At 44.7% G+C, this 63,403-nt stretch overlaps 1 protein-coding gene and 1 non-coding gene across 2 annotated transcripts; both read left to right on the forward strand.

The window, feature by feature from the left end:
* Positions 1-573: 573 nt before the first annotated feature.
* trnaa-cgc lies at positions 574-645 on the forward strand. The gene has a single exon. It is a non-coding gene; the product is annotated as a tRNA-Ala (tRNA).
* Positions 646-13,379: 12,734 nt separating this feature from the next.
* nfe2l2a (nuclear factor, erythroid 2-like 2a) lies at positions 13,380-50,952 on the forward strand. Its single transcript, XM_038789321.1, has 5 exons — positions 13,380-13,511; positions 46,210-46,479; positions 46,674-46,769; positions 47,414-47,590; positions 49,195-50,952. Exons 1-5 carry the CDS (start codon positions 13,473-13,475, stop codon positions 50,425-50,427), a joined length of 1,815 nt encoding a protein of 604 aa, XP_038645249.1. The 5' UTR covers positions 13,380-13,472; the 3' UTR covers positions 50,428-50,952.
* The last annotated feature ends 12,451 nt before the right edge of the window (positions 50,953-63,403 follow it).

The raw sequence follows: 63,403 nt of genomic DNA on the forward strand, positions 1-63,403 counted from the left end.
TTTTTCAAGGAGCAAAAACATCAAGCAAAATTCTCGGTAGAATACCTACTGAGTATTTCCGAGCATTTTCTGTTTTTAAGAAAATTAATTATTCTCCCCTTGAGGTTATTTTCATGTTTACTTCTCTCATGTTGCGGTTAAAGTTACAACCTTATATTTGTCGCGGGATTCTCCGTCGATGCAAAATCTTTGCCTATGGGTTAACAATGTTCAAATATTTTTGCGGCATTTAACTGTGCTATATCGACAGTGGCTCCAAGATGAGCAAACAGAACAGCGCAGTAATATAAAGTACATGTAGCTTAGTGGTAGAGTGTATGCTTTGCATGTATGAGGTTCCGGGTTCAATCCTCGGCATTTTCACTTTTTGGGGCAAGGCACAATCCTGTGCAGATATTTTCGCCAGCCACAACAGTCAGTATTTGCACATTCTTCCGAATTCAAATGAAAAGGGTCGAAACAAATTCTATGAATCTATTTTAGGCAGTCTCGTCACATAAAAACAATAAAGAACATAGCGCAAAAGTAATTTTGTAAGTTTAAAGAGGTATTTACACAACACCAACAGCAGGAGGGGATGTAGCTCAGTGGTAGAGCGCATGCTTCGCATGTATGAGGTCCCGGGTTCAATCCCCGGCATCTCCACAGATTTTGCTTGACATTTGAGAGCAATTTGTAAAGTCTTTGTATGAGGAGTAACTATTTGAACAAAACGCCAAATATTATGTGGAGTTACAACTCCATTTATACTGCCTATTTGATCTTTCTACTTGGTATCAAAGTTGAATTTAAAATGGGAAAAAGGAGCACGTTGGCCATTTGATCCTTGTATATATTGTGTAGCCCTATTATGTATTCTCATGTACTTTCTTGAATTCTGTTCAATTCCCTTTCTTCCAATGTACTGAATGATCTGTTGAGCTGCTTGCAGAAAAATACTTTTCACTGTACCTCGGTACACGTGACAATAAACAAATCCAATCCAATCCAATCTCCACCATTCATCACAATCAGAGCACAATCAGCCTTAGCCTGCCTCTCCCCCAACAACCCCACATCCTTGGATCTGTTTTGCCCAAGTGCTATATCTTTTTAAATAAATTTTAGAGTACCCAATTCATTTTTTCCAATTAAGGGGCAATTTAGCATGGCCAATCCACCTCTTTGGGTTGTGGGGGCAAAACCCACACAAACACAGGGAGAATGTGCAAACTCCACACAGACAGTGACCCAGAGCCAGAATTGAACCTGGGACCTTGGCGTCCTGAGGCTACAGTATTAATCCACTGGACAACCATGCTGCCCAAGTGCTATATCTAAGTGCTTCTGGAAAACATACAATGTTTTGGCCTCAGTGACTTTCTGTGGTAATGAACTCCACAGGTCTTCTACTCTCTGAGTGAAGATATGTCTTCTCATCACTGTCCTAAATGGTCTACCCCATGTCCTCAGACTGTGACCCCTAGTTCTGGACACTCCCACACCCTGTCTAGTCCATTAGAATTTTATAGGTTTCTCTGAGAACTTCTCATTCTTCTGAACTTCAGTGAATACAATCCTAACACACTCAATCTCTCCTACCATCCAAGGAATCAGTCCGGTAAACCTTCACTGCACTCCCTCTAGAGCAAGAACATCCTTCCTCAGATAAGGAGGCCACAACTGCACACAGTATTCCAGATGTGGCCTCACCAAAGGCCCTGTACTCGAATCCTCCCACTATGAAGGTCAATATACCATTTGCCTTCTTTATTGCCTGCTGCACCTGCATGCTACCTTCAGCGACTGGTGTACAGGTCTCGTTGCACATTCCCCTCTCCTAATTTATGACCATTTAGATAATATTCCTGTTTCTGCTACCAAAGTGGATAACCTTACATTTATCCAAATTATACTGCATCTGCCATTCATTTGCCCACTCACTCAACTTGCTCAGAAAACAACGAAAGATCTCTGCATCCTCCTCACAGCTCATCCTCCCACCCAGCTTTGTGTCATTTTTTTTCTTTACTCGTTCTTAGGATGTGAGCATCACAGGCAAGGTGAGCATCCATTGGCCATCCTGGTTTAGCGCAGGGCTAAATCACTGGCTTTGAAAGCAGACCAAGGCAGGCCAGCAGCAGGGTTCAATTCCCGTACTAGCCTCCCTGAACAGCTGCTGGAATGTGGTGACTAGGGGCTTTTCACAGTAACTTCATTTGAAGCCTACTTGTGACAATAAGTGATTTTCATTTCATTTAATTGTCCTCAAACTGAGTGGCGTTTAAGAGTCAACCACATTGCTGTGAATCTGGAGTCACATGGAGGCCAGACAGGTAAGGATGGCAGATTTCCTTCCCTAAAAGACATGAGCGAAGCAGATGGGTTTTTATGACAATTGACAATGGTTTTGTGATCATTAGACTTTTAATTCCAGATTTTTTTATTGAATTAAATTACACTATCTGCAGTGTTGGATTTGAATCCACTTCTGTGTGTCATAATGATGATTGATAAAATTCATTGATTGAAGGCAAAAATATTGAAAGGAAAACCTATTCATTGATCCATGTTCATAATTCCGATGAGACGTGTAATGAGGAATTACATTCCTTTTGGTTTCTATCTACCTATAATAATGATTAATAAATCCATTCATATTTTTCTGTATTGAATATCATTCTTATCAGAATTCCTGCTCAACAGAGCAACAACAAGAGGGTTAGAGTCTCTCTGCAAGAACTGCAGTCTGAGAATCCCCTTATTATTTTCCAATAGCTCTTCCGATTTGGTGTGTTCTGCTAGTGTCTTCTTCATATTTAAAATCTCCATTATCACCACTCTCCTCTAACAGCTCACCTTCAACCCATCTCTATTGCTGATGTTTCTCTTTGAAAGGCTCTACCTCCACCACATTTACAGGCAGTGCATTCCGGACCCTAACCTTTCATTGTAAAATAAAAAGTCTTTCCTCGTGTTGCAATTGTTCTTCTGTCAAACACCTTAAATCAATGCACTCTGGTCTTGATTTGCCTGCCAAGAAAAACATTTCTCCCGATCTATTCTGTCTGGACTCCTCATGATTTTGAACATCTCGGCTAAATCTCCTCTCCCTATGGAGATCAGCCCCAGCTTCTCCTATCTAATAATAATAACAGCGTATTGTCACAATTAGTCTTCAATGAAGTTACTGTGAAAAGCCCCTAGTCGCCACATTTTTACCCCCTATAGCACCTCCCTTCCCCTCCCGCTGATGTCTTAACTATTCTTGAAGAAGTCAATAACCAACTTCCACCTCCAGCCAAACCCCTCCACAGACCCTCTCAAGGCAAACTTTGTTTTTTTCCAGCTTAAGGAATTCCGTGAGGTCGCTCGGTTTCGGCGACCCCTGAGTCACTCCACTCCAGCAATATCCGTCTCCGGGCTACCAGGAAGGCAAAGCCCAAGACGTCAACCTCTCTTGCCCCCAGGACTCCGGATCTTCCGATACGCTGAAAAAATCTGTAAAGATCGTAAAATCTGGACTCGGGGCCACCTTCACCCTCAGCACCCCAGGCATCACGTCAGCAAACCCTGCCAGAATCCCTCCAGCTTCAGACAAGCCCAAAGCATGTGGACATGGTTCACAGACCCCACCCCCACCATGCACCGCCCACACCTATCCTCTACCCCCTCAAAGAACCTGCTCATTCTGGACACCGTCATATGTGCCCAATGAACCACTTTGAATTGAATAAGGCTAAGCCTAGCACACAAAGAGGATGTGTTCAATCTCCTCAGAGCTTCCTCCCATAATCCAACCTCCACTTCCTCCCCAGTTCTTCCTCCCACTTCTGTTTAACTTCTCCTATTGGGGCTCTCTCCTAATCCATTAATTCCTTATAAATCTCCGACACCCTATCGTTGCCAACTCCTGTTTTTGACACCACATTGTTGTGGAGACCTGGGGGTAGCAGATTGAAAATATTTGCTTCCTAACATAAAACCGAAACCCATTCCCCGTTGGGCAGCTCATACTCCTCTTCCAATTCCTCCAGACTCGAGAAGCTGCCCCCAACAAATAGATCCCCAAATCATTTGATCCCTGCACGCCACAGCCCCTGGGACCCTGCATCCAACCCCGCCAGAGTAAATCTATGATTCCCACAGTGATTCCCACTATGATTCCCAATGTCTTCCCTACCTGCATCTTACCCAAAGTGATGTGGACCTCCTCCAGCTCCTGCGGCACATCAACATTTCCCGTGACTCATCTCACACCTGAGGAAACAACAGGACCTCCAAAAACGTAGTCACCCCTGCTCATCTTCTGGTGGTACCAATCTGTAAAGTACCTCATAAAAGAAGTGAAATGGGCAGCACGGTGGCGTAGTGGTTAGCACTGCTGCCCCACGGCGCCGCGATCCCAGGTTTGATTCCAACCCAGGGTCACTGTCCGTGTGGAGTTTGCACATTCTCCCTGTGGCTGCGTGGATCTCACCCACACAACCCAAACAGATATGCAGGGTAGGTGGATTGGCCATACTAAATTGCCCCTTAATTGGAAAAAAAATAATTGGATACACTAAATTTATTTTAAAACAAATTAATTAAAGGAGTGAAACACCTCATTAACTTTCTCTGGGGTAGGGGCCAACCCAACCCAACCCCCAAATCCTTTGTCTGCAAAATCTCCCTGGCACCATCCTGCCGCCTTAGCTGATGAGCAAACAGTAGGCTGTCCTCCCCATACTCATAGATCATCCCTCTTACTTGTTGTAGCTGTCTCACCATCTGGCAGTAGGACAGCTTCTTCTTACATGCTAACGACTCTGCCGTTGGTCACTTGCATATTCTCTATCCACCCCTAAAATTTTGTCTACTACCTACTGACACTCATGTCTGTTCACCCTGGGCAGCACGGTGGCACAGTGGTTAGCATTACTGCCTCACGGCGTCGAGGTCCCAGGTGCGCACCCGGCTCTGGGTCACTGTCCGTGTAGAGTTTGCACATTATCCCCGTGTCTGCAGGGGTTTCGCCCCCAACAACCCAAAGATGTGCAGGGTAGATGGATTGGCCACGCTAAACTGCCCCTTAATTGGAAAAAATGAATTGGGTACCCTAAATTTATTTTTTTAAATGGGAAAAATCCCTTGCTCTCTTTACTGGCCCCCCCAGACCCCGCATGTTCTAAGTGATCAATCTTGTTCTCGTTGAGGGTTTCAACCCCCCTCTCCATTTTGAGTCCACCATTTTCACTGTAGTGCAATGTGCCTACCCAAATTCCCTGGTCCCAGCCCCATCTAAGATGACCACTAACCTCACGCACAGGATGTGATAAAGAGAGGTCTCTGGGCACTTTTAGTTCCCCTTCTCCCCCTATAGCTCCCAATTTCCTCCTCCAAGCCCACCAACTGCCTGGCACTATAACCACACCCCATCACACAAACACAAAACTATAGCTTGGCCTATTGCATCTCTCCCAACCTGGCCCAATAGACTGCAGCCTCTCCCTCCCACACCACTCCTGTTTGCTAGCTTCCCCTCACCCCATAGCTAGCTAAACAACTCCCGAATAAGATCTCTTCAACAACTCCCCTCTAACATCAACTAATACTTCCCCTTATCCCCAACCATAACCATACCCCAACAAAACCAACAAAACTCTCTCATTCCCTCCAAGAATAAGCCAGGAACACTTGTCCAATTCCTAATTTACAAACTACCCCTTCTCCCCGACAGAGTAAAAGTGAAACAGCGGTCTAAAAAACAATAATAGTAACATATCTACATCATAATCTTTCAGAAACTGAATCCAAGATAGGCCTCATTATAGTGGACCCAGCTTCTCGAGAATGAAAGCCTCTGCTTGCTCCGGTGTGTCAAAGAGATAGACTTTCAAATTCATTGTAACCTGCAAACATGCCGGGTACACCACTCCAAACCTCATGCCCTTCTCGTAAAATACCCCTCTTCTCGCCAGTTCAACTCCGACACCTTGATAAATTTGGACAGTACGCCCATCCCAGTCAATGAGCTGAGCCCTCTTTGCCCACTCCAAGACTCTTTCCTTCCTTTTTTAATTATGGAAATGGCTGCCGCCGCACCCATCACACTTGATATGTTGGCTGCTGTAATGGCGCAGGAATTTGAAGAATTTGGTCAGGAAATTGATAGGCAGTTTGAGCTACAGGACAAAGAATTTGCTTTTCTTTTTTAAAAATAAATTTAGCGGCCCAATTCATTTTTTTCAATTTAGGGGCAATTTAGCATGGCCAATCCACCTACCCTGCACATCTTTGTGGGTTGTGAAGGCAAACACAAGGAGAATGTGCAAACTCCACGCGGACAGTGACCCAAAGCTGGGATCGAACCTGGGATCTCGGCGCCATGAGGCAGCAGAGCTAACCACTACACCACCGTGCTGCTGGGGACCAAGAATTTAAACAATCTTTTAAAACTACCATCGAGGAAGCTTTGGCCACGATCCGTGAGAAGCTGGTATGCCCATCGAATGTGGTGATGGCACAAGCCGAGACGTTAAAAGGGGTGGAAGAGGCCTTGCCAGGTTATGAGGAGTGGTTCGCCTCCATGTAGGCAGAGTTGCTGATTGATGCATTATCAATTACCACAAAGACGAGAGTAGTGGAATAATCGAGGCTTTATTGAGCAAAGATGTTGTGCCTCCTTAGCTGCTACCAGAATGGCTGCAGCACCGGCGAGCACACACATTTATACGCCACCTACTGGGTGGAGCCAGCAGGCATGGATTTACCCATGCACCTCTCGTATACGTGTCTTACCGTAATACATATAATACTGGTAGTGGTGACTACCACACCGATGACAGCAGAAAAGAACAAAAACCTGAGTCAGACAGTCTACTCCAAGTCTCCTAAAAAAAAGCTTGGGCAACTCCAGTGAACAAGCTTGAAGAAGACCCTGGAGAAAAATTAGAAGTATACAAACTTAAGATGGTGAGGTTAAGTAAAACGTCCCCATTAAGATTGTCCTTGTCATGAACAGCCGTCCGCCTAAAATGGAGGTCGCTACAGGGGCGGCTGCCACAGTGGTGGCTGAGCAAATGTTTAGGCACCTGCAGGGAGGGCTTCAGCCTGTGAATCTCAGCAATACTTTGGCCACCTTAGCCACTTATACTGGGGAGGCACTGAAGGTACTGGGGATGTTTTACGATATGTGGTTGTTGTGAAAGGTCTTTCATTTCCCTGTTTGAACTATAGGTTCACTAAACTTAACCTGTAAGTGGCTACATGAAAAGCATTTTGTGATTTGGTGATTCAATGGCACAGAACACATGTGTTTTATAGGATCACACTTCTCAGCACTTCTAAAGGTTCATCTTAATTTATTTATTCTAAATTAAATAAAAGGGATCTAAAGCATCACTACATTTACATTAGTGAGGATTTAGTTTTAAGGAAGCCTCATATTTTCTTCATTTATTCCAAATTATTGTCAGAATTGCAATTACAAGCTACATTGAAAATGTTTGGATGTCACCAGTTGCCAAATTATTTACAAAAATGAAAAATGTTAAGGGGAAAAGAATATAATAAAACGCTTTCAATGATTTCTGTGAGACTGTAAATCATTGAGTTTTGCCTTTTTACCTGTTTTCAAATTTTGTTTTTAAAAATAAATTTAGAGTACCCAATTCTTTATTTTACCAATTAAGGGGCAATTTAGCGTGGCCACTCCGCCTAGCCTGCACATCTTCTTTTGGGGTTGAAGGGGTGAGACCCACGCAGGCATGGGAAGAATGTGCAAACTTCAATTTTTCTAATTATTTTTATCTTTAATTCCATTTTTTCAAATAATTCAATGACTGGCAGGGCATCACGCATTTTATGAAGTATTTCTTGCATAGCAGTACCCATCATGAAACCTACAGAAATTATAGCAGCAACTGTTACGTCATACTGAGAAAGCATGAAAAAAATTGATTCTCTTTGATATTTTCTTGCTAAAATTCTGTTTTATAAAAAATGGACAAAGGTTAACTCATCAACCTCCTGGAATGTGACTTGTATTATATGATGTGGAGATGCCAGCATTGGACTGGGGTGAGCACAGTAAGAAGTCTTGTAACACCAGGTTAAAATCCAACAGGTTTGTTTCAAATCACTAGCTTTCGGAGCGCAGCTCCTTACTCAGGTGATTCACCTAAGGAAGGAGCAGTGCTCCGAAAGCTATTGATTTGAAACAAGCCTGTCAGATTTTAACCTGATGTTGTAAAACTTCTTATTGGATTATATGAACATTCCAGCCAAGACAACACAAAGGGCTAGTAGACAGGACGTCTGTACCAGCCGGCTCTGAACATAGGACTCCTCATCTCTAACGTTGTTTTAATGGTTGCAAAGTTAACTGATCAAAATACAATGGGTTTTTACCAGGGTTCGTAATGTGCTCAGTTAGTTGAATGGCCAATCTGTAAATATAATCATTTTCTGCAGATGGAATTGGAGCAAATGTCATCTACGTTTCTTAAATTTAAACTAGAATTTATTTATCTTCACTCAAAAATGTCAAGATTACAAATGATTATTTTGGAGCCTCTGCCTAAGTCAGAGATCCTCTGACATTTGTTATTCACACAATCGTAGAATTTACAGTTCAGAAGGAGGCCATTCAGCCCATCGAGTCTGCACTGGCCCTTGGAAATGTTGCTCGTTCTGGGTGAGTGTGCTTAACACTCGATTTGGCTCTGTTTCATTACATAGCTCTGGAGTCGCCAGGTATCGTTAAGATACAGCCACAAGTTTCAAGGTCAAGTTCAAAGCAATAAAACCATACACCAATTAGTAAGTTCAAACAAATGAGTTTATTATAATACAATTATAATCTCCTCATGCATACGCTAAGATGACTAAACTATTCCTACCACTAGATAAACCAATACTTATCTTAAAGGGAACTGCCGGATCAGGGAACAAGGCCTCTTGCTCTGCACTGGGTCCGCAGACTTCAGGTTGGTACAGGTTAAAAAGGGGTCAGGAGTGTCTATCTCTGGTAGCGATCGTTGTGAGACACTTACTTGCTGGCAGCTGCTGTCCCAAACCTCTCCTCTCTCTCGGTCAAGGTCTTCTTTGGTAAAGGCTGGTCGAGAGGGCTGGTCAAGATAGGAGGGCTGGTCAAGAAGAACGAACTAAGTTTGGGACCTGTCTTTTATAGGTCCTAGGGCTTCGCGCCCTTTTGGGCGAACCCTCTATCTGCTGGGGATCGATTGGGTCTTTTCCCAATCGATTTGTTTGAATCCCCCAATACTGAGGCTGTCCCTCGGCTACTGGGCGGGCCTTCAGGTGCTTTGTCTTCGAACCCCGCTGGTGCCGGGGTGTCTGGTATCCTATACAATGTTGCAATCACTTCCCCATTTGTGTCCATTGTCCCTGGGATCGTCCCATTACTATGTTAACTATCCTGGAGATTGCCTCTTTAGTATGCGGAATGTTCGTTTCGGTGCTGTCTGCTCTCTTAGCAGACAGAATACACATTGGCTCGGTGCAGCCTGCTTGTGCTGCAAACTTTGTCCATTTTAACCTGCAAGCTTTGCGTTCCTCCATTTTGTATTGAGGGAATGGCCAACTTCGGTTGGCCACCTAAGCCCACACCTCCACCCTATCCTAACCTTTTCTTTTGGACACTACGGGCAATTTAGCACAGCCAATCCAGCTAACCTGCACATCTTTGGACTGTGGGAGGAAACCCATGCAGAAATGGGGAGAATGTGCAGACTCCGCACAGACAGTGACCCAAGCCGGGTTCCTGGAGCTGTGAAGCAACAGTGCTAACCACTGTGCTACCGTGCTGCCACGGTTTCCTGAATGAAGCAATCCTCACTGTCAGCCTGCCAAGTCGGCTGAAGGACATTCAAGAGGCCAGATTCACAGGAACAGAGAATTCTGGGATATAGTACAGCTGGAGGAGTCCATGAAAGGGATTTAAACATGAAGATGAGATTACTAAATTGGAAACATTGGGAGATCCTGAAGTCTTGAGAGTGTGGTTGCCAATTTACAGCATGTGGTGCTGTGAGGTTTTGACAAAAGGGTGATGTTGTCTAGCTAGACCTAGTAATCAATGGCTTGAGCAGTTTTATGCTAGATAGATCAAGTCTGCTCCCCTTGAACAAGAGGTTTTACAATAAACAAGGGCATCAAAGGTAAAGTTAAGTGAGTGGCTGAGCAGGAAATGATGTGGAGAGTGGTGTGGTGATTGTATATCTGTGTAGATGCAATTCAACTGAGCAAGCACTAGAGGGAGCACGGCAGAGATATAAATACACACAAACAGGAAGTCAGGACACACTTCACAGGACGGGAGCTGGTAGCAAGACAGACTAGCAGCATAGATGTAACTTTAAGTTAAGTACTGAAGAGAGAACAAACTCACAATAAAGCATCTACTTCAACTTTAAGACTACGAGTTTTATTAAGACACAAGGAACAACACATGTGGTGCAAAAATAGCTATGAAAATAAAGAAATCAAATGTTCTACGTAATAATCACTGGTCCCCACTAGCCCCTCTGTTGTACAATTATGTTGGGTATCGGGCGCGATTCTTCCAGGCCCACGCCGGGCCGGAGAATCGATGCAACCGCGCCACGCCGCCCCGACACCGGTGCGTGATTCTCCGAGGTGTGGTGAATCGCCGCCACTTGCGCCAGCGCGGGCTGCGGGCCGCTGTCCTCAGCCTGGCCGCCGATACTGCGCAAAGGGTCGGGGGGCGGCCTGTGGGGCGGGGGAAAGCGCTCCTTGACTGGGGGGCACCTCCAATGGGGTCTGACCCACGATCGGGGCTCATCGATTGGCGGGCTGGCCTCCCCCCCATCGGGCCTACTTTGTTCCGCTTCCGGCCCCAGAACCCCCGCACCATGTTGCGTCGGGGCCGGCACGCTGAAGGAGTCCCCAGCTCCCACAGGCCGCCCCCCCGACCCTTCGCGCAGAGTTCCCACCGGCAGTGACCAGGGGTGAACGACACCGGCAGGATTCTGCCGCTTCTGCGCGGCCGCTCGGCCCACCCGGACTGGAAAATCGACGGCCCGTCTGCGGATAGCGGCACGTGACTGGCGGCGCGCCAAATGCGCCGACGCTAATGGCACCGATTCTCCGCACCTCGGAGAATCGCGTGCCAGTGTCAGGGCCGCGTGGTGTGGTTTCGGCAATTCTCCGGCCCGTCGCGAGGCTCGGAGAATCGGGCCCTTAGTGTCCATTTCAGTGAATCACGCCCATGGTACTCCATCTTTCTGAACTTGTCCTTAGGATGTCAGTAGAAAGGGGCAGCATGGTGGCGCAATGGTTAGCACTGCTGCATCACCGTGCCGAGGATCCAGGTTCAATCCTGGCCCCGGGTCACTGTCCCGGTGGAGTTTGCACATTCTCCCCGTGTCTGCATGGATCTTATCCCCACAGCCCAAAGATGTGCTGGGTAGGTGAATTGGCCATGCTAAATTGCACCTTAATTGGAAAAAAAGAATTGGGTAATCTAAATTTACTTTTAAAAAGATGGCAATAGAATGTCAAGGCTCTCTCCTCCCCATTGGTAGGTATAGGTTGCAGATCCAACATTTCTAAAGCAGGGTTAAGAAAAACTGAATGTTTGATATACAAAATAAAAACAGAAAATATTGGTTGGTCAGATAAATTTCTCTTTTGAAATCTGCTGTGAACTTCCAGTATTTTCTGGTTTTATTTTAAAATGCTTTCACTTCCTCAGAAGGAACAGAAGTGGAAATATGAAGTTTTTCTACCTTAATTATTCTGGTGTTGCACCTCAATGGCTACAAAACGTTACATTTGGTACATTTCCCTTTAACACACCCTATAGTTCAAAACAATTTTAGTTGGAAAGTATTTCCATCTTTTGTCATCAGTTTTGACGTTATCCAGCACACATTTGTTTTCACTTTTGGAGCAAGCAGGTTGCCAGAATTTCTTAAAACTCAGATTGACAAGAATCGTTTGAGCACAGAAGGAGGTCATTCGACTCGTCGCGTTTGCGACGGCAGACACACCGTTTGCAGTTGGCATAATAGGTATATTCAGATGTAAAATGCAGTTCTAAACAAAGCTATAAGGCGAAAATGTGGGTGTGCGTGAAATAAAGCAGAGCGATTGCAATGGATTTAAAACATCAATTTAGCTGCAGATATAGAGGCCAACCCCCTTTGAAATGCTGGAAATAGCACTATTGCGCAATTTCAGGGACGTCATTTGAAAAGGGACTTTTTGCTTGAGAATGTTTTCCAGTTCCTCTGGAAGGTTTTGAGACGGACTGCGGAGGCGGCCCAGACACAACGTGATGGACTGGATTTCGTCAAAGTGCTTATTTTAAATGCCGTTAAACAAACACTGGTGTCAACTCCAAATTATAACAAGTATGCTTTATGCTTTACTGAAGTTATTACAACCTGATTGAAGTGCTTCTATTCATTGTTGATATATTTTTCAATATACAGATGTTTAAAACCAGTAATATTTGCTAAACGTATTTTAATTACAATATGTTAGGTGCCTATTTCCAAACTTATTTTCAAAAAGACTTGCATCCAAATACATTGTATAATTCCACAACAAATACTGGACAAGTATCAAACTTTCTGGGGGAGGTGTGTGCACACCATATTGTGGAGGCATAAGTCATTCTATACCTTAAGCGGCGATATATCTTGATAATATTTGTAACCTTTGAATCTATAAAGGCCTTCATTTTTATGATACATGTAATTGCATAATAATTAATTATAATTGAAAATTTACAGCGCCAGGGACCCGTATTCAATTCCAGCATTGGGTGATTGTGTGGAGTTTGTACATGTCTGTGGGTTTCCTCCAGTTTTCCTCCCACAGTCCAAACATGTGCAGGTTAGGTGGATTGGCGATGTGAATTGTCCCTTAATACCCAGAGGTTAGGTGGGGTTATGGGATTACAGGGATAGGGTGGGAGACTGGGCCCAGGTGGAGTGCTCTTCCAGGGGGTCGGTGCAGACTCGACGGGCCGAATGGTCCCTTTCTGCACTGTCGGGATTCTATGATTTGCCCGAATTACTTTTTGTGAACCATCGCTTTAGATGAGAGGTCAGTCAGAAGTCCAGAGCTTTGACATCCCAGCCTGTTACTGGCGTGGGGTGCCAGCCCCGATTGTCCCAGTGCCTGTCCCGACAATCAGATTGTGCCTGGCACATTCTGATAAAACATGATGGGAAGACGGGACTGACGATGATTGACGGGGGGGGGGGGGGGGGGGGGGGGTGCGGGGGCGGGAAGGGCTTGATGATTGACAAGGTGGGGGCCGAATCGGTATGAGAGGGGTGGGAGGGGCGGGGTCTGACGAGTGATCGGTAGGCGGGGTCCGGCCTGTTGATTGGGGCAGGAAGGCGACGGGCGGGGCGGCGAGGCGAGTCTCGCGCTGCTCGGGTAAGTGTGCGTCACAAGAGCTGGCAGAGTCAAGCCGGGCTGCGCGTGATTAGCAGTGACTGGTGACTGCAGTGATGGAGATTGAGAGGCCACTACTAGCACAGCAACAGCAGGTACTGCCAGCAGCAACTCCCCTCACCCGCAGGGTATGGGCCACCAAGCAGTTTGAAGGGGGCGCAGAAAGCACTTGGCTAAGTGGTAAACTTTCCGATAGTTGAGTCCGATCGCGTCATACGAAAGGTTCTCAATGTGGCCGAGACTTATTGCATTAAAAAATGTACAGGTTCTTGTGGTTAAAGTAACTTGGGTGACTAGTTTGATATCGCTGTCATCCCCCCCCCCCCCCCCCTCCATTGCAGTTCTGATCTTTGGATTTAATTTCCTCGCCCACACTCCCACGACATATTTTCTGAGCCTGTGGTGCTGTGAAACATTGAAACCTGGGCGTTCACCACAGGAGCGGTGTTTCCGATTCTGCGCCAAACTTATTGCAAATTGTGCAAAGTCATTCTAGTGTCGTCCTAATAGTAATAACAGCACCCGTGTTTTAAAAGGTTGACTGCAAGGAGATTGTGGGCTGTCTCATGCTTCGCCCGATGATGGCAATTTGTACTGTGTGGGTCGGTTGCAGCGTTCCTAGTCTTGTGACTTCTCTGAAAGGCTTTAGGAGGTTGCTTGTCGCCTGACCCATGGAAGTTTCCAGCTGATCCCAGGTCGTGATCTTGTCTCCACCCACAGGCTTGTACTGTAAATGAATGGCAGGCCAAAAACAGCAGGCGTGTCTGAAAAGGTTTGGTTGTGCTTATCAGCGTTCAGTAAAAGTAGTGATAAGATGTCTACTCCTTTAAACTTAAACTCTTTTTAAACCTCCCCGCATGTGTCAAAGCGATCGTTCCTCCTTTATTTGCCCTGATATCACAATTCAGTGAGCTGTCAAGTGCATGTTACATTCGTGTTTGACTAAGATTCCCTGACCGTCAACATTTTCTTCCTGATAGTTAATGATTAATGTCTTGACAGGTTTGCGTGATGGCATTGTGAAATATTTTTTGTATGGTGAAGGTCATGAGCTGCAGAATACTTGCAGCACAGAGGGAGGCCAGCTCCCTTCCTAGATCTGTAGATTTTAAACCAGTTCTGATTGGTTGCAGCACAGTGGGAGGTCATTTGGTCCATCATCCCCATGCTGCATCTATACATTTTAAATCAATTCTGATCGGATAAATAACTATCAACTTCCTGTATTTAACTTACAAAGTAAAGAATCAAAATGGACAAAATGGCAAAACGAACAATAAAGAAGTGTAAAGAATAGAAGAGGCTAGATGTGGATCCTCCTAACTGACGATGAAGCATTTTCTCCACCTCTGAAAATCTTCAGCCTTTACCGTTTTTGATCTTGTTGGGAGATTCACAACTCCCAAGCTTTTGTCTTCAGGTACTTTTGCTAAGTTTGTACTTAAAATTTGAGGATCTGTCAGTATTGGTTAAACGTGGGATGCGTTGACCTATGTTTTTCCCTCCAGAAGGATTTGTACAGATCAAATCTTGTATTCAGATTGGACAATTACTAATAGCCCAGTTTACTTGTTCTTTAAAGAAATGCTGTAGTACTTGCTTAGAGGAGTCAGGAGACACTTTGCGCACTTCCACCATCAACAATTTGTATGTATACAGCACCTTTGATATAGTGAAATGTCCCAAGGTGATTCACAGGAACATTGTCAAATGCAATTTGACATGGAGCCACATGAGATATTAGGACAGGTGATCAAAAACCTGTTCAAAGAAATAGGTTTCAAGTAGTGTGTTTAGGGAATAGAGAAACAGGTTTGTGGACGGAGTGTTCCTTTATTACTTGTGTACATAAAAAGCTGTTTTGTCTCAGGTGGCAATCAGACTTGACTTGATTTAGGTGCAGGAAATGTACAAAGGACCATAATTTCTTAACTTTTCATTCGCATTCTCTTCCCTCTCCCACCTCCCTGTCAACTGTCTAATCCCCAATGGTGATAAGTGCTGATGGTATAGTTCTGAAATGAAAGTCGCATAGGCTCCTCTCTGCTTTTGAGAGGGAGCTGACTGGTGTTGATTTAAACTGAGGGTGACCACAGCTCAGGTGAAGGACAAGGTTGAGAAGGCGGGACCTTTATGGTACCTCAACCGGTACAGGAATTGAATCCGCACTGTTAGCATCACAAACCAGCCATCCGGCTAACTGACCTCCCATATACAGTTGTATGCATCTGTCCACGACCTTACTAAGTAATAATTCTTCATATGCTAGCCTGCGTGATGAGTGATGGCAAGCTGTTCACAGCACTGAAAAGGTTCTAATCAGTCGCAAAAAACATATTTGGGACTCTGGTACATTTTCCCTCTCCTTAATCTGTCTAAATTCTTTGACACAGTTTTAAAAATATATAAATTGAAAGTACCCAATTCTTTTTTTCCAATTAAGGGGCAATTTGGTGTGGCCAATCCACCTACAATGCACATCTTTGGGTTGTGGGGGTGAGACCCATACAAACACGGGGAGCATGTGCAAACTCCACAGGACGGTGACCCAGGGCTGGGATTGAACCCATTCCTCATCGCCTTGATGCAGCAGTGCTAACCACTGTGCCAGTTCTTTGACACGGATGATCATACAACTCTTCCAGAGTTGATCAGCTTTGTAAGGTGGCACAATGGCAGTGGTTAGCATTGTTGCCTCATGGTGGCAAGGACCCAGGTTCGATCCCGGCCCTGGGTCACTGTCCGTATGGAGTTTGCACATTCTCCCAGCGTCTGCGCGAGGCTCATCCCCACAATCCAAAGATGTGCAGGGTAAGTGGATTGGCCATGGTAAATTGCCCCTTATTTGGGGGGAAAAAAGAATTGGGCACTTTAAAAATTAGGAAAAAAAGCTTTGTAAGACTGTCCAGCGCTGTTAATTCTAGAGTTCTCGCAAGAATCTATCCACGGAGTTCTCCTTTTTCCCATCTACATGCTGCTCTTTGCTCTTTCATAGTTCCATATGAACAGTGAGGCTCTACCTCACCATTTGTAATCCACTCTTTTCCCGTCTCTATTGTCAGTTTTCTTGTCCGAGATCCTCAAAATTAAACTTGGGAAAGACTGAAGCCATTGGTTTTGTTCCTAGCCTAACTAGTTACATTCCTTGCTCAGACCACTAGCTCTGGCTAAACCACACTGTTTGCCACATTGGTATTCTATTTGACCCTGATGTGGGATTCCAGTCCATCACAAAGACTTGCATTGTACCCCCTCTACCAATGCATCAGCCTACTTGCTGCTGAAACCCTTATCTCTTTTTAAAATTCAGACTCCACTTCAATACTCTCCAAGCAATGGACACTAAGCCAAAGGAGACATTGGGAGTGGTGACTAAATGCTTGGTTAAAGAGCTGGTTTTTGAAGAGCCTCTTAAAGGCAAAGGGAGAAATTTGAGGAGGGAAATCAAGAGCACTAAGAAACATTCCCTACTCTGTATGATGGGACAATGCACAGGAGGTCTAAATTGGAGCAATGGAGAATTCTTGGGGAGCTGGAGGACTTCACAGTGGTGTGAAAGGGTTAAGGCAAAAGGTGTTTAAACATGATTATTTGAATCCTGGAGGACTAGGATCCAGTGTAGCTACATGAGCACAAGGATAATTGATAAGCAGGTCTTGGCGAGAGATAAGAATGGGCTGTAGAGTTCCGGTTGAGCTGAAGTTTATGGCGAATGGGAGGCTGACTATAGGAGCACTGGAATAGTTGTGTCTGAACGTGACAATGGCCATAATTTTAATGAAGTACTGTGTCCACTTTGGTATACCATTATATATAAGAAATTAAACCACAGGGAGCATACTGCACAGAACCACCAGGTTGAAGTTAGTTACAGGTATGGGAAACTATATATGAGGATTGACTTGAGCTACAATGAAATGAAATGAAAATCGCTTATTGTCACAAGTAGGCTTCAAATGAAGTTACTGTGAAAAGCCCCTAGTCGCCACATTCCGGCGCCTGTTCGGGGAGGCAGGTATGGGAATTGAACAGTGCTGCTAGCCTGCCTTGGTCTGCGATTTAGCCCTGTGCTAAACCAGCCCCTATGGCAGTTTATACTTCAGATTTCCTCCTGACCTCTAATTTTTTTTAATTAAAATAATTAAGGATTCTGATACTGTCTCTGGGTGGAGCAATTTACTGTGATTAACAGTTCCGAATTTTGAGTACAAGGAAGCGGTCCGGAGAAATCTCTTGCAGATTGTTGCAACATAGTATGCTTTGCCAGAGGGAATGGTTGAGGCAGAAATCATTGCATCTTTAAAGGAAATTGAATACATGTTCAAAGTAGTGGAAGATAAATGTGGGATTTGGTTTGGCTTGCTCTAGTGGTGTCATCATAGAGTAGATGGGCTAAATGGCCCGTTTCTGTGCTGTAAGCTTTTATTAATTGGATTAGTTGGATAGAGCTCCTCCAACTCTATCAGCGCCCCCAGCCCCTCTACCAGCTCCTCTTGAAACTTTGGGAAACATAGCCTGTTCATGAAGCTCTCCATCCCCCCCCCACCACCACCATTGGTGGCTCCGACCGATACAGTTCCTCGTTGAAGTCCATAAAGACCCCGTTTACCTCTGCCCCCTTCTGCACCATATTCTCACCCTTATCCGTCACTCCACCAATTTCCCTAGCTGCATCTCGCCTACGGAGCTGATGCGCCAACATCCTGCTCGCCTTCTCCCCATACTCGTATACCGCGCCCTGCACCCTCCTCCACTGTGTCTCCGCCTTTCTGGTGGTCAACAAGTCAAACTTGGCCTGCAAACTACGCCGTTCCCCCAGCAACCCATCCTCCGGTGCCTCTGCGTACCTCCTATCCACATCCAGGAGCTCCCCCCTCTCCCTCCTCTCCCTATGGGCCCGGAAGGAGATCAGCTCCCCCCGGATCACTGCTTTCAGAGCCTCCCAGACCATCCCCACCTGGACCTCCCCCGTGCCGTCGGTATCAAGATACCCCTCAATACTTCCCCGGACCCTCCTACACACCTCCTCATCAGCCAGCATCCCCACATCCAGGGGCCATAGCGGGCGCTGGTCCCGCGCCTCCCCCGTCTCCAGATCAACCCAGTGCGGAGCATGGTCTGAAATTGCTATGGCCGAATACTTGGCATCCTGCACCTTCGGGATCAATCCCCTGCTCAGGACGAAAAAATGTATTCGGGAATAAACCCTATGGACATGAGAGAAAAAGGAATACTCCCGCGCCCTCGGCCTCCCAAACCTCCAGGGATCCACCCCTCCCATCGACTGCTCGCCCCAGGCCAGCGCGCCCCTCCCAACCTATTCCCCATGGCGATAACGCCTCTCCTCTACCCCCCGGCCCACACCAGCTCCTTCCTGGCCATTCCAGCAGCAACCCGGCATCCCCCCCCCCCCCCCCCCCCCCCAGGCTAGGACCCCTCCTGACTTCTGCTGACCCCGGCAGCTCCCGCCAAAACCCGTCCCCTCCCGACATGGGGTCATCCCCCTCTTGCCACACCTCCTTGGCCCCGCTTCAGCGTGGGGGAAAAAACCAGTAGAGGCCACGCCCCCACCGCCAGCTCCACCCCCCCTGCCCCGCAGCGCGGGAAACCAGAGGAAAGCCCGTGCTTTCATACTGCCACACCCCACCCTTCTGACGCAGCTCCCCAAAATCCAGTTTCACCCCAACCCCCGTACAGAAGAGAAAATAAAAAACACAAACCCCCAACATTCCCCACACAACCCCACATACCTACCCAACAGACCCACCCGGAAACAGAGCAAAAAACCAGAATAAAAAACACATGTCAAAATTACAAAACAGCAACAGCAAAAACAGCAATGACCCTAGTGTGCCCCCAGACCCTAGTTTGAGTCCAGCTTCTCCGCCTGTACAAAGGCCCACGCCTCCTCCGGGGACTCCAAGTAGTGGTGCCGGTCCTTATATGTCACCCACAGACGCCCAAGCTGCAGCATTCCAAATTTGACTTGCCTGGCATTCAGCACCGCCTACGTCCGGTTGAACCCGGCCCGCCGCTTTGCCACCTCCGCACTCCAGTCCTGGTAGATTCGCACTACCGAATTCTCCCACTTGCTGCTCCTCTCTTTCTTGGCCCAGCGCAGCACACACTCCCGGTCGCTGAATCGATGGAACCGCACCAGCACCGCCCGCGGGGGTTCATTTGTCTTGGGCCTGCTGGCCAGCACTCTGTGAGCTCCCTCAAGCTCCAGGGGCAAATGGAAGGACCCCGCTCCCACCAACGAGCTCAACATCGTGGTCACATAAGACGGAAGATCCGACCCCTCCAGCCCCTCCGCCAGGCCCAGGATCCTCAAATTCTTTCACCTCGTGTGAACGTCCAGCTCCTCCAAGTGGTCTTGCCACTTTTTGTGAAGTGCCTCGTGCAACTCCACTTTCCCCACGAGGACCACGGCCTCCTCCTCCCGCTCAGCGGCCTGCTGCTGCAACTCCCGAATGGCCACCTTCTGGGCCGCCTGGGTCTCAAGCAGCCTGTTGGTAGTCGCATTCAGGGAGTCCAGCAACTCAGCCTTCAGCTCCGCAAAACAGCGCAGAAGAGCAGCTTGCTGCTCCTGCGCCCACTTCCACCAGTCCTCGGGTGTTCCGCCGGCCGCCATTTTGTCCTTCTTCCCCCGCTTTTCTTGTGGAGCAGCTGCAGCCTTTTCCTTTGCCCCATTCCGGGTGAGCACCATAAATTTCGGGGAATGCTCCTCCAAACACCTTCCCCCACCGGGATTTGTCGAAACAGCGCCGTTTGGGGCCCTCAAATAGGCTCGAAAGTCCTTTAGTAGTGGGAGCTGCCGAACGTGCGGCTTAGCTCCGCATAGCCGCAACCGGAAGTCAAGATTGGGTATTCTTAATTTATTATTTTTTTAAATGAAATAAAATAATCTGTAGAGTTGAATGGTTTTCTTAAGCTCTTGTGAACTTCGGTCAAAACCTGTGCACTAAATCTGCATGTGAACCATCTCGATCCTGATTTTAATATGGGGGTCGGGAATCTTCGCCGGTGGGATTTTCCATTTTGCCGGCACCCAGGGTTTTCCAATGGCGTGGGGCTGCGCCACAATGGGAAACTCCATTGACCAGCCGGCGTAACGGAGAATACCCCCCAGCGGGTCAGGGCAGAAAAGTGGTGCGGCGGACGGAGAATCCAGCCCATGATGTGATTGGAAAAAATAATGTAATGTGGCAGGATTAATGAATGACCTCAGTGAAGGCAAAGGAGGTAGCACTGACCACAATATTGTTGAATTTTCCATCATGTTTGAAAGGGAGAAGAGTGGGTCTAAGATTAGTATTTTAAACTTAAATAAGGACAAATATGTGGGAGTGAAAGATGAGGTAGCTGACGTGAATTGCAATACTAGGCTAGGGGATAGATCAATAGAGAAACAATGGAAGACATTTAAGAGGATATCTCAGAAGATTCAGAATAAGTCTGAGAAAAATTCTAAAGGGAGGACCCACCATCTGTGGTTTACTAAAGAAGTTAGGGAATGTGCCAAACTTAAGGAAGAAGCATATAACTCACAAAGATATTTTAAAAAATAAATTTAGTGTATCCAATTAATTTTTTTCCAGTTAAGGGGCAATTTAGCATGGCCAATCCACCTACCCTGCAAATCTTTGGGTTGTGGGGGTGAAACCCACGCAAACACGGGGAGAATGTGCAAACTCCACACGGATAGTGACCCAGAGCCAGGATTGAACCTGGGACCTCGGAGCCGTGAGGCAACAGGGCTAACCCACTGCACCACCGTGCTGCCCCTATAACTCGCAAAGATGAGTGGCAGGTCAGATTAGTCAGAATATAAAGAATGGCAGAGAATGACTGAAAGGTTAATCGGGAAAAATAAATGAATACAAGATAAAGCTAGCTAGGAATGTAAATACAGATAGCAAGAGTTTGTATAGATAGATAAAAAGGAAAGAGGTAAGTAAAGTGAGTATTCACCCCTGGAGAGTGACAATGGGGAGTTAATAGTAGATAATAAGGAAATAGTGCATGAAATTAAGAAATATTTTGCTTTTGTCTTCACTGATGGACTTCACCCTAGAGTCTTAAAAGAGGGAGAGTCTTAAAAGAGGTGGCTAATGAGGTAGTAGATGCATTGGTATTAATTTTTCAAAATTTGCTAGATTCTGGAAAGGTTTAATCAGAGCAAACATAACCCCACTATTCAAGAAGGCAGGGAGCCAGGAAACTATAGGCCAGTTAACTTGATATCTGGTGTGGGGAAAGTGCTCGAATCGATCATTAAGGAAGTTATAGATGGACACTTGGAGAGACTCAAGGTAATCTGGAAGAGTCAACATGGTTTTGTGAGAGTGAAATCATATTTAACCAATTTATTGTAGCTATTTGAAGGAGTAACATGTACTGTGAACAAAGGGGAACCTGTAGACATGTTGTACTTGGATTTCCAGAAAGCATTTGATAAGGTGTCACAACAAGGCTTATTGTGGAAAATAAAAGTTCGTGGTGTAGGGGTTAACATTCATTTTGAGTACCCAATTCATTTTTTCCAATTAAGGGGCAATTTAGCATGGCCAATCCCCTGAGGGGGCAGCACGGTGGTGCAGTGGTTAGTATTGCTGCCTCATGGCGCCGAGGTCCCGGCTCTGGGTCATTGTCTGTGAGGAGTTTGCACATTCTCCTTCTGTTTGCGTGGGTTTTGCCACCACAACCCAAAAATGTGCAGGGTAGGTAGATTGGCCACGCCAAATTGCCCCTGAATTGGAAAAAATGAATTGGGTACTCTAAATTAACAAAAATACAATCCACCTACCCTGCACATTTTTGGGTTGTGGGGGCGAAACCCATGCAAACACGGAGAGAATGTACAAACTCCACACGGCAATGACCCAGAGCCGGGATTGAACCTGGGACCACGGCGCCGTAAGGCAGAAGTGCTAACCACTGTGCCATTGTGCTGCCCTTTAGGTTAACGTACGTTAATCATGAATAGGTGATTGGTGGGTTCGAATCCTGGCCTTGGGTCACTGTCCGTGTGGAGTTTGCACATTTTCCCCATGTCTGCATGGGTTTCACCCCCACAACCCAAAAGATGTGCAGGTTAGGTGAATTGGCAATGCTAAACAGCCCCTTAATTGGAAAAATAAAGAAATAATTGGGTACTCTATATTTTTTTTTTAAATGAATAGATGATTGGCTGTTTGGCAAAAACTGAATATGTGTAAATGGGTCTTTTTCTAATTGGCAGAATGTGATGAGTGGCGTCCTGCAAGGACCTGTAGTGGGGCATCAACTTTCTACAATTTCTATCAATGCCTTAGATGAGTTGAGTGAAGGTATGGTAGGCTATATTTGCAGACGACACAAAGATTGATCGAACGTATGTTGTGAAGAGTTCATAAGGGGGTTGCAGACGGATAGAGATAGGTTGAATGAGTGGGCAAAAATCGGGCAAATGGAGCGTAATGTGGGAAAACATGAAGTTCACTTTGGCAGGAAGAATCAAAAAGCAGAATATTAAATGGAGAGCAACTGCAGAATTTAGAGGTGCAGAGTTCTAGTGCATGAATCACAAAAAATTAGTATGCATGTAATCAAGCTAATGAAATGCTACCCTTTATTACGAGAGGAACTGAATATAAATGTAAGGATGTTATGCTTCAGTTATCGGAACATTGGTGAGACTATATCTCAATTACTGTATGCAGTTTTGGTCTCCTTATTTAAGGAAGGATATAAATGTATTGGAGATGGTTCAGAGGAGGTTTACTAGTTTGATCTGGAATGAATGGGTTGTTTTATGAGGAAAACATTGGGACAGGCTGGACTTTTTTTCACTGAAATTTCGAACGGGTAAGGGGGTGACTTGAATGTAGTATAAATGATCCTGGATGTTCTAGACAAACAAAGTGCACATGGAAAGGATGTTTCTTCTTGTGGATGAGTCCAGAACAAGGGGGTACTGCTTTAAAATTAGGGGTTGCCCTTTTGGACAGAGATGAGGGGAATATTGTGTGGCACGGTAGCACAGTGGATATCACTGTTGCTTCACTGCGCCAAGGTCCCAGGTTTGATTCCCGCTGTGGGTCACTGTCTGTGCGGAGTCTGCACGTTCTCCCTGTGCCTGCGTGGGTTTCCTCCGGGTCCTCTGGTTTCATCCCACAAGTCCCGAATGACGTGCTGTTAGGTAAGTTGTATATTCCTAATTCACCCTCTGGGTTCCTGAACAGGCGCCGGAATGTGGCAACCACGGGCTTTTCACAGTAACTTTATTGCAGTGTTAATGTAAGCCCACTTGTGACACTAATAAAGATTGGATTTATTTTTTTCTGAGGGTTGTGCAACTTTGGAACTCTGTCTCCGAAGGTGGTTGAAGTGAGGTCAAAGAACAAAGAACAGTACAGCACAAGAACAGGCCCTTCGGCTGTCCAAGCCTGCGCCGACCATGCTGTCTGTTTAAACTAAAATCTTCTACACCTCTGGGGTCTGTGTCCCTCTATTCCCATCCTATTCATGTAATTGTCAAGATGCCCCTTAAACATCACTCTTGTCCCTGCTTCCACCACCTCCGGCAGCGAGTTCCAGGCACCCACTACCCTCTGTGTAAAAAAAAAAAACTTGCCTCGCACATCTCTAAACCTTGCACCTTAAACCTATGCCCCCTAGTAATTGACCCCTCTACCCTGGGGAAAAAGTCTCTGACTATCCACTCTGTCTATGCCCCTCATAATTTTGTAGACCTCTATCAGGTTGCCCCAACCGCATTTGTTCCAGTGAGAACAAACCAAGTTTCTTCAACCTCTCCTCATAGCTAATGCCCTCCATACCAGGCAACATCCTGGTAAATCTCTTCTGCACCCTCTCTAAAGCCTCCACATCATTCTGGTAGTGTGACGACCAGAATTGAACATATACTCCAAGTGTGGCCTAGCTAAGGTTCTATACAGCTGCAACGTGACTTGCCAATTTTGATACTCGATGACCCGGCCAATGAAGGCAAGCATGCCGTATGCCTTCTTGACTACCTTCTCCACCTGTGTTGCCCCTTTCAGTGACCTGTGGACCTGTACACCAAGATCTCTCTGACTGTCAATGCTCTTGAGGGTTCTAGAGGGTTCTACCATTCACTCTATATTCCTATGTGTATTAGACCTTCCAAAATGCATCACCTCACATTTGTCCGAATTAAACTCCAGTTGCCATCTCTCCGCCCACGTCTCCAAACGATCTAAATCCTGCTGTATCCTCTGACAGTCCTCATCGCTATCCGTAATTCCACCAACCTTTGTGTCGTCCGCAAACTTACTAATCAGGCCAGTTACATTTTTCCTCCAAATCATTTATATATACTACGAGCAGCAAAGGTCCCAGCACTGATCCCTGCGGAACACCACTAGTCACAGCCCTCCAATCAGACAAGCACCCTTCTATTAATACTCTCTGCCTTCTATGACCTAGCCAGTTCTGTATCCATCTTGCCAGCTCACCTCTGATCCTATGTGACTTCACCTTTCGTACCAGTCTGCCATGAGGGACCTTGTCAAAGGCCTTACTCAAGTCCATATAGACAACATCCACTGCCCTATCTGCATCAATCATCTTTATGACCTCCTCGAAAAACTCTGATCAAGTTAGTGAGACACGACCTCCCTTCACAAAACAGTGCTGCCTCTCGCTAATATGACCCCTTGCTTCCAAATGGGAGTAGATCCTGTCTCGAAGAATTCTCTCCAGTAATTTCCCTACCACTGACATAAGGCTCATCGGTCTGTAGTTCCCTGGATTATCCTTGCTACCCTTCTTAAACAAAGGAACAACATTGGCTATTCTCCAGTCCTCCGGGACATCACCTGAAGACAGTGAGGATCCAAAGATTTCTGTCAAGGCCTCAGCACCTCAAGATGCCCAACACCTCGTCTTTTTGGATCTCAGTGTGACCCAGGCTATCTACACACCCTTCGCCAGACTCAACATCCACCAATTCCTTCTCTTTGGTGAATGCTGATGCAAAGTATTCATTTTGTACCTCGCCCGTTTCCTCTGGCTCAACAAATAGATTCCCTCCCCTGTCCTTCAGTGGGCCGACCCTTTCCCTGGCTACCCTCTTGCTTTTTATGTACATGTAAAAAGCCTTGGGATTTTCCTTAACCCTATTTGCGAATTACTTTTCATGACCTCTTTTAGCTCTCCTGACTCCTTGCTTAAGTTCCTCCTACTTTCCTTGTATTCCACACAGGCTTCGTCTGTTCCCAGCCTTCTAGCCCTGACAAATGCCTCCTTTTTCATTTTGACGAGGCCTACAATATCCCTCGTTTCCAAGGATCGCAAAATTTGTCATATTTATCCTTCTTCCTCACAGGAACATGCCGGTCCTGAATTCCTTTCAACTGACATTTTGAAAGCCTCCCACATGTCAGGTGTTGATTTACCCTCAAACATCCGCCCTCAATCTAGGTTCTTCAGTTCCCGCCTGATATTGTTATGATTAGTCTTCCCCCAATTTAGCACATTCACCCGAGGACCACTTTTATCCTTGTCCACCAGCACTTTAAAACTTACTGAATTGTGGTCACTGTTCCAGAAATGCTCCCCTACTGAAACTTCTACCACCTGGCCGGGCTCATTCCTCAATACCAGGTTAGTACAGCCCCTTCCCTAGTTGGACTATCTACATATTGTTTTAAGAAGCCCTCCTGGACAAACTCTGCCCTGTCCAAGCCCCTAGCGCTAAGTGAGTCCCAGTCAATATTGGGGAAGTTAAAGTCTTCCATCACAACAACCTGTTGCTTTTACTCCTTTCCAAAATCTGTCTACCGATCTGCTCCTCTATTTCCCGCTGGCTGTTGGGTGGCCTGTAGTAAACCCCAACATTGTGACTGCACCCTTCTTATTCTTGATCTCTACCCATTTAGCCTCGCTGCCCTCTGAGGTGTCCTCCTGCAGTTCAGCTGTGATATTCTCCATAACTACTAGCGCAACTCCTCCGCCCCTTTTATCTCCCTCTCTATCCCGCCTGAAACATCTAAATCCTGGAATGTTTAGCTGCCAATCCTGCCCTTCCCTCAACCAGGTCTCTGTAATGGCAACAGCATCATAGTTCCAAGTACTAATCTAAGCTCAAGTTCATCTGCCTTACCTGTTATACTTTGTGCATTAAAACATATGCATTTCAGGCCGCTAGTCCCGCTGTTTTCAGCAACATCTCCCCGTCTGCTCTTCCTCCGAGCCATAGTGGCCCTATTTCCTCGTTCTCCCTCAATTTTTTCACCTTCTGACCTATTGCTCCGGTACCCACCCCCCTGCCATACTAGTTTAAACCCTCCCGTATGTCACTAGCAAACCTCACAGCCAGGATATTTATGCCTCTCCAGTTTAGATGCAACCCATCCTTCTTATACAGGTCACAACTGTCAAGGAAGAGCTCCCTGTGGTCCAGATAACTGAAAGCCGCCCTCCTACACCAGCTGTTTAGCAACGTGTTTAGCTGCTCTATCTTCCTATTTCTAGCCTCACTGGCACGTGGCACAGGGAGTAATCCCGAGACTACAACCCTTGAGATCCTGTCTTTTACGGTCATTGGATATTTTTACGGCAGAGGTACGTGGATTCTTGTTGGGCAAGGGAACCAAAGATTATTGGGACAGGGAGATGGAAATGTAGAATTTGAAACGTAAATGGATCAGCCATGATCTTGTTCAATGATGGTGCAGGCTCGAGGGGTTGAATGGCTGACTTATTTCGTAAGTTTTTTTTCCCTCTACTTCTAGATACGTATTTTTAAAAAATTTAACACAATCTCTCTAAACTGACGATCAGGTGATGAATTAAGTCTATAACTTGTGGAAAATATTTGATGTGTTGGCAATATGTTGGGACATTATTAATAACCATGCACAATGGCTAGGCATGTTTTTTTAAAATAAATTTAGAATACACAATTATTTTATTTCCAATTAAGGGGCAATTTAGCATGGCCAATCCACCTACCCAGCACATCTTTGGGTTGTGGGGTGAAACCCATGCAGACACTGGGAGAATGTGCAAATTCCACACTGACAGCGACCCGGGGCCGGGATTCGAACACGGGTCCTCAGCGTAGGCAACATAGTTGGTCATGGTTGATTCTTTTTATAGAAAATATTATGGTCGGAATCTAAACATAGCAACTATCAGATTGTACCAGCTAAATCAGCATGATCAGATTCAGATTCCATTTCCACTGCTGGATATGTATGTCTTTTATGAATTTGAACTATTGCATGCAAGAAAATTGCACAGCGCTATGTGAACTTTCACCTACAGATTTAATGATGGGTGAGCACGTATCAGGTTATGCAATTTAATTACATGGGTGGCTTGCCCAAATGAACAGTGCTTTTTGTGTTGAATGAGTTTCTGTAAGTCCTGTAGTGTTGCTCTTCTAAAAATAAGTTGAAGTGTCAGCTTATACTTATCCCTTTTATATTAAAGGAAAGTTATTTGGCCTGGTTGGGACATTCTTTGCATTATCTGCCTCAATGGTGAAATCAAAAAAAATGGTGTGACGGGTGCTAAATTATTCTGTTCAAAGCTAGTTCTGAATTGCACGTTAGCAGATTATACCAGCTACCAGTTTGTTCCTGATGTCGAAAATACAACAGTGACTATACTTCAAAATTACTTAATTGGTTGTGAAGCGCTTTGGGATGTCCAAAGTTTAAGTTATTCATTAATGTGATGTGGTTATTGCTTGCAAGGACAGCATTTATTACTTTATCCTTAACTGTTCTCCCGAATGGTGGAGAGCTACTTTCCTGAACACTGGAGTCTTTGTGGTGAAGCTACTCTCACAGTGCTGTTAGGTAGGGAGTTCCAGCATTTTGACCAACTAAATGAAGGGGTGGTATAGTTGCATGTCAGAATTATGTGTGATTTGGTGGTGGTGTTTCCTTATCCTTCTGGGTGGTACTGGTTGTGGTTGGCAAAGTGATGTTGAAGAGGCCTGGTGAGTTGCTCCAGTACACCTTAAAAATGGTGCACTCTGTAACCACTGTGCATCGATGGTGAAGGGGCTGGATGCTTAAGGTGATAGAAAGGTTGCTAATCAAGTATACTACTTTGTCATGGATGGTGTTGAGCTTCTTGTGTGGTTGGAGCCTTACTAGATTGGTGAGTATTTCATCACAGACCTGATCTGTGCCTTCTATGGTAGAAAGGCATTCAGGAATTGGGAAGTTAGTGAGTTACCACAGAATACTCAACCTGCTTGTGTAACCACAAGACTTATATGGTTGGTCCAGTTAACCTTCTGGTCAAGGAGATAGGAGATTAGGCAGTCATAATGCCAGTGATCATCCAAGAGGAGATGTTCTCTTGGTGATGATGGTCATTACCTGGTACTTGTCCGGTGCAAAAGTTACTTGCCACTTATAATCCCAAGCCTGAATGTTATCCGGGTGATACTGTAGGCAGGTACGGACTGCTTCAGTATCTGAACAGTTGTGAATGGAACTGAACACCGTGCAAGCATCAGTAAACATCTCTATTTCTGACCACCTCCTGGAGGGTAGGTCATTGATGAAGCGATTGAAGATGGTTGGGCCTAGTACACTGCCTCGAGGAACTCCCGCACTGACGTTCTGGTGCTGAAATGATTGGCTTCCAATAACGACAACCGCCTTCTTTTCTGCCTGGTGTAAACTCCAGACACTCGAGATTTCCACCGATTCCCATTGACATCGATTTTACCAAAGGTTCCTTGAGAACACACTTGGTTAAATGCTGCCTTAATGTCAAGGGCAGTAGTCACTCTCGCCTTGCCCCTAGAATTCTTATTTTTTGTTCATGTTGGGATAAAGGCTGCAATGACGTCGGGAGCCAAGTGGTTCTGGTGGCCCCCAAGCTAAATATCAGTGAGCAGGTTATTGCTAAGTGCTGTTTGGTAACACTATCATTTTTAAAAATATAATGGGAGTTTACATTTTTAAGTAGATGTCAGTGTTGTATCTGAACTCAAAATGCTTGTCTAGTGGCTAGTTCTAGAGTACAGGTTTACGGCACTACTACCAGGGTGTTGTTGGGGGCCATGGTCTTTGCTGTATACAATGAATTGAGCAAGTTTTGATACCACATGGGAGTGAACAGAATTGACTGAAGGTTGATGATGGTGGATACCTCAGAAGGAGGGTGCGATGAATTATGCACTTTGCAATTCTGGCTGAAGATAGATATGCATGCTTCAGGATCCTCTCGCTTCCAGGGTTCAGCTATCATTGAGGATGGAGATGTTCAAGGATGCTTCATCCTTCTGGCAGCAGATTGGTGTGAACGAGAACAGGTAGGTTGTTTTACTTGCCACAGGCCCCAGTCAGGCAGATTTGTCTTTCTGGCCCTCAGTGGTGGTCCTATCTAGATAGCTCCCACCCAGGGTATGTTCTGTGCCATTGCTATCCTTTTGCCCTTCTTCCAAGTTGTTCATCAACTGAGCGAGAGCGTTTGGTGGTCACCAGCAGGAAGTTACCACCTAACTGCTGGTAATGCCACCTAATATTGGCCTAATGTCATGGGATTTCAAAGGGCCTGAAGACAATCTGTATACAACTACGCTGCTGTCTCTGGTGGGTCAGTCCTGCCTGCAAGATGTAACATATCAATTTGGTTCCAACTCCATTTACAAGTTTGCTGACGATACGACCATAGTGGGCCGGATCTCGAATAACGACCAGTCTGAATACAGGAGGGAGATAGAGAGCCTAGTGGAGTGGTGCAGCGACAACAATCTATCCCTCAATGCCAGCAAAACTAAAGAGCTGGTCATTGACTTCAGGAAGCAAAGTACTGTACACACCCCTGTCAGCATCAACGGGGCCGAGGTGGAGATGGTTAGCAGTTTCAAATTCCTAGGGGTGCACATCTTCAAACATCTGTCCTGGTCCACCCACGTCGACGCTACCACCAAGAAAGCACAACAGCGCCTGTACATCCTCAGGAAACTAAGGAAATTTGGCATGTCCACATTAACCCGTACCAACTTTTACAGATGCTCCATAGAAAGCATCCTATCTGGCTGCATCACAGCCTGGTATGGCAACTGTTCGGCCCAGGACCGCAAGAAACTTCAGAACACGGCCCAGTCCATCACATGAACGTGCCTCCCATCCATTGACTCCATCTACACCTCCCGCTGCCTGGGGAAAGTGGGCAGCATAATCAAAGACCCCTCCCACCCGGTTTACTCACTCTTCCAACTTCTTCCATCGGGCAGGAGATTCAGAAGTCTGAGAACACTTACGAACAGACTCAAAAACAGCTTTTACCCGCTGTTACCAAATTCCTAAATGACCCTCTTATGGACTGACCTCATTAACACTACACCCTGTATGCTTCATCTGATGCCGGTGCTTATGTAGTTCCATTGTATACCTTGTGTTGCCCTATTATGTATTTTCTTTTATTCCCTTTTCTTCCCATGTACTTAATGATCTGTTGAGCTGCTCGCAGAAAAATACTTTCACTGTACCTCGGTACACGTGACAATAAACGAATCCAATCCAGTCTAGTTTATTTTAATAAAGGCATTGCTGTACTAACTGCCAACTGCAAAGAACCCTCAAGAATTCCCAAATAAAGATTCTGCGCATACTATTTAATGTGATATTGAACCTACTTGTGCTATTTATCTCCTGTATTACTGAAAGCCAGTGAATAAAAGTGAAGAGTAGAGCTGAAGATTATTCTTGTTAAATAAATTGGATCTTGTCTGGTGTTAGCCAGTGTTGTAACAGTGGAGACACGAATACTGTGTTTGAATTGCTTGCTGTTGAGGTGAGTTTAATTATTAGCAGAGCTCTTTACATCTGACACAATCGAATTTAAATGGAAAATAGTTGCACCTGCTTTGGGCTTTACTCTTCCTGGTTTATTCCCCCTGAAGTTGTTGATCAATTTTAGCAAGCAGTGGGCAGCACGGTGGCACAGTGGTTAGCATTGCTGCCTTCTGGCGCCAAGGTCAAAGGTTCAATCTCGGCTTTGGGTCACTGTGCGTGTGGAGTTTGCACATTCTCCCCGTATTTGTGTGGGTTTCGCCCCCACAACCCAAAGATGTGAAGGGTAGGTGGATTGGCCACGCTAAATTGCCCTTTAATTGGGAAAAAAAATTAATTGGGTACTCTAAATTTATTTTTAAAAATTTAACCAAGCAAACCTTCAGGTTTATTTAATTAAGTAGGTTATGTATAATTAGAGAACTTCAGAAGAAGATGGTGGGTTGTAACATAGTAATGACTGTATTGACACCTTCCCATCCCTTAAGCAGGATGCTTACTCGGCACTCTTCACCTTGGAGGATCACTCACTAACGCATATGATTGTCCACCTGAGAAACTCCGTGTTACTGGTCATGGGTTCTGTGGGTCCTTGTGTGGTTGCTGAACCTAATCCTAGAGCCGCATCTTTGGCAGGTGTTTCCGGGTGGTGGGATTGGTCTTTGGACTGCTGATCACTGGTATTGCTTTCTCAGGCTTCTTTTCCAGACCTCCTCTTGCCATTGGGTGTCCTCAAGAATTGTCCCTTCAATCAGGAGGTTCCTCCAAGTAGGTCTCTTCTGAGCAAGGCTCTCCCAGACCTTGATTCGGAACAAATACTAAGTTATTTAGATTTGAGTTGTCTGTTCTGATTGCTCGGGTGGTATAATTAATGTTCGGCTGAAGCTTCTGCATTTTATTTTATATTCATTGTAAATAAAGCAGCTCAATAATGTCGCAGATGCTTTTCATCTCATGCATGTTTGAGGTCCTGTACAAAAATATTAAATTGTGGTAAGTAAATTCACTAATTACATTTGAGTGTTGAATTGAAACATTTTAATGAGTTTTGTAATGATTGTGTATTTACAAGATGCATGTGTTGAGTTTGACATGTCAGATTTTGCAAGTACAAAAACAAACTTATTGAAATCTTCAGACACATTTGTTGTTGCCTGCAGATGTGATTTTTGTCATATCTGTTGTCGATACCTTCTTGGGTCAAGTCGTGTATCTTGCACCTGTAAGTATCTGAGCATCTTTTTAAAAAATAAATTTAGAGTACCCAATTCTTTTTTCCTAATTAAGGGCCAATTTAGAGTGGCCAATCCACCTACCCAGCACATCCTTTTGGGTTGTGGGGGTGAGTCCCACACTGACACGGGGAGAATGTGCAAACTTCACATGGACAGTGACTTGGGGTCGGGATCGAACCCCGGTCCTTGGTGCCGTGAGGCAGCAGTGCTAACCACTGTGCCACCCCAGTATCGGAGCATCGTGCTATCATGTGAGTTTCTCACTGTTCAGTATCCCCTTGTGCAATGGTATGACCTGGGGGTGGATCAGGTACCTGCTGTTATCTGACCAAGATTATTAATGTATTTTGTATTTCTCTCTGTGAATTGAAGAAACATGGTCAAAGCAACCCAGATACGAATTGTTGAGCTGTTTTATTTTACAATAAGGTAACATATAAAATAGTTGTACTAAACTCGCTCAACTTAATCCACACCATTTATCCATGTGTATTGATACAAAATAAAGAATAAATCGCATTAAGCCATGTCAGTGGAGCGTACATGTCTGAGAGATCATGGCTTCTAATTATCAGTCAACGGTTTTGGCCTCTTTGCCTCAGTGAAAAACGTCACAGCTTTCCCTTTGACAAACCTGACTACGCTCAGTCTTCCTGTTCCAATAAAATCCTCTGTCCTTTCCTGGCTTTTACTGCTAACCCAAGTGGAATTTACTAGCCTCAGATGGAAATTAACCCGGCTGCATTTTGAGTAAAAGGCTACTGTTGCAACTCTTCAGTGACTGATTACTAGATTGTTAAATTATCTTTTCCCTTCAGCGTGATTTGAAATCTAATCTTCATTTTGAAGCCCTGTTGTCCTGTGATTTTAACCCCCCCCCCCCCCCCCCCCCCCCCCCCCCCCCCCCCAAAGGTCCTGTTAGGATATCCCAAACTATAGTTTGTTACAGTTCTGAATATTATTGTAAATAGATTGTTTGGAGAAAATGTTTGCACCCAGCATGTGTCAAAACTGTTTGTTTTTCAAATTGAAAGAGAACTATGACAGCTGGACTAGCCATAGCAATGTAAGAATAAGTCAGACGCTAGGAATTCTGTGGCGAGTAACTCCCCAGAGTTACTCTACAAGGCACAAGTCAGGATTATGATGGCATACTCTCCACTTGCCTCACAAGTGCAGCTCCAACAGCACTCAAGCTGACAACATCCAAGATAAAGCAGCCCATTTGAATGGCTCCCCATCCACCACCCTAAGCATTCCACAGGATGCACTACAACAACTTGCCAAGGCTCCTTCAGAAGCAACTTCAAACCTATGACCTCTACCATCCAGAAGGACAACAGCACACTTGGAAATACCATCACTTGCAAGTTCCCTTCTAAGTCGCATGCCCATTCTGATTTGGAACTATATTACTATTTCTTCAATGTCGCTGGGTCAAAATCCTAGAACACCCTCCTTAATCACCAGGTTAAAGTCCAACAGGCTTATTTCGAATCACTAGCTTTCGGAGCACTGCTCCTTCCTCGGGTGAAGCCGTGCTCCGAAAGCAAGTGATTCGAAACAAACCTGTTGGACTTTAACCTGGTGTTGTAAGACTTCTTACTGTGCTAACCCCAGACCAATGCTGGCATCTCCACATCATGACCCTCCTTAACAGCATTGTGGGCATACCTGGACCTCACCACGAACTTCTCAACGGCAAATAGAGATGTGATGTGTAAGATTTACTGGCATTTATTGTCGAAGAACAATTTTGTTTTTAAAAACATCAGCTTGTGTACATAATGAGAATATAGATCTATCCTGTAAATATAATACAGTGTGTGTAATATATATATGTTAATTTATCTTTAAATTCTAAAAGCATCTACAATAATGTCTTCTTGCATGACACATTGTCAAATTTTGTTTGATAATACGCTTGTGAAGCACCGTATATAGGAATACATATTGTTCCTGTTCTTTTTGACACACCATTATTCAGGGTTATGGGAATTACTAAGAATATTAACTGATGTGCCACTGATGGCACTGCTAGATGATCAGCCTTGCAAAAAAGCATTCCTGCTGCCTGACGCTAGCAGGTTTTAGCCTCATTCCCATTGGTAGCAGAGCCTGTCACTGCTCTGACTAAGTGTGTGACTAGAGGCAGAGGTAATTAAAACAACAGCTATCATGGACTGAATCACGGCCTTCAATGTCAAAACAAGGCAGAATTGCATTTGTAAACTTTCACTAACAATTGGGAAAGGATTCCACCTCAATGGATTGATTGTATATGCGTGATTGTTTTCAAGTGGATTTGATTGTTGTAGAGAGGCCTTCACAAGATGGAATAAGGTCCTTCTGCAGCAGTGTGAATTGCAATGATATGGTAATATGTTAGAAAATGTTTTGATGAATAAATGTAAAATCAGTTAATGTTTAGAGTTAGGAGGAGATGTGTGAGGCAGGTTCTTTTTGACGCAGAGGGTAGTGAGTGCCTGGAAAGCTTTGCCAGGAGAGGTTGTGGAAGTAGATACATCAACGACGTTCAAAAGGCATCTTGACAAACACGTGAATAGAATGGGTATAGAGGAATACGGCTGAGGGTTTTGGCAAAGTTTGGTATTGTGGCTGGTGTAGGCTTGGAGGTATAAAATGGCTTTTATACCGTTTATCCTAATATTTACCCAGTGGGAGAAATTTCTCAACATGAAATCTGGAAGTAAGTGCATTTTGTTGATGTGCACCATTTAATTGCACAACTTCTTATAAATGTTTCCTGTAAGTTTCCTCCCTGATAGCAGGTAAGAGGTGGGGAGGGGTAGCTGGAGATTGCTGAGGTGTAAAGAGGTAAGCTTGGGTCTGCAGGAAACACACTGCCTCCTCCAGACCTGCAAGTAGTGCTGCAAATGCACTAACCAGGAGAGTCCAACCAGCCCTTCTTGCCTCATTTTGTCTGCCATTTAAGATTCCGTCTCCCACCCATCTTTTGAAAGCCAATTGGCTGCTCACGCAGACTTGGAGTTTAAAATTTAAAATATTTTTATTTCCCATTTGATCCCCATTCTTGGGGATTAAAAGAATCTCTTATGTCCCTTGTTCTCTGAGCTACTCTAAGTTTGAATCTCACACAGGTTGAATACTTGTTCAGTTTATGACCTGCTCCTCTAGAGTAAATATTCAGGGACAATCCAGTGATCCCCTCACTCCTACCCCCAAACCTATAGTGTTTAGGAGAGTTACAGAACAAAGATATCTAGGGGTACAGGTTCATAGCTCCTTGAAGGTGGAGTGGCAGGTGGACAGGGTGGTGAAGAAGGCATTCAGCATGCAAGGTGTTATTGGTCAGAATATTGAGTACAGGAGTTGGGACGACTTGTTGAAGTTGTACAAGACATTAGTAAGACCACACATGGAATACTGTGTTCAGTTCTGGTCATTCTATTATAGGAAGGATATTGTTGAACTAGAAAGAGTGCAGAAGAGATTTACGAGGATGCTACCAGGACTTGATGGTCTGAGTTATAAGGAAAGGCTGGGACTTTTTTCCCTGGAGCGTAGGAGGCATAGGGGTGATCTTATTAGAGGTCTATAAAATAATGAGGAGCACAGATAAGGTAGATGGTCAACATCTTTTCCCAAAGGTAGAGGAGTCTAGAACTAGAGGTCATAGGTTTAAGGCGAGAGGGGAGAGATATAAAAGAGACCAGAGGGGAAATTTCTTCACACAGAAGGTGGTGAGTGGAATGAACTGCCAGAGGTTGTGGGAGAGGCGGGTACAATTTTATCCATTTAAAAAAGTTAGACAGTTACATAGGCAGGGTGGGTGTAGAGGGAAATGGGCCAAATACGGGCAAGTGGGACTAGCCTAGTGATAGAAACTGGACGGCATGGACAAGCTGGGCCAAAGGGCCTGTTTCCATGCTGTAAACATCTATGACATTGACTCTAATATCCTGCTGTCTTCATTACTTACGGCTGTTGAGAGTTAGTTTCAATTACTTTCTTGGCATGCTGTTCAGGTAGTTCAGAGAAATGTCCTTTGTCTGAACATGTTCCAGTAAGGTGATGGCTTCCTTTCACCCAGATTCAACTTCAGAAGTAAATTAATACTTGACTTAATAAATGCATTTTAGGAGACTAAAGGATAGATTCAGTGGTTAGCACTGCTGCATCACCACGCCAGGGACCCGGGTTTGATTCCAGTCTTGGGTAACTGTGGAGTTTGCATGTTCTCCCCATGTCTGCGAGGGTTTCCTCTGGGTGCTTCAGTTTCCTCCCACAGTCCAAAGGTGTGTAGATGTAAGTGGATTAGCCATGCTAAATTGCCCTTTAGTGTTCAAAGATGCGCAGGTTAGGTGGATTGGCCAAGATAAATGTATGGGGATAGAGTGGGGGAGTGGCCTCGGTAGAGTGCTCTTTTAAAAAAAATAATCCTTATTGTCACAAGTAGACTTAAATGTCCAAATTACCTAACAGCACGTCTTTTGGGCTTGTGGGAGGAAACTGGAGGAAACCCACACAGACACTGGGAGAACATGCAGATTCCACACAGACAGTGACCCAAGCCGGGAATTGAATCTGGGACCCTGGAGCTGTGAAGTAACAGTGCTACCCACCGTGCTTGGAGGGATGGTGCAGACTCGACTGGCCGAATGGCCTCCTGTACTGTCACACTATCAAATAACATTGTTAAATGCATAATCCATATTCTTTCCTGTATATTTGGGGTGGTGGGTGTTTTTCCATTACACAAGAATGTAAGTGTTGTGAATTCCAGAAGGTTTTCACTAAGGCTTTGTATAATAACTGAAAACACCATCAGCTGCGTCCTGTTATGAAGGTTCAACCCTGTGCCAGCCACCACTGTAGGTCGCTTAGAGAATTTGTGGCATTCGTGTCCTTCATATGAATAGACGCACTTCATGGATGGTGAAATAATTTAGAAGTGTCATCAGCGTTATAATGTAAAGAAACATGGCAGCCAATTTACACACAGGAAAATTTCACAAAGCAGCAATAAGATAAGTGACCAGATAATCTGTTTTTATTAGCTTTGGTGGAAGGCTAAATATTGGCTGCGACATTTGGAGAATTCCAGGCTCTACTTCAATAGTGACAGGGAATCTTTTATGCCAACCTACTTATGGATCTCATTTGAAAGGTGGCACATCTGATTCTGCAGCACTCCCTCTGTACCATGCTTGAATATCAGTCTAGATATATGTGCCATCTCTGGAGTGGGACACGAACCATCAACCTTCTGACTCAGTCGACTCTGCTATTACTAAACTGAGTCTGAGGTAGCTGTCAAAATCTTTCTGAAAAAAGTTCCATGTCTGTGCTGTTGACTGCGTTTTGTGAAGTTGCATTGGAACAGATTTACAGTTTTTACTTTAATTTACTTCAACTTCACTTTAATCGTTGCATTCTCAGAAAAGGACATGTTTGAAGATGTTAAAACTTGGGATCCAGATTAATTTAGTTATCGAGTTAATCAATTGAAGAGTGTCATAAAAGACTTGAGTCAAACAGCAACCTCCCCCCCCCAAAAAGAATCCGAGTGAAAATAACATTTCAGAATAGGCGAAGTGGAATGGACTCGAGTGTGATCGGAGAGTTTTGCCTGAAAACCATTTGAATTCTGAAGAAATCAGTTATGCTGTCACTATATGTCAATATTATCATCAGACTTGATGTAATAGCTGATATATTTATATTTTCCTTCTTTAAAGGTGGTGTTTTGTCCTAAGAGATATGTGTAAACTATTTTTGTTACTACTGCTTTTTTGAATATGTTTTGGTATATTTTCTGTTTTGCGCAAGATCAGTTGTCTATTGGGTTCTCTCTTAAAAAGGACTGTTACATTGCTCTGGCTTGCATTCTTTAAGAGAGACACGTATACATATGCACAATGTTCTAAAAAACTACTTTTTTACTGTAACATCACTTTTATACATGCAACATTTTCAAAACCTGGACTAGTACTTTCAATCTTCAATAAATATTTTTAATATCTTCCATAATTTAACATTTTGTTGCTTTGAGTGACAAAGTCACACACATTTAGAGAATCATAGACAATTATTGCCCAGGTGGAGGGCATTTGGTGCGAGTGTCACTGAAGTCAACAGAATTTATTGTGCAGTTCTTTGTGGTTTTTGGTGAATATTGTTGAGTTAATATTCTATTACTTATGGAAAAAATTTCACCGAATCTTCACAGTGCAGAAGGAGGCCATTCGGTCCATAGAGTCTGCACCAACTCTCCGAAAGAGCACCCCACCTAGGCCCACTCCCCACCTAACCTGTATATCCCTGGACTCATCAGAGACAATTTTATCATGGCCAATCCACCTGACCTGCAGATCTTTGGATCATAAATTCCTGGAACTTCTAAGCTGTGATAAAAGGAGACATTTAGCTGTAATATTGTGAGGGATCCTTTTTGAAGTTAAAGCGAAAACAAGCAAGTTTCTTTGTACTATTACAAAGCCAGTAAGGTATATGACTATGAATATTGTATTTGGGTTGTAAAAACTGCCCTTGGAATACTGTATCTAGTTCTGGTCTCCACATTTGGTGATGGATATTGAGGCTGTAGATGTTTGTTGAGGATGGTATTAAATATGGATCTAGTAGTGAAAAAGGGTTAGTTACTCACTTTAGAGAAACATGGGACAAATGTAAGTAAGATGCAGGCATGACTGTAAACTACATAGATGGAAAGTTATTGGCAAGAGGTATTTTTTCCTGAGAGTTGTCAGGTTAGGAAAGGTTTATTGTGAATATAGTACTTTTTGGTAGTGTAATTTAGTTTAAACTGTTACACCATCCTGTGCAAGTGTGCGGTCAATTCCAGCCCATGTGCTCCGGAGTCAAAACACAAGCTAATTAACCAATAATTCTTACAAAAATTCCTGAAGTCTTTGGCCCTTGGCTACCCAATAGTTACAGTCACCGGGTTTGTAAATTTAAACACAATGGCAGTTCTTGTTATAAATAATCATGAAATATGTAGAAAACCTAACGAGATAACAACAAACTAATATCTACCACCCTCTTTAACTGTCCCACGTTCTACCCACACACACAAGGCAGACAAACACATGGTTGGAAAGGGGTTAAAAAAAAATACAGATCAAGGTAAAGAGATTAGTCTCTTTGAAATGGTGGTTATTTAGTATGCTTTCCTCGCAGCACGCTAGTTGATCAAAGCTTCTGGTTTATAGCGGGCAATGGTCTTGTCATGAGAGTGTCCCTTTAAGAAAGGTTTTTTTGTCTTGTTTTGCTTCAGTGATGTCATTGTGTGGGTGGAGCTGGGCTGTGGCTCTGTGAGCTGTTTTTGGTTTTACTTTCACATTGGCTGCTGTGGACTCAGACAGAGAACAGAAGTGTTTTGGCCGGTGTCTCTCTTTTCATTTTAAAGAGTTGTTCCAAGAAAAAATCCATTGATTATAGCTACCTGCTGTTTTGGTAACATAAAAGATATAGTTTACTTTCCGGAAGGGATTAAACCCTGCTGCTGAGCCGGGGTCAGAATCTCCAGAAAAGCAAGTCTTATTCAAGTGAGAATACTGTGCTGGGCCATGCCCTTAAAAGGGGGTTTTGGTTTATAGGATTTTGTTTTCAAATTGGAACAGTTAAGGGGGAATTCATTAAGGGTTGTAAATAGATTACAGTAGCTGCGTGGGGGGTCTTTATGTCTGTATTTATTTATTTTTAAAATTGCTGTGTGGTTATATATAAATGTTAGCTAAGTTCTTAGAATAAAGCTTATTTTGATTAAAGTCTAGGAAGACTGTTGAATCACACCTCAAGTGAAGGCTTTTGTGCTCATCCTAGCCAAATTCAACAAATAGTTACAGGTCAGGTGAACTCCATAATGCACTTTGGAGTTTTTAAACACTTGGCCCATAAGTCGCCTTTGCAGAGTCATTCAGTCAGGACCCCGCAGGTTAGGGAATGCAGCACTTAGAGGCAGCAGGCTTTCTGGATACTCTTTGTGGCCGATTCTCCGAGCCCCGCACCACGAAGCCCCGACGGCGGCGCGGGATTCTCCGAGGTGCAGAGAATCGGCGCCATTTGCGGCAGCACGTTTGGTGCGGCGCGGTCTGGTGGAATCGGTGGGGCCGCTGATTCTCCGGCCCGAATGGGCCGAGCGGCTGCACCGATACGACAGAGTCCCGCCGGCGCCGTTGACCCCTGGTTGCTGCCGGTGGGAACTCTGCAGGAACACTCGCGGCGGGGGGGGGGGGGGGGGGCTCCGATGGAGTCTGGCCTGTGATCGGAGCCCACCGATTGGCTGGCCGGCTCCTGATCACTGACCCAATGTTGGGTCGAGGCCGGCGTGCGGAAGAAGCCCATTTGGCGCTGCGTAAGGAGGCTGGAGCGGCATGAACCACTCTAGCACCATGCTGCCCCCTGTGGGGGCCAAAATAGGTCGTACCCGGGCCCTGTTCGCACCGTCGTGAAACGCGACGGCGTTCAACACGGCGCGAACACTTGGCCTCCATGTCGGAGAATCGCCCCCCTTATTTCGTCTCAAGCTGGGCCTTCAGCTCAAGATTTGCCTTCAGGTCCTTGTAGTCTCATGATAATTACTCTCACTCCAGCACGTCTGGGTGTATTCCCCCCGCCCCACCCCCCACACACGTACAGTGGCCTTCTGACGAGGATTAGTGAGATATTTTTTAATCACGTTATTTAGATCTCTCCATTCAGGCTGCAGAATCAAACGTGAAACCAAAATGGAACCTTGTGACTCTGAAAACATTCCAGTGAAATAATATCCAATCACCACCTATTACTGGGCAGAGCATAGTTGGTGAGAGAGGCATGAATGAGGGTTTCCGTGGTATATAGGGAGCACCATTTGTCTTTTTGGAGTTGAAAGCAGGAGGTTTCGTGATGGAGAAGAAATGAGGCCAGAAACTGTTTATCTTTGAATAAGAGACAAAGCAGCTGTGAATAATCTGATTTAGCCAGTGTAATCGGACAGAGTAATCCACATGCTAATGTTTGTGATAAGTGCTGAAGACAGTGGTTTTAGTTTTCCAGTGTTTAAGCTGGAAAAGGTTATATTTCAGCCAAAACCTTTGTCGGAAGAAGTCTGGCAGTACAGAAATGATAGATGAGTGGAGTTGTGGAGAAATCGGCCTGTGTTATCAAATATGGAAGCAGCACCACCATGGCTTTGAATGATAACAAGGGACAGTATGTATATGAGGAAGAGAAGGGAGTAAGGATTAATGCTTGGCTTTCTCTTCAAAGGTTTAATGATGCATCCTAGATATCATGGCTTCTTACGGTTGTTTGATTGGCAATCCTCTTAAACGTTATAAACTCAAAGACTTTTCCCAAAGCTAGCCATTTTATTTGTCTTTCCACCAGAAATTATTGATACTGGTGGAGGACAGCTCCATTAGATTGCATCATCTGACAAATTGGGTGAACATTGATATAGAGTCTTTAGTCACCTGTGGTAACTGTGGTGGAGTTGGTAGCACTCTTGGATGTGTGTCACATGATTCTGGTTGACCTCTCCAGGGATGGAGCACAAAAAAGCAAGGCAGACACTGCAGTGCAGCACTTGGGTGTGACCTTATGGATGAGAAGTTAAATCGGGGCCCCATCTACTTATTCTGATGTCGAATATCTCATGGCACTATATTGAAGAAAAGCAGGGAAGTTGTTCCCATATCCTGCCTGGCCAGTATTTATCCCTTGACCAACACCGCAAAGAGAAAATAATCTAGTCATTATCACATTATGTTTTTGTAGGAACGTGCTATGCACAAATTGGCAGTCATGTTTCCTACGTTACTACAGTGATTACACTTCAAAATACATCATTACAGGGCAGCACGGTGGCACAGTGGTTAGCATTGCTGCCTACGGCGCTGAGGACCCGGGTTCGAATCCCGGCCCTGGGTCACTGTCTGTGTGGAGTTTGCACATTCTCCCAGTGTCTGCGTGGGTTTCGCCCCCACAACCCAAAAGATGTGCAGGTTAGGTGAATTGGCCATGCTAAATTGCCCCTTAATTGGAAAAAATAATTGGATACTCTAAATTTTTTTTTAAAAATACATCATTACCTGCAAAGTGCTTTGTCCAGTGGTCATGAAAAGTGCTATGTAAATGTAGTCTTTATCTCTTGCATTTATAAAGTACCTTCAAAGTAATTGTATATCCTGAGATGCTTTGCATTTGCAAGAGGGTTAAAAACAAAGTTTGATATTATGCCTGGGATTCAAATTCCCAGTGATAACAATAATCCTAAATGTGGGTTTACCTGGAGAGAAAATCCCCAGGGCCCGAAAATATGACTAAAGTGTGGTTAGGTAGTGCCAGGGAGAAACCCCTAGCCAAACCTGCCTGAAATGACACTTCGAAACCTTCCATTAATTCACACCCCAAGAAAGAGAGAAGGAGAATTGGAGAGGTTTAGGAAGGGAGTTCCAGAACTTGGAGCCTTAGCAGTGGAAGGCAAGGTGTCAGTGGAGGAGTGCTTAAAATCAGGATTTGATTTAGTGAACCAATTGGAGTTTTAAACACCAATCCGATTCTTGGTTACAATTTCTCAGGTTAATTGAATTTAATTTCACAACTGGTTATAGTTAGATTTGACCATTCTCAAATATTTCTAAAACTAGGTTTCACTGTCTTAAATGACACAGTAAGAAGTCTTACAACACCAGGTTAAAGTCCACAGGTTTGTTTGGATTCACTAGCTTCACCTGAGGAAGGAGCTGTGCTCCGAAAGCTAGTGATTCAAATCAAACCTGTTGGACTTTAACCTGGTGTTGTAACGCTTCTTACTGTCCCCACCCCAGTCCAACACCGGCATCTCCACATCAGTCGTCAAATGAGTTAACCCTTACTTAAACAGAAATGAGGACAAATTGTTGGGTCTCTGGAACTCTTCCTCAGAAGGCTGAGGAAGCAGAGACTTTGAATATTTTTAACACCAGGTTAAAGTCCAACAGGTTTGTTTCGAATCACTAGCTTTCGGAGCGCAGCTCCTTCCTCGGGTGAATGTGAGGAAAGAACAGCGCTCTGAAAGCTAGTGATTCAAAACAAACCTGTTGGATTTTAACCTGGTGTTCTAAGACCTCTTACTGTGCCCACCCCAGTCCAACGCGGCATCTCCACATCATGAATATTTTTAAGGCAGAGCCAGATAGATTCTTGATTAACAAGTGGGTGAATGTTTATCGGTGGTAGGCAGGAATGTGGGGTTGAGGTTACAATCAGATCAGCCATGATCTTGTTGAATGATAGAGGGGGCTGAGCAGCCATTCCTCCTAATCTGTTTGTGTCCTCCTAATTTGTATGTATTTATGTTCTTGCTTTATTTGGGACTTGTGAAATGTAATTTCTTTATTGAAAAATATCTAGTACCAGAATACAAATATACAGTAGCCTGGAAAACAAGTTTCTGTATGTTTCTGTGCAGTTTCTTGACTCTTTTCCACCCCCGGGATGGTACATTAATTTGTGGTCAATTCAACTGGGCTTGTGCTGTCATACATTGGTTTACAGAATGCCTGGAAAAAGGTTAGCACAGTAAGAAGTCTTACAACACCAGGTTAAAGTCCAACAGGTTTGTTTCAAACACGAGCTTTCGGAGCACGGCTCCTTCTTCAGGTGAAAGCTCGTGTTTGAAACAAACCTGTTGGACTTTAACCTGGTGTTGTAAGACTTCTTACTGTGCTCACCCCAGTCCAACGCCGGCATCTCCACATCATGGAAAAAGGTTAGCCAACCTCTCAAACAGGAGGCCACAACTCAATCGGGTGGAAACGCTCATCTAATATTGTTGTGCTGCAGCTTGAGTTGGCAGACATGTGCAGAACAGTTATCTGATGCTTGTTTCTTGCATCCCTCATCCCTTATTCCTCTTTCCGTCCTGAAGGATATGCAAATCAACTCATTTTTGTGGTTACAGGGCTGAGTGGGCATTTCCCTAGTGCACCAAGAGACAGTCAGAACACTGCCTCTCTTCCAGTAAGATGATGCAATATATTGAGCAATCAAGGAAATGAAGATGCCTTCTGTTCAGGCTTTCATAATACATGAATTGTCTACTGTTTCCTTTTAGCTGTAAATGACAAGGTTTGCATTAGAGTATTGACTTACAAAGAGGACTGGAGTACAGGTGAACTGTAAATTGTTGTGTATTTTACATTAAAATGCTTGCCTCTGTTCATGTTAAAATACTAATTGTGAAATGCATTTTAAAGTTTTCAATTTTTCAAGGCGGGATGTTTGTTATATTTTTTTTAAACTGCAGTGAGGTTAAACAGGGAGCAGTTACTGCAGTGCTCACAGGATTGTGTTTAACAGGAGTACTTTTGGTCACCCTGGTGACTAGGTACTTGGAATACAAAGGCAGCTTTTGTATTTCATGTGTTATGGCCCATTTTTTTCTCTGAAATGACATACTATCTTTTAAAATATTAATTACTAAATAATTGCTGTATTTGCCTGTCAAATCAAGTACTGAGTCAAGCTTGTGACAAGTTCTTAAAATCCTACTCTGTCGGCAGCTTTGAGATAGTTTTTTTTGCAGTTGGCTGTATAGAAAAAATTATTGACATTAAGAGAACATCTGAAAGAACTAGATCTGTCGGTGGGATTCTCCATTCTTCCAGCAGCACATCCAAGCTGGTGGGTTTCCCGACGGCATGGAGTGGCCACAATGGGAAACACCATTGGCCGGACACGGGAATGGAGAATCCCGCCCCAGACTTTTTGTAGTTGAAGTAATGTTAAATGCCAGTTCCTTATTTAACTATATTTCAACATGTGAACATTTATAAAATGCTTTAAGTTTGGAGCTAATTGTTCGCTGCTCAGAAACATTGACTTTCACAAATTGCATTCCACATGTCTCTCTTTGCCCTCTGCTTTCAAGAAAAAGAATAGTTAATTCTTGCTGCAATTGAATCTTAAAAATAATGGCTGTATGTTTCATTCCTTGCAAAAGCATGCTGTATGTATGGCCTTGGCTGTGGAATGCTGGAGTCAAATTTCAGACCTGTTGAAGTCTTCGAAATTAAGAAGGCAAATATTTAAATTTGAAAAGTAAAATAAGTCACAAAACTTAAATCAATTACTATAGATTGTGGGCAACCTTTTCACATACTGCCAATCAGAGAGGAAAAAAAGCTTTATTTGAGTTTGATGCAATTTTAAAATATTTATCAATGAGTTTGAGACATTCACTGCTGCCTCACGGTGCAGAGGTTCCAATTTCGATCCCAGCCCTGGGTCACTGTCCGTGTGGAGTTTGCACATTCTCCCTGTGTTTGCGTGGATTTTGCACTCACAACCCAGAGATGTGCAGGGTAGGTGGATTGGCCACGCTAAATTGCCCCTTAATTAGAAAAAATTAATTGGATATTCTAAATTTATTTAAAAAAATAAAAGGAATTACTTTGAGACATGGTTGTGCATTTGACCAGGACTGATTCTTGTTTTGAGACTGGAAATCATGGGTATTTCTATCTGATATGCTACAAGGCATTCAGGCTTTTGATTTTGTTTAGCAACCAACACCTTGCCTTAGCTGAAACGTGGCGACTAATCCTTCGGTGTCATGGGAGAGTGTGAAATGAAATGGTTAAATGTTTCAATGTTTCCATAACCATCAGATTGATATATTTATAACCAACCTATGGGGTCATTTGTACCTGTGACGCAAATGCATTGATCCAGTTCACTACAGCACTTTAATTTGACTTGCATTTTTTTAATGTTTTAAACAGAACATTGATTTAATTGACATCCTGTGGAGGCAGGACATAGACCTTGGTGTTGTCCGTGAAGATTTTGATTATAACTACAGGCAGAAGGAGTATGAGCTAGAAAAGCAGAAGAAACTCGAGAAGGAAAAGCAGGAGCAGTTACAGAAAGAACAAGAGAAGGCTCTACTGGCGCAGCTGCAGCTAGATGAAGAGACAGGCGAATTTGTTGCCATTCGGCCAGCAAAGCACAGTGAACCTGAAATCCCCAGAGGAATTACAGAACCTGTACAGGTACAAAGACTTTAACAGCTCTGTATGAAACGCAGCTCAAGCCTGAGGAACTACTTTGCTGTTCCACTAGAGCTTTATGAAAGCTAAATCAGAAATACATCTAATTCTTACAGATCTCTAAATATATACAAAAACAGTGTACTAAACTTTATTTTTCTTCTTTCCCCTTTGGTTGCTGGCCAATTTTAAATTAGATTGCAAAGGCAACAGAGAGAGATGATGGCGCTTTGTCGTTTGATGAATGCATGCAGCTTCTCTCAGAGTCATTTCCATTTGTAGAGGACATAGAGGTGAGTCTTTTTATTGCCAGTCCTATAATCTAGCTGAAAATCCTAAAAAGATGCTTTGTGTTTGCTCGGCTTCTGATATTTTAATGTAACTTGTATAACATTTTGAAAATGTGTTGATTCCTGTGGTTACAAAGCATGTGATTTTAGTTGCCTTGTAAGAACAGGCATTCATTTACAATTTGGATATTTCTGAAATAAACCAGGGCTGGTTTAGCACAGTGGGCTAAAGAGCTGGCTTGTAATGCAGAACACAGCCAGCAGCGTGGGTTTAATTCCCATACCAGCCTCCCCGAACAGGCGCTGGAATGTGGCGACTCGGGGCTTTGCACAGTAACTTCATTGAAGTCTACTTATGACAATAAGTGATTATTATTATTAAGTAGTACTTTGGTTATTGTGTGGATTTTATAAAAATACAGAACTTTAACAGTAAACCGTATGGATGCACAGAAGTGTTATCTTCTGGTTTTACTGTTCTAATCATATTAACTGAAATACTACAGGAGCTTTTGAGGAAATGCGACCATAGAAATTCAGAAAACCTAAATAGTTCCTCTTATGATGTTTGCAACACCATTCGGGAAAAGTAAGGGTTGGGCTGCAACAAAAAGCACTTTAAATTTAAAAAAAAACATTATTTCTAGTCTCGTACAGTTGCACTTGAATCTTCAGTTCCAGCTCAGACCAGTCCACAACCAATGTCTCCTCACCAGACACAGCAAGGAACTACTTCAATCCTTCCATCCACACCACTTGAATCTAACTCTCTAGAGGACCTGGAGCAAACCTGGCAAGAGCTGCTGTCGATCCCAGAACTTCAGGTAAATACAATAGCTGAATTCAGCACTCTATAATACAGAGGGAGCATGGATGTAACAAACACCCAAAGAATTCAGACCTGTAATAAACCATTTGTTCACAGAACAAACCGGCCATTGTTTCTGAGGATATTAATCTTAAATTCAGGGTTCAGCTCGGTTTACTTTTTTTCTTCCAAGTGCATATTATGTGACCTTAATTTGCGTGTGTGCATGTGCCTAAACATAGCTAACTAGACACTTTAAACAGTAAAAACTTTCATCCTGCAGAGTGTTTCTACATTTGATTTGCAGGATTTAAACATAGTGTGTATAATTATCGCATTTGAAACCATCTAGTGAAAAGATGGGTAGGGGACAAGATGGTTATCTGTAAACTTGGACCCTGTTCTGATTTACAGAAGCTACGCTACATTTTATATTGCAAATTGAGACTAGACTGTAACCAAGTCAATGACAGCACAACAAGTGTAATAATTTAAAGGGGAAAGAACGCAACAGAACAAGAAACATTCTGGATTTATATTTAAACTTTGTGTCTTTCTTAATTCTAACCTTTCAACATTAGAAGTAGGTCCCTGGGAAAACTTTCAATTCTCTAAAGTGATTTGAGAAACACATCTGATGAATCACATTTGTCATTGGCTCTGTGGCCTTTTGCATTTGCTATAGAAAACATTACACTCTTTCATTATATTATCATCAAACTAATAGCAGCAGGATCTTGTAACATTTGAATTTTTTAGGCTAAACATTAATTATATTCTTAGTATCTTTAGTAAATGGGCATGTATTTGAGAAAATGCTTGTTTCTTGCTCTTTTAACCAAGGACAATTGTATTATACTCTGAATGTTATTTTTGTAGATATTTATTGAATTTGGGCAGCACGGTAGCATTGTGGATAGCACAATTGCTTCACAGCTCCAGGGTCCCAGGTTTGATTCCAGCTTGGGCCACTGTCTGTGCGGAGTCTGCACATCCTCCCTGTGTGTGCGTGGGTTTCCTCCTGTTTCTTCCCACAGTCCAAAGATGTGCAGGTTAGGTGGATTGGCCATGATAAATTGCCCTTAGTGTCAAAATTGCCCTTAGTGTTGGGTGGGGTTACTGGGTTATGGGGATAGGGTGGAGGTGTTGACCTTGGGTCGGGCGCTCTTTCCAAGAGCTGGTGTAGACTCGATGGGCCGAATGGTCTCTTTCTGCACTGTAAATTCTATGAATTCAGGCATTTTCTTAATTTGCCTTTTGAAGTAGTCCTGCTGGGTAAATATTCAGCCTGCATATGATACAATTTTTTGCTGACGTTTTGAATAGATGGAGCCGTACCCATTTAATTTTCTGCAATACCTTGCACTGAACTCACAGTACAGAAACGGGTTATTCGACTCAGCCAGTCGGCAGGTGTTAATATGGCTTTCCTTCCACTACTTTTCCTCTATCTCTATCAGGATGATTATCTATCCCTATCCTCTTCATATTTTTATGCAGTTTCCCCATAATGCATCTAAACCTTTTCATTTAGATCCTTCAGACAACATTCTTAATTTATTTTATAAAGGAGCTGAAGTTAAAGCTGGATTCTTATGTGTTTGTGCTTTTTTCCTACAGTGTTTATGCATGCAGAATGAGAATATTACTAGCATTGGATCTACTGGAGATACTTCCAAGAGTAAAACTTCTGAAGTGCAAAATGACAACTACAGCCTCAATGTGTCAGGCAGTAACACCAATTTTCTCTCTCTCTTTGATGCTCCCTTTGAAGAGATAATGCTACATGAAAGCCACACACTCTTCCAGCCCAAAGCAGATGTCTCAGATACCATGAACCTTTCATGCAGTAGTAATAATTTCCGTGACCTGATTTTCTCTACACCTCTGAATACCCAGAGAAGTAGCAACATTTCCCAAGGTAACACTCTGAATGAGTCGCTTACTAGCATTCTAGATGACCCTCTCCTTGAACAAATCAACATCTCTCAGTTGGAGGTTGACAAAGATTTTGATTGTAAACAGCCACAAAATGTGTCTGAGATTCTTGATTCAGACTCTGGCTTGTCGATGGGCTCAAGCCCTGGAGGAGCCTCTCCAGATAATTCAATACAGTCATCTCTTTGTGGAGATGCTTCTCATGGTTACAGTGATTCGGACATGGATGACATGGAAAGCAGATCTGGGAGTGTTCAGCCTGAATTTGCTGAGCTGAACCCAGTGCAGTTTCAAAGTGACAGTGACTATCAGGCACCTTCTCTTCTTGATCTTACACAGTCAAATGCGAGTCTGAACCTTTACGACAAAGGACCAAAGGATGATCTGCCAGTGGGTCCTGGTCACAATAAAGCCCCATTTACCAAAGACAAGTATTCCAGACGAATGGAAGCTCGGCTCACCAGGGATGAGCAGCGGGCTAAAGCACTGAATGTCCCTTTCTCTGTCAGAAAGATTATTAATCTTCCTGTTGATGATTTCAATGAAATGGTGTCCAAGTATCAGCTGGGTGAGGCCCAGCTTGCTCTCATCCGTGATATCCGTCGCCGTGGCAAAAACAAGGTGGCAGCTCAGAATTGCCGCAAGCGTAAGCTAGAAAATATAGTGGGTCTCGAACATGATCTGGGTCAACTTAAAGATGAGAAGGAGGAACTTCTGGAAGAAAAGGGGGAGCATGCCAAAAACCTTCACCAAATCAAACAGCAGCTGAACAATCTGTATCACGAGGTTTTTAGTATGCTACGAGATGAAGATGGAAAGTCGTATTCTCCCAGTGAATACTCGCTGCAGCAGACCAGCGATGGCAGTGTATTTCTCGTTCCAAGGAGCAAGAAACTTGAGATTAAGAGAGAATGAAATTCTAAAGGTTTTGTTTTGTTGGACCCTTTTTTAAAAAAAAAACTGAAACCCGTGCGAATTGCAAGTTAGACCTTTTTACGTTTGTTATTGAGTCTCCTATGCAAAAAAAACTAACTAAAGCTATTTTTAATGGCTACTGGTGGCTTAAAGATGAAACAGAAATAATGGCTGCAAATTGACTCCAAATGATCTTCCTTTTCTCTCCTGTGTTTTTATTTTGATTATTTCTCTACTGCTTATCACACCTTTTTTCTGTTAGTGTTCCTGTATAGTTTTGTAAATACTGCACATTTTATTTATATATGCAGATATCTTATTTTCTATTAAATTGAAGATCTTTCATAGAATTAAAGATTGTATTTGAGTAAGCTAATGTTTCTTCTATTGCAAGTAGAGTACTTGTTTTATAACTTCGTTACATTTCGCAAGTAATTAAAATGGAAGAATTGAAAATGTATTGTGATTTTGTTCATTTCCTTTGCTTTATATAGAAAAAAATAAAATGTAATTGCCTTTATGCACTGCAAGAGTGTTGACTTGTGTTATGGAAGTATAGCTTCTGCAAGTTCAGTATTTACATAATGAAAATTCACTGATTGTGTAGTTGCTGCTGCTCCCACAAATTACTTGCTTGTCCTGGATACATAGTGCTGCAGCTCCTTGCGTACTTCCTCTGGTCTGACAACATTTTAGGCTCCTGCATGATGTATTCTCTGCAATGTTGGCTCTAGTGCTCCAGAATTGTGTTTTTTATTAAATTTAGAGTACCCAATTATTTTTTCCAATTAAGGGGCAATTTAGCGTGGCCAATCCACCTATCCTGCACATCTTTTGGGTTGCGGGGGTGAAACCCATGCAGACACGGGAAGAATGTGCAAACTCCTCACTGACAGTGACCCAGAGCCGGGATTCGAACCCTGGTCCTCAGCGCCATAGGCAGCAATGCTAACCACTGTACCACCGTGCTGCCCGCTCCAGAATTGTTTTATGTTGATTCTTCAATCATCTGTTCTTAGAGAATTAATGAAACTGCGAAAAAGACTCACCTTAAAGTTGTGAATAGGCTATGTTCCCACTGCTAGTTTTAACTTTGCAGAGGATTGCTGTCTTGGAACTTTTTTTATAGTAGTATTTATACGTAATTTAAACAGTGGTTTGTGGGAGCTGAAAATCAATACTCTGACCACCTGAAAGTAAATAAGTCATGTTTTTGAGACCAGAACCACATACTAATTCTGGCTCCCAAAGACTGACTCTGGATAAAAAGTTGTATATAAACTTATCTACGCAGTTAAATAGTTTATTTGCTGAGCATGTGCATTTAAGTACTTCTCGCTTTTGACTATTTCTGAAGCAGCCTTCTAAAACGTATAGCAAATGACAAGATTAACGTATGTCAAGAAAATCCTTGTTTGAGTGTCGACTAGTTTATTCCATTCTTGCACATCTCAAATCTTCTGCAATCATTCAAGTATATTTTAAAGAAATTTTTTTGTTGAAGCCATTTCTCATACGTTTAAAAATACACAAACCAAACCTCGGCAACAAGTGACAAAACTAACAATCCACTCTTTCACAATACTCAAACCCCCCCCCCCACACACACCATGCTGACGCCTCAAATCGCTTTAAAGAAGTTCATCTCTGGGTGCATTCCACTCCAGGAATGGTGAACGTAACTTTTTCCAGGTGCAAATTTTCTGCCAGGTCACTCACCCATACCGAAAGAGAAAATGCTGGAAAATCTCAGCAAGTCTGGCAGCATCTGTAGGGAGAGAAAAGAGCTAACGATTCGAGTCCGATGACTCTTTGTCAAAGCTGATTTTGACAAAGAGTCATCTAGACTCAAAACGTTAGCTCTTTTCTCTCCCTGCAGATGCTGCCAGACCTGCTGAGATTTTCCAGCATTTTCTCTTTCGTTTCAGATTCCAGTATTCGCAGTAATTTGCTTTATTTCACTCACCCATACCCTTGCCTTTGGCGATTCCGAATCCTGCCAACTCAACAAAATCTCTGGGCTATCAGGGAGGCAAAGGCCAAGACATCGGACTCTCCCCACCTGCACTCCAGATCTTCTGACATTCCAATATAGCCATCCCTACCCCCAAATACTACATCCAAAAACCCCTTTGAAAATCCCTTCAAACACGGACACGCCCAGAACGTATATACTCTCCCCTCCCCAATGTCATCCTCGGACAGCAACTTGTCTTGCAGCACCGGAGGAGGCAGCTCTGGAAAGGACGGCACCTCTTTTCTAACAAAAGTCCCTCACCTGCAGGTACCTGAACCTGTTTCCCTTAGGCAACTGATACATCTCAAGCTCCTCCAAACCTGCAAACTTTCATCCGCCAAACAAATCCCTGAAGTGCTCTCGCATTCAGCCCCACCGGCACAAACCTATGTTTGTCACATATCGGTGCCCACAGAGACATGCCTTCCAGTCTGAAGTATTGCCTACACTCGTTCCAAAACCGCTACACTGATACCACCAGGCTCACTGAGTATCACACCGGAGAGAAAAGAAGGACCGCCAACAACGGTGCCCTCAAACTGGTGCCCTTACACCACCGCCTCCACCTGTCCCCAGACCGCCCCCTCTTCCACTGCCCATTTCCTAATCATTGCTGCCCAGTAGTAATTTAATAGGCTCGGCAAAGCCCTCCCCCGTCGAACTCTTTCACCCTCCTCACGAATCTTGAAATTATCCCATTCACCTTTCTAAAAAAGGAATCGGAAACAAAGATAGGGATGTTCTGAAATACGAAGAAATTTGGTCAGCACCGTCATTTTCACCCTCTGTATATGTCCTGCCAAAGGCACGTGCAACACATCCCACTTCTTGAAATTCACTTTCATATCCTCCACCAATCGTGCCAAGTTCAACTTATGCAGCTGGGCCCAAATCCACACCACCTGTATCCCACGATAACGAAAACTCATCCCTACCACCCTGAATTGCAACTCCCCCAGACCCCTGGCATTTATCAGAAATGCCTCACTTTTTCCCATATTCGACATCTATTCTGAGAAACGGCCAAACTCCCCCAGGCTCCTATCAAAACTCACCACTGGGTCAGAAATGTACAACAGGAGGTCAACTGCATACAAAGAGACCCTGTGTTCGACTACTCCCTATTCAATCCCCCTCCGCCCCCTCGATGCCCTAAGCACCATTGCCAATGACTCTATCGCCAGAGCAAAAACCAATGGAGAGCGGGCACCCCTGCCTCGTCCCCCGTTGTAGCCCAAAGTACAATGAACTACTCCTATTTGTCTGGACACTAGCCTTAAACAACAGCCGAAACCAATCCACAAGCCCCTGCCCAAAATGAACCGACCCAACACCTCCAACAAATATGCCCACTCAACCCGGTCAAATGCCTTCTCTGTCCATTGCCATCACCACTTACTACTTCCTGCCTGTCCGAGGGCATCATCATAACGAGCAGCATGCGTACATTCGCCAACAACTGTCACCCCTTTATGAATCCTGTTTGGCCTTTCCCTATCATACCTACCACACAACCCTCTATCCGCGATGATAATTTGCCAACAACTTTGCATCCACATTTAACACTGAAGTCAGACGGTATGAACCACACTGCTCCGGGTCTTTGTCCTCCTTTAAAATGAGTGATTTGGATGCCTGCGACAACTTTTTGGGAGGGGGGAGTTTCTCCCCCCCCCCCTTGCCATCGACTCATTATACATCCCAACAAGTAGATGCCCCAGCTCCAACCCAAACTTCTTGCAAAATCCGGCTGGAAACCCATCTGGACCTTCCTCACCTGCATCGAACCCACACCGTCCTTCTCCTCCACTCTTGGGAACTGAAGCTTGTCCAAGAACTACCTCATACTCTCCGCTCCAGTCGTTGTCTCCGATTCATTCAACCTTCGATAAAAAGCCTCAAAGACCCCATAAACCCCCTCTGGCTCCAACACCTTCGTGCCTCTCTCATGCCTCAGCCTTCCAATCGCTCTCGCCATTGCCTGCTTCCTCAACTGATGTGCTAACATCATTCAAATACTTTTGAGTAAACACTTGAACATCTTTTCAAATTATTTAAAATCAATTTGCAGAATCTTGAGGCAAGGAAAGTCCTAATCAATCGATCTGTCCTCCTTGAACCTTTTCCATCAGTGCTGTTGCAACTAATCCTTTTTTAATATACAATTCTCATCCTAATTGATATATTTTCACGGAGTGATTTTTTTTTTTGGTCCAATATATGCATGTTTAAAACTTAACAGCAGTAGGTTGAACACCCTTGAACCCGTTGTACAGCTCAGCTATTATTTAATTGAATAGTACCTAAACTCTTATTCACCCACTATCTCTTCATAAGTCTTGATAAACTTAAGGCGTGACTTTCTGGCCTCGTTGGGCTCTTGCTCGAGCGAAACAAGGCCAGTAAATAGCAGGAAAGGCCGGAAACGAGAACCGCGCCATGCACCAAACAGTTTGTAATGCAAATGGCCAATTCCCATAGGCGAAATTGAGACCCCGTATCCAACGGCTTCCTGTGATACAATGGCCTCCCCAACAAGTGGTCAAGCTGGTGCTGATTAGTAAAATGTGAACCTGGTGGGAAGGGCTCCTGTGGTGAGCCGAGGAGGAGAGAGAGAGAGAGAGAGACACTCTATAGGAGTGGGCTGCAATACGAAGGGGGGGGGGGGGGGGGGGGGGAATCACGCATGGCACCACCATGCCAACCCCTGGATAGTGTGTCCCAGTTCCAGAGGCAACCCTTGTCCCTGCCCCACTGACCACGCGTAACCCGACTGCTGACGTCTCTGGCTGTGCAGCCGAAGGCTATTGCTTATAGGGAATTTTCAATCATGGGTTAACCAAATGGATTCCTGTGGGTGGGTCATGGAGCATGTAGGAATCATTACCTAGCAGTCCATTCAAACCGTGATGCCTGGACACTGCCTGAACATACTGGAGGCAACAACACACAGGCAGCAGCTGAGATCCAAACATCCAGGGGATGGGACACAGCTCCGGGGATATGTCCATGGCCGGAGGGTGCGCGGGTGTGATGTGGAAAGGACCAGCACCCGTCCGTGTGATGATGAGAGTGGGTGTCTGGGGTACAGGGTCTAGGATATGTTGAGGGGGAGGCCCGCTATGGTTGGAAGTCCATGGGCCTGCTACGGTTGGAAGTGCATGGGCAGGGCCTTCCTGGGGGGGTGGGGGGTCTATGGGGGAAATGGAGTATCCCAGGGTGGGAGCCACATTTGTTTGTCAATCTTAACACTAATATCCAATTCCTTACAGATATTGAATGAAAATCGCTTATTGTCACAAGTAGGCTTCAATGAAGTTACTGTGAAAAGCCCCTAGTCGCCACATTCCAGCGCCTGTTTGGGGAGGCTGGTACGCCTGCTTTAAAAGCCAGCAATTTAGCCCAGTGTGCTAAACCAGTCCCTGATTGGTATGGACGGTATTTTGGACCCCACAGAACAAGGCCTGCTGGTGCTGCGGGTAAACCGGACAGCCAGACGCCGGAGACTATGGCAGCAGCAAATGCTGAAGCCGGCAACACATGTGCTGCACCCCGCCCCATACACTGAGGACCGGGTTGCCCATCAGGCCAGGGAGGGACCCGAAGAGGTGGGGGTGGGAGGCCTGTGAAGTCCCAGGGTGTGCAGGCATAACTGGTCCTTTGAACAGATGACGGATGGTATGTGCTGCAGGAGGCCCCGCCTCAACAAGGAGATGATGCGGCACCTGTGCCATCTCCTCGCAGACTTGGCATCTCAAGGAGGAGGAAGACACCCACTCCTGGTGGCCGTCAAGGTCACAGCAGCCCTGAACTTTTACACCTTGGGATCATTACAGGGCTCAAGCGGAGACCTGTCTGGCATCTCGCAGACCACAGCCCACGGGTGCGTCTGACAGGTCATGGATGCCCTGTTTGCCCGGGTGGAATGCTATGTCAACTTTGACATGGAGCAGGGTGGTACAGTGGCGCAGGACCCAGGTTCAATCCTGACCCCGGTCACTGTCTGTGTGGAGTTTGCACCTTCTCCCAGTGTCTACGAGGGTCTCACCCTCACAACCCAAAGATGTGCAGGGTAGTTGGATTGGCCACACTAAATTGCCCCTTAATTGGAAAAAAATAATTGGGTACTCTAAATTCATTAAAAAAAACTGACATGGACCTTGTCCAGCAACAGGATGCCTGGGCAACAGGATCCTCTGCTATCACCGGGGTACCCCAGGTGCAAAGGGCTGATAGACTTCATGCATGTCACTTTATGCTCACCAGGCCATGGGTGCGGTACGTTTCAGCGCCGCCGTTTCAGCGCCGCCGTTTCAGCGCCAGGACTTTTCAGCGCCAGAAAAAAAAAAATTCTCCAATGTTGTCATATAGTTATGACAGAACTTTACAAATCTGTAAGTTCATAAAATGAAATAAAACTCAAGTGTTAACAAAATGTTTTTATTGTAAAAGATCCACTTATAAAGATCCAAAAACAGTACATTAAAACAATTTTCAAATCTGTAAGTTCATAAAACCAATCATTAAAAAGAAAGTTCATTGGACATTCATTGGATATTCATTGGAAAAAACGCATTTAGTTTGTTAAATTGTGCCCTACTGAACGAAGGTAGTCAATTTCATTCCTGCTGCCATATTCGGAAACAATTTTCAATATCCTCTCATCAGCTTTTCTATATTTAAGTAATTTTAATTGAGGTTCATTGCCAGCTAAAAGTTTCTCGAAGTGCTCGTCTCTTCCCTTTTGAACATGCTTAAGGACATCAATGAACTTCCAGATAGTTGGGTGTGACATTAACAGTTCACTTTTCAATCTCCTGTTGGCTGCCTCAGCATAGTTATTTGTTCTGTTATCCCCATCTAATGTTCTTTGATACATATTCCACATCTCGGTAGGAAATAAAGGACTTCGTCTGCCTGCTCCTTGGCGATTAGGACGGCCGATATAATTGTCTTCGAAATAGTTTAAAACCGGAATTAACTCCTCCGGTAAATTACCTGCTAAAGAATCCATGTGACTGTCAAGGTCGTCAACTGGCACAAAACATAGGGCAGTTATCATTTTCGAATGTAATGCAAAATCGGGATTGCTCTTATATAAACGCATGAGACCAAAACCAAAATCTGCCTAAGTATATTTTGAGACAGATGAAAAAGGCAGCCTCTTACTTCTATATTGGGGAAGGAGTCTTTCATGGTGGTAAAAGCAGCGCGTTCAAAATCACAATTGATAATGGCAGGTCCTGCGTTTGTAATCATCTCTTTTACCATCGCAAACAACATCATATAGGTTGCATACTGTTTGTTTTGTAAAAGCGCGTACAATACAGGGTGAACTCCATTATTTTTCCTAACCATGATGATATAAACTTGATAAAATAGGTGTGGTGCTACCGCAAATGTTCCGTCAGCATACCAAGTCGTGGAAGTTGCCATGTGTTCTAACCAACTCTCTCTCCCAAATATAATAATCCGTTCGTTGTTCGTACCACTATCCTTTAAACAGAAATTTTCCTCAGTTTCTGGGGTGGGTTTATACATCATGTATTCATGAGGTAACTGAAGCTCTTGAATCGATCTTGGATTATCGGGGACCTGATTAACTTTGTCTCGTTTTCTACGAATAATTTTTCGCATTGCCTGCCTGTTTGGTAACTGTGCCATACCTGCCACGGACATTTTTTCAATGCACATGTTGATAATCGTACTTGGAGGCTCACAAGTCTTTTCAGCCCGGTCTCTCGCATCAGTTATGACCTTTTCCACTTCGATAGCAACTGCAGATGGGGGATGAGTATGTTCGTTGATCTTTTCGATCACCTCTCTTTCTAACGTGTGAATGCGGGCCTTGCACCTACCATCCTCATGGCATCGCCAAAACTTAACTTGCTTTTGTTTCTTGATTTCTTTGTCGAAACGATATATAAAACCTTCATGACAGAACTTCTCTCTGCCTCGCTTGCTTTTCACTGATTCAGCCATGGGTTTATAGATATGGAACTTACCAAATTTACCAAAAGAAATTTACCAAATAACTACGTAAGTATAAAAACTTGTTAACAAAACTCTAACATTATCTAAACAGTAATCATAATAAAACTCCAACAAAACCTAAAGACAGTTAGAACGATGAAACAACCAAATAACTAAGTGTAAAAGCTGGTATACCTGTGTCATACCTGTGACCATACTCAAGAATGATTTCTGAATGAATGAGCGCTGAAACGTCCTGGCGCTGAAATATTTGGCACTGAAACGTCCTGGCGCTGAAACGGCAGCGCTGAAACGTCGGCGCTAAAGTGTCGGCGCTGAACTGTCCCATTCCCCCAGGCCATTTGGGAGTGCCCTACATTAACAGAAAGGAGTTCCACTTCCTGAACATACAGCTCGTGTGTGGACAACACATGAAGATAATGCAAGTGTGCACACACTTCCCAGGGAGTGTACACGACAAAAGAACAGGTATTAAATATACATGGTGTGCAGGAAAGGGAGAGGAGTAGTAGTATTGATTGAGAACATTGCAGTGCTGAGAGGGAGTTTGTCCCAGAGAGGTTGATGACAGAATCTATTTGGCTAGAGCTAAGAAACAAAAATGCAATCATATTACGCTGTTTAGTCTAAAGGCAAACTATTGAGAAAGTTGTAGAGGTACACATTTACGAGGAAATCACAGAGGTGGAAGAATTATAGAGTACATATAATGGAGGACTTTAATTATCTGAATATAGATTGGAATAGTGTAAAGGGTAGAGAGGGGCAAGAATTTCTATAGCGCATTCTCAAGAATATTTTCTTGAGAATTGAAAGGAGTCCTGCTGGACCTGGGGCGGAATTCTCCCGGGGCTGGCGCCAATCCCACCCCCGCCATGTCCCGAATTCTCCGCCCCCCGAGATTTGACGGGGGCGGGAATTGCGCCGCGCCGGTCGGCGGGCCCCCCGTGGCGATTCTCCGGCCCGCAATGGGCCAAAGTCCCGCCGCTGACAGTCCTTTCCCGCCGGCGAGGTTTAAACCACCTCTGGTGCCAGCAGGATTGGCGGAGCGGGCGGGCTCCGGGGTCCTGGATGGGGGCGCGGGTGATCTGACCCCGGGGGGTGCCCCCACGGTGGCCTGGCCCGCAATCGGGGCCCACCGATCAGCGGGCGGGCCTGTGCCTTGGGGCACTCTTTTTCTTCCGCCCCGCCATGGCCTTCACCATGGCGGGGGCGGAAGAGACCCCCTCCCCAGCGTATGCGCTGGTATGACGTCAGCAGCCGCTGACGCACCGGCGCATGCGCGGACTTCCACCGGCCGGCGAAGGCCTTTCGGCCTTGGCTGGCGGGGTGCCAAAGGCCGTTTGCGCCGGCCGGTGGGGCGGCAACCACTCCAGCACGGGCCAAGCCCCTCAATGTGAGGGCTTGGCCCCTAAAGGTGCGGAAAATTCCGCACCTTTGGGGAGGCCCAACGCCGGAGTGGTTGACGCCACTCCAATACGCCGGGACCCCCCGCCCCGCTGGGTAGGGGAGAATCCCGGCCCTGGTTCATGAGGTGGATCAAGTGTCAGTAGGAGAACATTTGTATAATTTCTTTTTAAAATAAATTTAGTGTCCCCAAATCAGTTCTTCCAATTAAGGGGCAATTTAGCATGGCCAAACCACCTACCTGCACATTTTTGGGTTGTGGGGGCAAATCCCACGCCAACATGGGGAGAATGTGCAAACTGTACACGGACAGTGGCCCAGAGGCGGTATCGAACTTGGGATCTCGGCGCCGTGAGGCCGTGGGGCCCCAGACGGCCACATTCCGTTCACCGGAGGGTTGTAGGGTTGCGGCTCTGGGCTGGGGACACCAGCCCGTCCTGCTTAGTCGGGAGGTGATACGGCAAAACAAAAGACAAGATGCACAATTAGGTCATGGGTAGACATGATGTGGCTCACTTGCCATAGGGACGTCACAACGCATTGGGGGCTCACTTGGTTGTGCCATGCCGACCTCCGCTTCTTCAACTGCCCCATCCCCTACCCTGCTGATCAGGTCCAACACCTACAGTTCTGTGACAGTGAGGTGCTGCAGGTCCGGCATGGCCCTCCAGTCTTTTCCCACTCCCTGTGGTCGTGGCCACTTTCTGTAAGATAATGAAAAGTGTGTGAGACACTTGCCCGGGGGCAGCACAGGGGATCTGCGGCTGGTGGCCTGTGTGTGCAGAGCACCCAAACATGGTGCAGAGTATGGGTGTTGGCATGTGGTACAGGGTGGGGTGCGAGGAGGCTGTTGGTGGATGAGGTGCTGTCAATCCTCTGCGGGGCTGGGGGGGGTGGTGGGTCTGTGGTGAAGGGCAGTGGCATGTGGGACAAGGGTGGTGCCAGGGGCACGGAGGTGGTGGCTCAGCACCTTTAGCCAGAGGGTTGCCCATCGTGGGCCAGCACTGCCTGCCGGTCTGCCGGCTGGGGGCAGCACCAGAGGTACGGTGGTGGTGGTGCCTCACCCTGGCCGTCCTTAGGTCATTCAGCTTCTTCCGGCACTGTTGCGCGGTTCTGGTGGTGGGACCCATGATGTTCATGGCCTCTGCCACCTGCACCCAGGGCCTGGTTAACATTGGTGAGTGGAAGCCACCATCCCACCCCAGGGAACAGGGTGTCCTGCCTCTCCTCCATGGCATCCTGCAATGTCTCCAGCTCTGTATCTGCGAATCTCAGGGCTGCTCTCTGGGGTGGCATCTTCTTGGCTGGAATGAGAGTGTGTGGGGGTTGGAGTGCTTATATGCAGCTGCAGTTTGTCAGGCTCTCCAGAGCAAATCCCAACCGAAGCCGATGCCTGCGTCTGTTGGGATTGCACTAGTTCCAGGATGCGCACAGACTAGCCCATTTGCATGTCCGGAATTGCCCCGGCAGTCACACCCCCCTCGTCATCAGAAAAGTCCCGCAATTCAGTCCCGGGGTCAGCACTTAGTCTCTCAAACAGGGAATCCAGCATGAAGAGTTTCAAATACTGAAATTCCTTGATGGGAATTTGTGGGGACACTGCCAAGCCATCTCATCTACATGGGCTATGCAGGTGCAAATTCCACTTAGAATGAATCTTTGGTGTCTGGCTTCACATATCCATTGGAAACACTAGTGCTCATCTACCTGTGCCCAGACTACCCACCCAGCCACTTGGACCCACACTTTTGCAAATTAAAAAAATCCCTTTAGAGGTCCAGGCTACTTGACTGACCCGATCTCCAACCCAGATTTTCTCTTGGAGATCTGTACACCTCCACATACTTGAAGTACTGCCCTTCACTCATGTGCCAGGCTCCATTTCAGCCTGAGAAGCTTGAACTGCTATTGAAGAATTCCTTGGCCTTGGAAGGCAAATGTTCTGCTCCTTAGCAGGAAACCAGAAAACCTCTGGAATCAATGGAGATCTGTGCAGACCTTTCACAGTGGGGCTTTTCCTGGAGTGTCTGATTCTATTGTCCCAGTATTAGGACATCTGGCAGAAACCATGATGACATTTCTGGGCCTTAATACTTCAAAATTGTAACAAGCTATTTTAAACATAATTCCAGAAATAAGCTGTCTAGCATAGCACGGTAGCATAGTGGTTAGCACAGTTGCTTCACAGCTCCAGGGTGCCAGGTTTGATTCCCGGCGTGGGTCACTGTCTGTGTGGAGCCTGCACGTTCTCCCCGTGTCTGCGTGGGTTTCCTCCGGGTGCTCCGGTTTTCTCCCACAGCCCAAAGATGTGCAGGTAAAGGTGGATTGGCCATGATAAATTGCCCTTAGTGTCCAAAAAGGTTAGGTTTGGTTACAGGGATAAAGTGGATAAGGTGGAGGTGTGGGGCTGAAGTAGGGTGCTCTTTCCAAGGGCCGGTGCAGACTCGATGGGCTGAATGGCCTCCTTCTGCACTGTAAATTCTATGATTCTATATAATTATACCAATTAAAACAAATATTGAGTGAAATTGAATTGGACTTTGAACTATTGATAATAAGTATTTTCATATTTTATCTAATTGTCAGTAAACTTCAAAAGAAAACTATTTTCCTATTTACTTAACTTGCATTTTTCTTAAATATTTTATCTTCTCTCGATTACAATGTCAATACATGGCCATTCAGATTACTAATGTCATTTTTAATCTAAGAACCAGAAGTAAACATAAAGTTTCACTGACCTCATATTAAGATGAGATACTTTAACTACAAAATGAATTCACATTGCTGCAGTTCGAATAGACATGCAGCCGAAAGGAAAGTTCAACTTTGCTCCCTTTCTTGGTCAATGGGTTTAATAGTGAGTAGCTGACTCATTCAGGCCAGGAAAAGTTTTTTTTAATTACCGCAAGTGCTGGAAATCTGAAGTAGAAACAAAAACATTGAGATCTGGCCAGAGAGGAACTTAGGGTTAAGGTTCCAGGTTGATGGCCCTCCATCAGGACTCTCACAAAAGATCAACATGAGATTTTGATCCTGTCTGCTTTTCTCCACCAGCGTGAGATTTTGATCCTGTCTGCTTTTCGCCCCCAAAGTGAGATTTTGATCCTGTCTGCTTTTCTCCACCGATGCTTTCTACCCTGCTGAACCTTTCAAGCATTTTGTTTGTATTTCAGAGCTAAAAGGTCCCAGGTTCAACATCCCTTCCATCCTGTTAGCTGATCTCGGTTGTGGGAGATCTGGGGAGCAGCACATTTGCTCTCAGCACTTTTGATTTGGAAAAAGAAAACCAGATGATGATCCATGACTCCAGCTGAAAGTGGAAATGTGAGCTTTGGATAGGGACAAGATACGGCATAGTTGCATTACCCTTACACTTGGGTAGCTATCACCACTCACTGTCAGAATTCATAAAAAGGAATAATAATGACACAACAACACACATCCTAACTGAAAAATGCAATGCTCAGTGTAATTGGGCCTTATTTCAACAATTTAAGCAAGTTGCCAGTGCCTGTGATACCCAGAGAGGCAGCTTCCACATTGCCAATCCATTAA

Source organism: Scyliorhinus canicula, chromosome 2, assembly GCF_902713615.1.
Source record: "Scyliorhinus canicula chromosome 2, sScyCan1.1, whole genome shotgun sequence".
NCBI lineage: Eukaryota > Metazoa > Chordata > Chondrichthyes > Carcharhiniformes > Scyliorhinidae > Scyliorhinus > Scyliorhinus canicula.

What these genes read in the sequence shown, in the direction of transcription:
- nfe2l2a (XM_038789321.1), top strand. Translation starts at nt 13,473, where the DNA reads ATGGAGATTGAGAGGCCACTACTAGCACAGCAACAGCAG. An exon ending in TACTAGCACAGCAACAGCAG is followed by an intron (nt 13,512 to 46,209) that starts GTACTGCCAGCA and finishes TGTTTTAAACAG; the next exon opens with AACATTGATTTAATTGACAT. An exon ending in GAATTACAGAACCTGTACAG is followed by an intron (nt 46,480 to 46,673) that starts GTACAAAGACTT and finishes ATTTTAAATTAG; the next exon opens with ATTGCAAAGGCAACAGAGAG.